Genomic DNA, 72,089 nt, shown 5'->3' with positions numbered 1-72,089 from the left:
GAAATCTATTAATAGACTTTCTAGGTGATTCTTATGTATGCTAAACTTTGAGAACCACTAATTTAGACAGTAAAAAAAGGCAAGTGTAGTCTAAAAATTATTGACGTGTAGATATAAATATTGGTAGTCTAAGATGACTATATTGGGATTTACTTTATGGAATCTACTCATAAAATTCATTCATGCAGCCATTCATCTATTTACCCTTTCATTCCTTCACAGCATTTTAAGGATACCTATTATGTACCAGATGTCATTATAGGAATTGGGAATATAGTGATTAGGAATTTGTTATAAGCTCTGCTTAAATGAAGTGTGCAGTTTATTGGTTGCTAACTTCACTTTTAGTATTTTTCTTCCAGATTTTTAGAGGGATGGAGTAAAAATTAGACTACTTATTCAACTAGAGCTTGGTTCACTGCATGAGTAACTCCTCCGATTGTTTGCATACCAAAGAGCAGTAGGCAGTTTATTCAGCTTCATACAAATATTCAGGGGGAGATAACATACTCAGTTTTCCAAACTCCAAGGTAACATCAGTGATGTTTGCAGAAGAAAATGGGTAATGGGATTTTCTCTTGTTCATAATTGAAAGTTCCAACTGCTCACTTTAGTGGTATTAGTTACTGAATATTTTCCATAGCAATTTTCCTTAACTTTCATCACAGCAATGATAAATATCCTGAAATATTTATAAATTTCTTTTTCATATTTCATTTTTCCTTAAAACGTATCTTAGTTATATTATATAATATTGCTTTAGCTCTTTGATTGGGAAAAACTTCAAACACATACAGAAGTAGCAAATGCTATAATAAATTTCTGTATACCACTGCCCAGATTTAATAAGTCTTTCCATTTTTGACCAATCTGTTTTTCATCCTTCTACCTCCCTTCAATTTCCTCTTCCATATTATTTAAACTTCAGCTTCTATTTCTCTCCAAGTTCCATATGTATCTCTCAGACATAGTAACTCTGTTAAACACACACATACAAACATCACAGTAAAAACTCAAAAAATTATAATGCCATCAAATATACAGTGTTCCAATTTTCACTTCCTTCGAAAATATAATTTTTAGTTAATTTGAATTAATATAAGATCCACTTATTGTTATTGAGTGAAATCTCCTCAGTCTCTTTCAATAAATTAATAATCACTCTATCTTTTACAATTGGTTTGTTAAATAAATTGGCTTGCCTGTCCTATAGTTTCTCACATTCTGGATTTTTCTGATTGCATGCTCCTGGTGTCATTTAGCATGTTTTTCTATTCTGTATTCTCTGTATTCCCTGTAAATTAGTAGCTAAATCTAGAAGCTTAATCAGATTGAGGTTTGATTTTTGTTGAGTTCTTTCATTAGAAGGTTGTTGGATCTTGTTACACAATGATAGCATGATTAATACTTAGATCCATTAACTAATTTGGGTTTTCAAAATGATACTCTAATTCTTTCTTATCTACTTCATCTATTAGGTGGAATATTTCTATTAATAAAAGCTTCTCCTTATCTAATTTACATTTACCAAGTGGAAAAGTTCATTAGGAAAGACAGAAAAAAATGTTTGGCTATTCCCCTTTATCAGTTGTCAATAAGGTTCACTAGTAATTAGATCATTTTCTTTCTTTCTCCCCCACCCCCCTCCCTCTTTTCCTTTCTTCCTTCCTCTCTCTTTCCCTCCCTTCCAGCCTTCCTACCATCCTTTCTTCCTTTCTTTTTGGTAGTATCTCACTATGAACTCACTGATTAAAACACAATTGTAACGTTTCATTCCATTGCAGTTACTGTCTTTAATGATGTTCAGATTGTCCCATCTTTGTCCAGTGGGAGTTTCCTCAGGTTGGTTGTCAAATCCTTTTGACACAGTACTCTTTGATCACTTCATTGTTGTTACTATGACAACAAGTTCTAGGCTTATTTTGCACATTACCTGGTCCAGAACTTAGAATCAGACATTCTCTTATGTGAATTATTTCCTTTCAGTGAAAATCTTATTTGGAGTAAAAAATCTGAGGTTGTTCATTGCTACTGAGTTGGTCAGTATTTCTCGGCCCTTTTAGGAAGCAGATCTTGGGAACAGATTATTTTAAGATAGAATACAACACGAATTTATGTTGATTTTTCCAATTCCTATTTGATACACTGGGTTGTGTTGTTCCTTACCACTTTAGTGTTACATATACTGTGAATTGTACCAAAAAAAATCCTCCCATTTTCAACTGGAGATCTTCAATTAGCTAGACGGTTCCTGCTGGTGATACTGGGATTCATCTACCCTTATGTCTGTCAGCATCTGTACTTTCTTGGGCTTCCCCCAACACAAGTGCTATACCATGCTGCTCTTTTAGATGTTTTCCCCCTACCTACTCAGATTTATAGGTTCATGGAGACACTCTACTACTTAGTTTTGTTTCAGATGTAGTGTGTTTTTGTTTTGCCATCCTAGTTCTGCTGTCTCCTTCAATGAGGGAACATTTGGTGAATTTCATAAGCTATCCTATCATCATCCTCATGACGTATATTTCTTTTTTTTTTTTTTTTAGAGGACTGGGAAGAGTTTTATTTACATTTATCTTTTTATTTTTTTTAAATTAAATCATAGCTGTGTACATTAATGTGATCATGAGGCACTATACACTGGTTTTATAGGCACATTTTCATCACACTGGTTAACATAGCCTTCCTGGCATTTTCTTAGTTATTGTGTTAAAACATTTACATTCTACATATACTAAGTTTCACATATACCCTTGTAAGATGCACCACAGGTGTAATCCCACCAATCACCCTCCCTCCACCCACCTCCCCACTCGCTCCCTTCCCTTTCCCCCTTCCCCCTATTCTTAGGTTATAACTGGGTTATAGCTTTCATGTGAAAGCCAGAAATTAGTTTCTTAGTAGGGCTGAGTACATTGAATACTTTTTCTTCCATTCTTGAGATACTTTACTAAGAAGAATATGTTCCAGCTCCATCCATGTAAACATGAAAGAGGTAAAGTCTCCATCTTTCTTTAAGGCTGCATAATATTCCATGGTGTACATATACCACAATTTATTAATCCATTCGTGGATCGATGGGCACTTGGGCTTTTTCCATGACTTAGCAATTATGAATTGGGCTGCAATAAACATTCTGGTACAAATATCTTGGTTATAATGTGATTGTTGGTCTTCTGGGTAAATGCCTAGTAGAGGAATTATAGGATGGAATGGCATATCTATTTTTAGGTCTCTAAGTGTTCTCCAAACATCTTTCCAAAAGGAATGTATTAATTTGCATTCCCACCAGCAGTGTAGAAGTGTTCCCTTTTCTCCATATCCCTGCTAACATCTCTGATCTTGGCATTTTGTGATACGGGCTAACCTTACTGGAGTTAGATGATATCTCAAAGTAGTTTTGATTTGCATTTCTCTGATGATTAAAGATGATGAGCATTTTTTCATATGTCTGTAGGCCGTGCGCCTGTCTTCTTCAGAGAAGTCTCTTTTCAAGTCCCTTGCCCAGCCTGAGATGGGATCACTTGTTCTTTTCTTGCTTATACGTTTGAGTTCTCTGTGAATTCTGGTTATTAAACCTTTGTCAGAGACATAACCTGTGTCTTCATTATTGTTTTGTTCCAAAAATTTGGCAATTTCCTTCTTAATCTCATCTCTGACCCAGCTATCATTCAGCATAAGGTTATTTAAGTTCCATGTTTTTGTATGAGTATGCAGATTCCTGTTGTTACTGAGTTCAACTTTTATTCCATGGTGGTCTGAGAAGATGCAAGGAATAATTTCTATTCCTTTAAATTTACTGAGGTTAGACTTGTGACCTAAAATGTGATCAATTTTGGAGTATGTTCCGTGGGCTGATGAGAAGTGTGTTTATTCAGTTTTGTTGGGATAAAATGTTTTGTAGATGTCTGCTAAATCCAAATGTTGGACGGTTAGGTTTAAATCTAAAATTTCTTTGCTCAGCTTCTTATTGGAGGATCAATCCAACACTGCCAAAGGAGTGCTGAAATCTCCAACTATTATGGAGCTGGAGGAAATCAAGTTACTCATGTCTGTTAGAGTTTTTCTTATAAATTGAGGTGCATTCTGGTTGGGTGCATAGATATTAATAATTGAAATCTCATCATGTTGAGTATTACCCTTAACAAATATGAAATAACCATTCTTTTTTTTTTTTTTTTGTAGAGACAGAGTCTCACTGTACCGCCCTCGGGTAGAGTGCCATGGCGTCACATGGCTCACAGCAACCTCTAACTCTTGGGCTTATGCGATTCTCTTGCCTCAGCCTCCCGAGCAGCTGGCACTAGAAGTAACCATTCTTATCCTTCCTTACTTTTGTTGGTTTAAAGCCTATTGTATCTGCAAATAAAATTGCAGCACCTGCTTTTTTCTGATTACCATTTGCCTGAAATATGGATGACTATCCTTTCACCTTGAGTCTGTATTTGTCTTTTAAGGTAAAACGTGACTCTTGTATGCAACAAATATCTGGCCTGAGTTTTTGTCTCCAGTCAGCTAACCTGTGCCTCTTTAGAGGACAGTTTAAGCCATTCACATTAATGGAGAATAATGATAAGTCTGGTAAAATTGTGGGTATCGAGTTTTTCGAAAGTCCAGTGGACATTTTTAATCCTTTTGCCACTGTGGAAGTTGGAGTTTGATCGTAAGTATCTGAATGAGTTTACCTTTGTGGTAGAGGATTGGGCTGGTCATTATGGAGGATAGGTCTGAGAATATCCTGAAGAGCTGGTTTGGTTATGGCAAATTTCTTCAACATATGAATGTCATTAAAATATTTAATTTCTCCATCATAAATGAAACTCAGTCTAGCTGGATACAGGATCTGGGGTTGAAAGTTATTTTGCTTTAGGAGATTAAAAGTCAATGACCACCCTCTTCTGGCTTGAAAAGTTTCATCAGAGAGATCTGCAGTCATTCTAATATTCTTCCCTTTGTAGGTAATGGATTTCTTATGTCTGACTGCTTTCAGAATTTTCTCCTTCATATTAACTTTAGTGAAGTTAATTATAATATGCCTGGGGGATCTCTTATTGGGATTGAGTCATGCTGGGGTTCTGAAACTGTCTGCTATTTGAATTTCAGAATCTCTTGTCATGTCTGGGTAATTCTCTTTCATAATTTCATGGAGAAGGGCCTCTGTGCCCAGCGAGGCCACTTCATCAGTTTCAGGGATTCCAATAAGGCAGATTAATTAGTTTTCTTTGAATTATCCCAGAGCTCTCTGAGAGAATGATCCATTTTTTTTTTTTTTTTTTGCAGTTTTTGGCCAGGGCTGGGTTTGAATCTGCCACCTCTGACATATGGGGCCAGCGCCCTACTCCTTTGAGCCGCAGGCGCTGCCCATGATCCATTTTTGCTCTCCATTTCTCTTTCTCTTTGAGAGTTTGGGAGTGTTCAAAGGCTTTGTCTTCAATGTCAGAAATCCTTTCTTCTGCTTGCTCCACTCTGTTACTGAGGGATTCTACTGTATTTTTCAGATCTTTGCTGGCTGCTTCAGTGTGTTTAAATCTTTGGTGATTTTGTTTTTAAATTAGTTAAATTCTTGAGACAACTTTTGAATTTCTCCTCGAATTTCTAATTCCGAGTTTTGAATTGCTGCTTGAATTTCTAATTCCAAATTTTCCTCCATTTTATTAATCTTGTTTGCAATCCAAATTCTGAATTCAATTTCTGACATCTCAGCCAGCTGTTTATGAATGGGCTCTTCAGTTACATGTGCCATATCTTTCCTTGGGGCGCGGGGGGGGGGGAGTTGATCTATTCTGGTTATTCATGTTACCAGAGTTTTTCCACTTTTTCCACCCCATATTGTTTTACACCATTTGCTTTTTCCTCTGGAGTGTTGTTGAGGACCTGTACAGTGCTATGGCCTGAGAAACTGGGGACCTTTTGGTGTGCTGGGGCTAAGTGGTTCTGTCTTGTTTTCAGCTGGTCTCTGTTTGACCCTATGAAACAGTTACTCTGGGTTAAAGTCTCAGCTGTGGAGAAATACCAGCAATTAAGTCACCCCACCCCCCACAGGCAACAATTCGAAAAGGAGAATCAAACCTTCCTACAACCACACACCCAGGGCACCACCTGAATAGTCCTCAGGCAATTGGCTCAGTTCAAAAGGTCCAAATCAATTGTCTCAGTCAGCACCTGTCTCAGGTGGGAGAGTTTAAAAGGTCTCTGGCAACTGGATCACAAGGGTCTGGTGACTACTCTGATATGGCTTGCTCCAGTGCTCCGTGGAGTCAGGAGGATCCACCCAGCAGATAGATTAGTCTGGGAAGGCTGATGCCTCCTTCTCCACCTTGAACCTCTGTCACACCCAGTCACTGATGGTCCTGTAGGGCTTTGACGCAGTTGCCTGTAGTGAATAGATACTGCAGGGGGTTGCACCTGCCTGAATCACAAGGAAATCTATTTCTGCTCAGCTAGGCCACTGTATTCTGCCTCTATATAGCAGGGGAAGGTGAGGCCTGACAACCTCAGGTGCTTGATGGAGGCTGGGGGGTGTTCACTCAGTTCCCACCCCGCCCCTGATTGATGCTACTGACAGAACAGAACAGAAAAACTTTGCAGGAATTTCTTTCTGTCCCTGCTAAATTCCCCTGCAGAAGAGAAGCTGTTTTGATATCCCAGATCCTGCACCTCCGGCCCTGTCTTTGCTCCTGCAGGTTTTTATTTGGTTAGCTGTCAGTTCTAGCCTCCTGTCTTCCTTTGCCTATAGGCTGGTGATCCCCTGATGGCCAGGTGCATCTTAGGCTCAGTAAAGCAGTCGTCTGGGTCAGCCCCACCCTGGGAACTTCCCGGCTCTGCATGTGCCTTTCTAGTCCCCATGCTCCACCCAGGTTGGTACCGCTTCAGGCAAACCCTTTGCTCACAGGGCCTGCATTTCCATCCCAGATATGTTCTGTGGTGGTTGCCACCTGAGTAGATGCCTGGCCTCCTCTGGTTGCCCATGGAGACAGGGGCTGTAACTTCAGAATATCCTGGAGTGAGCCCTATTGTTGGTAAAAGATAGCTGCTGCTCTGCACCTTGGGGCACTGCCGCTCTGGTGTGGTTCCCTCTCAGTCAACCGTCCTCTCCTCACTCCTGTGCCCCAGAGTCAGCACTGACCAGCTGCAGTTTAGGCCCTTTCCACACCCCTCGAGAATCTGACTTCTGGGAGACAGGCCTCCAGACCTCAGAGTAAGAGTGGAGGGGAGTGCTGGGAGCTCAGAGTTGCAGGTAGAGAATATATACAGTTTTATACAGTTTTATGCCTGGCAGGAGAATGCTGTGGCACCCTAGAAGAGGAAGTAGCTCCAGTTTTTAGAGGGTCTCTCCCATGGAGTGTAGTGGGAGGAACGTTGAACTCTGCTGGTTTGTTTGTGGGGCACTCTGAGCCGTTCTCATGGGGGAGGGGATTCCCGTCTGCTTGTTGATGGATTTTATACCTTTTGTTTGTATCCTTGGGGTCGCAGCTTGCCTCAGCGGGTTGACGTGTGTTCTTCAACCTTCTCTCTTGCTGCAGCTCAAATCCAACTGGTTACTGGCTAAATTTGTGTCCTTTAACTCTCCTTCTGGATGGGAGCCTCTGTGGAAAGCTGGCTTCAGTCAGCCATCTTGTCTCCGCCCCGCCATGACGTATATTTCAAGTTTGATGCTGTGTCATGAAAGAAAAATTATTTCTACTACATCTTTTTAATAGAATTTTTATTTGTGACTCCAGATTCCAGGTGTTACTTTAAGGGAAAAGAAGATCTATTTTTCCCCAAGTGATAGTAGGGATGCTTAATCAAAGGGTCACAGCCAGAGGCCTCTCATCTTTGTCAGTGATTGGAGATTTCATACAGCTTTGGAACAGAGCAGGAATGATTTTTCTCAACATTGGGTAGAAAAAAAATTCATTTTTAAAAACTTAATATTCCAAAGAGAAGAGAAAATGCAGGGAGATAACACAAAATACTTTTCCTTTCAGAAAAGCAATTCTCAATGCTTGAAAGGCTGGATAGGAGAAAAAGCTTAGAGAAGGAGGACCAACTAACATCTATCTATGAGAAAGAACCAATTATAATAAGATATTATGTGCACATTTCCTTCAAGTATCCATTTTGAAGACCAGATATAATTTAAAAGTCTAGGCCTGAAAATTGATTATAATATTATAGCAAATAATCCAGACCTTGCTAAAACTTAAGTATTGGAGTGTTTGCCAGAGAACATTGTAGTCTCTAGTATTAACTTAGATATTTTCATTTTTACAATATAAAACTATAAACTGATTGAAAATAACATTAAAAACTTGAAATGTTTATTTACCACCTACCACCTTCTGCTTCATTAGCTTTTTTATTGAAGCATAATTCACATACTGTAAAATTCGCCATAGTAAGTATACAATTCAGTGGCATTTATATTTATATTCATAAAGTTGTGCAACAGTCATGACTATCTTATTTCAGAATACTTTCATCACCCTTTCCTTGCCAAAAAAATATGAAACCACAATAACTTGTTAGTAGTCATTCCCCATTCCTTTTCCTCTTACCCTTATAACCACTAAACTATTTCCTATCTCTACAGATTTTCCTATTCTGAACATAAATTCCCACATTTGTGACCTATACCTGTACCTATAACTTTTTCATCATAGATTGGGATCTCTACATGCATATTTTTTCTGTCTTGCAGAGCACAGTGGTCTGTGTTGGATTGCTTTGGCTTTTGTTCTTTGAATCAATACCACTTAATAGCTAATATATATCTCTCTTCTCTCATTCTGCCTCCCATTTCTTGAATTATAGAGACGTGAACCCTCTTCAATTATTTTAAATGATCAGAAAAATTATGTGTTGGTAGCCTGGTAAAATAAGTTATCAATAAGTTATCAAGATTCAGAGTGCTTTAACATCCTCATCTTTGAGATATTCACAAAAACATTCCTGGAAAGCTTTAATCTTGATCTTATTTATGATATTAATTAATTTATCTTTTTATTAGCAATGATTACATTCCTACTAGGTACTATGTACTAAGTTCTGGGAAAACAAGAATGCTTTTAAGTCACTGGTTGGTGCCCTGAAGAAGTCATGCCACCAATCAGGAAATTACCATAGATAAGGCAAACAGCAGAGCTTAACACTGGGTATTTTGGAAGCTCTTGACAAGGACCCAACTCAGCTTTGGAGGTTTGCAGAAGGTCACCTTGAAAAAAAATGTTATCTAAGCCATTGTTTTAAAAGGGATAAGAGGATAATCATGTAAAAGAAATAAAGAAGAAATAAAGAATAAAGGAAAGCAATAAAGAAATAAGAAATAAAGGAAAATATAAATATTTCAAATACATTATTTGAAAAAATAATTTAACAAATACTTCCTTGGATTCCACATTTATTCATTTCATAGTTATTAATAATTTTATCACCTGTTTTATGAATAAAACACTATAGGGCTTATAAAGATGAGTAGATGAAAATGTATACAAAGTTAGTAATTTTGAAGGAAGGGAGGGTTTCAGATAAAGGAGAAGAGGCAAGAGGGAGAGAGGATGCAGCTCAGCTACAGGTCATAGAGAGAAGAGCTGGAGCCTGTTAGGGGCCTCACAGAGGAAAATTGCAAAGCAGAGAAGGAAGAGAATAAAGTAAAAAAGTTATCAATGAGGATCAAAACTAGAAAGGCTCAGTGCCCAGTGAAGGGGTAAGGAGGGAGTCCTTTCTTCCTCCCCTACTCCTTCAGGGATCAGTGGGCTACCAAGTTACTTGGAAGTTTTCCACTCCCACAAGCCCAAACACTGAGGCAACCACAGAATTGTGAGAACTTACATGATCCCAGAGCTTGGACATTCCATGTAGAATTCCCCTATAAGGAAAGTGACCAAGAGGCTGACACTTATCCTTCTCTGCCCCAATTATTCAAAGAGGGCAGAGAAGAATATATATATATAAAATTGACCAATCACTGAGAGAGATATGGGACTATGTGAAGCAAACTAACATTTGAATTACAGGTATCCCTTAGATAGAAGAAGAAAGAGCTAAAAACATGAAAAAACTATTTGAGGAAATTATTGGGAAAAACTTTCCTGATATCACCAGAAATTCAGACATTCAAACACAAGATGAACATGGAACAGTGGAAAGAAATAGGTCATCTCCAAGATACATAGCAATAAACCTGGTCAAAGTCAAAATGAAGGGGAAAATTCTGCAAGCAGCAAGATGAAAGTATCAAACAACCTATAAAAGAAAATCAAGCTGGCTAACTACAGACTTCTTAGCAAAAAGTTTACAAGCCAGATGGGATTGGGGCCCCATATATAATCAACTCAAACAGAGCAAATGCCAGCCTAGAATTTTGTATTTTGCAAAACTTAGTTTCACAATAGAGAAAGTAAGTCTTTTCCAGAAAAGCAAATACTGAGGGAATTTGCTGTGACCAGACCTGCTCTCTATGAAGTTCTAAGAATAGCACTATGCAAAAATCAGCAAAACAGATTCCCATTGATGTAAATTTACCTATATCCCTCCTCATGTAAAACCTCACTACTCTTATAAAACAATAGAATAAGAGGTAAAGCAAAGCAATAAAGGACTATCTAACAGGATCAACAGACCAATATCCCACATATCAATGTTATCAATTAACATTAACAGACTGAATCCTCCTCTCAAAAGACAAAAGGTGGGTGAATAAATGAAAAAACACAATCCAGGAATCTCCTGTATTCAGGAGATCTCCTGTATTCAGAAACACATCTAAAGTACAAGAATGCAAACAGATTTGATGTAAAAAGGAAGAAAAAACCACATTAAATATAAATCAAAAGAGCATAATCATTCTCATACCAGAAACATTGACTTTAAGCCAACAAAAGTAAAGGAAAACAAAAAAACCCCAAAAAACAAAAACAAAAAGGCGAGTCATTATATAATGGTAAAGGGACCAATTCCACAAGAAGACATAATAACCCTAAATACATATGTACCCAACACAGGAGCCCCCAGACACACAAAGTAAATTTTATTAGAAATAAGCAAAGGGGCGGTGCCTGTGGCTCAGCGGGTAGGGCGCCGGTCCCATATGCCGGAGGTGGCGGGTTCAAACCCAGCCCCGGCCAAAAAAAAATAAAAAAAAAAAAAAAAAAAAAAAAAAAAAGAAATAAGCAAAGAAATAAATATCACTGTCATTGGAGACATCAACAGCCTATTTTTAGAGCTTAAAATATCATCAAATAGAAAATAAATAATGAATGTAAGCCAAATTCTAACTCAAAAGAACCTAACAGAAATTTAAAGAACATTCTACTCCAAAACTACAGAATACACATCCTTCTCAGAAGAACATGGAACATTGTCCAAGACTGATCATATTTTAGGTCACAAAAAAGGTTTTAAAAAATTACAAAAACCCCCCAAATTATAATATATATTTTCTCAGACAACAGTGGAATAAAAATAGCAGTTGATTGCAAGAAAAACATTCAAACCTACTTGTTGAATTAAACAACTTTTTGATGAATGGTTATTGGGTCAAGAATGAAATTAAGGTGGATACCAAAAGATTTCCTGAGCTGAATTACAAAGATGACACTAGCTATCAAAATCTATGCAATTCAGCAAAAGGATTCATAAGGGGAAAATTCATAGCCTTAAATTTCTACATCGAAAGGGACTTGGAAAAAGAACAACAAACCAAACACAAGCAAGCAAAATAAAAGAAAGAACAGAAGGTCAGAGGAAAACTAAATGAATTGGAAATAAACAAACAAAAAAAAAAACCCCACAAAGGATTAACAAAACAAAAAGTTGGTTCTTTGAAAAGGCAAACAAAATGAACAGACCTGTTGCTAGATTAAGCAAGAACAGAAGGGAAAGGATCCATAAAAGCTCAATCAGAAATGAAAAAGTTGACATTACAACTTATACGAGAGAAATATAAAACATCATTCATTAATACTGTGTAAATATCTGCAGGCATAAAGTAGAGAATGTAGAGGTAATAGACAAGTGCCTGGAAGCACACAACCTCCCAAGTCTCAACCAGGAAGAAATAAAATTCCTGAGCAGACCAATAACAATTAGTGAGATTGAATCAATAACAAAATACCTCCCAACAAGAAAAAGCCCTCTACCAGATGGATTCACAGTTGAATTCTATCAGACCTACAAAAGAGACCCGTAGCCATACTGCAGAAATTATTCCATAATATTAAGAAGGAAGGCTTCATCTCCAACACATTCTATGAAGCCAGTATCACCTTGATACCAAAGCCAGAAAAGGACACAACAATGAAAGTAAACTATAAACCAAGATTATAAATACATATGCAAAAATCTTCAATGAAATACTAGCAAACCAAATTCAATAGCATCAAAATAAACAAACAAAACAAAAAAAGGTCAACCAAGACTAAGTGGGCTTTATCCCAGGATGCAATGATTGTCAATATATGTAAAACAATAAATGTGATTCGCCACATAAACAAAAACAAAAATAAAGACCACATTATTATCTCAGTAAATGCTGATAGCATTTAACAAAATCTAAGGGACTAGGGACAGAAGGAACATGTCTCAGAATTATGGAAGTTATATATGACAAACCGACAGGCAACATCTTTTTGAATGGGGAAAAGTTGAAAGCATTTCCTCTAAGAACTGTGGAGAAAGAAAAAGGTGCCCACTGTCAATACTTATATTAAACCTAGTGCTGGAAGTCCTAGCCAGAGCAATCACACAAGAGAAGAATATTAAGGGTATCCATATCAGGAAAGAAGAGATAAAACTATTACTGTTTGCTGATGATATAATCTTGTATCTAGAAAAATCCCAAACAGTCCACCAAGAATTAATGAATAAATTCAGCAAAGTCTCAGGATACAAAATTAATGTACATAAATCAGTAGCATTTCTATATACTAATAATAATCAACGTGAAAGTGAATTCCAAAACTCAATACCATTCATAATAGCTACAGAGAAAATAAAATACCTAGCAATATACTTAACCAAAGAGAGAAAAGATCTCTACAAGGAGACCTATAAAACTCTGAGGAAAGAAATCACAGAAGACAGAAGCAGATGGAAAAGTATGTCATGCTCGTGGATAAATAGAATCAACATTGTTAAAAATGTCCATACTACCTAATGTGATTTACAAATTCAATGTGGTCCCCATCAAATTATGTCATACTTTACAGATCTAGAAAAAATAATTCTACATTCTGTTTAGAACTAGAAAAGAGCTCAGATAGTCAAAGCAATCTTAAACAAAAAGAACAGATCTGAAGGCATCACATTACACAGACTTCAAACTATATACTACTATACTAAGGCCATAGTAACCAAAACAAAATGGTATTGGTACAAAAATAGATAGACCCATGGATCGGAACAGAGAACCAGCCTATAAAGCCATCTACCCACAACCAATGGATCTTTGAAAAATCAGACAATAATGTACACTGGTCCTTGGAAAATTAGATAGGCACATGCAGAAGAATGAAAGAGGATCCCTACTTGTCACTACTCGAAAAATTAACTCAAGATGGATAAAAGATTTAGATGTAAGGCATGAATTCATGAGAATTCTGGAAGAAAATGTAGGAAAAACTCTTCTTGATAATAGCCTATGCAAAGAATTTATGATTTAGACCCCAACGGTAACCATGGCAACAAGAAAAGTTAATAAATGAGATTTGATTAAACTACAAAGCTTCTGTACAGCCAAGGAAACAATAGAAAGAGCAGACAACCTACAGAATGGGAGAATATATTCTCACTCTACACATCTGATAAAGGACTAATAACCAGAATTCACAAAGAACTCAAGCAAATCAACAAGAAAAAACATATAACCCTATGAAAAGTGGGCAAAAAACATGAACAAAGTTTTTCAAAAGAAGATAGATACATGACCAAAAAACATGCGGAAAAATGCTACTCATGAATATCAGGGAAATGCAAATTAAAACTACAATGAAATATGTCTTACTCCTGTTAGAATGGCTTTTATTAAAAAGTCAAAAGCAATAGATGCTGGGGTGGATGCAGAGAGAAAGAAATGCTTATACAGTGCTGGTGGGACTGCAAATTAGTACAACCATTATGGAAAACAATATGGAGATTCCTCAAAGAACTAAAAGTAGACCTACCATTCAATCCAACACTATTCAGTATTTATCCAAAAGGAAAGAAGTCATTTCATCAAAAGACACCTGCACTTGAATGTTTATTGCTGCACAATTCACAATTGCAAAGATATGGAATCAACTCAAGTGCCCATCAGTTCAGGAGTGGATTAATAAATGTGGTATATGCATACCATGGAATACTACTCAGTTATAAAAAGATGAATTAATACCTTTTGAAACAATCTGGATGGAACCAGAGATAATTTCTTTAAGTGAAGTATCTCAAGAATGTAAAAACAAATACCACATGTACTCACTATTAAATTGGAAATAACTCATACCACATACGTGCACAGAGGGAAGTAAAACTCGGTGGAAATCAACCAGGGGGAAGGGGGAGGAGAAAAGGGGAAATAAAAAACCTAACTGGTACTGTGAATACTATTTGGGTGACAAGCACACCTAAACCTAGGACTCAAGCATTATAAAAATGGACCATGTAACCTAAAACATTTGTGCCCCTTTAGTATTTTGAAATTAAAAAAAGGAAATGAGACCCTAAGAGGTGAAAAAAATGGAAACTGGCTCTTACAAACATTTTTTGTAAAAAGAACAAAGAAACAAATGTACTCAAGGAGCCAGAATATGTAAGCTGATGCATTAGTCAGATTAACCCCATGCAATGCAGCTATAATAAATGAATTTTGAAATATCAGGGTTTTAGTGCACTATGGATTTATATCTTGGTCATATCACAACCTGATGTGTATCAAAGACATTTCCTTCACATCTTTCCAGTTAGCAAAGAACTGGGAGTCTAGACTGCTTCCATCTTGTATTCCCACCATTTGAAGGCCGTGAAGATTGCTGTGCGTGGCAGATCATCTCTAGAATTGATTCCCAATGATCCCCGACTCATGGTATTCAAGCCCTTGTGTGATCTCCTTTCTTTGAGAGTGGGCTGGGGCTATTCTCCCCTCCATTCTTTCTTCCCCTTCTCTCCCTTTCCCTTTCTCTCTCCATCTATCCTTGCTCTGGGAAAAGAAAGATACTATGATGTAGGTAGCACTTTGTAGATGCCCACATAAGAAAAAGCTGATGTGTTCAGTATGTCTTCAGGAAAGCTTCAGCAATGCTCTGATCCTCGGATCTTTGGATCCTCTGGTCCAACAGCCACGTGCACGAATGTGGAATTGGATCCTCCCACAATGAATTCCTCTGAAAGAATCCGAGCCAGAGGCACCCCACTAGTTTATGCCCAGATTCCTAATGTATGGAGACTTCAAGATTGTTTAAGCCACTAAGTTCTGCAATATTTTTTTCCACAGTGATGACAGACAGAAAGAGAAGGGGAATTGGAAGATTGAGTAGAATAATTTTTTTTTTTTTTTTTTGTAGAGACAGAGTCTCACTGTACCGCCCTCCGGTAGAGTACCATGGCGTCACACGGCTCACAGCAACCTCTAACTCTTGGGCTTACGCGATTCTCTTGCCTCAGCCTCCCGAGCAGCTGGGACTACAGGTGCCCGCCACAACGCCCGGCTATTTTTTGGTTGCAGTTTGGCCGGGTCTGGGTTTGAACTCGCCACTCTCGGCATATGGGGCTGGCGCCCTACTCACTGAGCCACAGGCGCCGCCAGAATAATTTTTTTAAAATCCAGGCCTGAAAGTGGCTTTCATCACTTCCACTCATATACATTGGCCAGTACAATCATCCTATTCCAGTCTAACTGCAAGGGCGATAAAGAGATGCAGAGCAACACATGGATATTTGATACTACATTTGGCTTTAAAGGTTTAATAGGTATTGACCAGTTTAATTAGAACCTTGAAACAGGATTCACTCATATGCAAAATTATAAAACATTTTACTGAGAATTTACTGATAACTATATGTACTCATTGCATATTGCAACTGAACTACTAATGGTAGTCAAATAATAAGTTGCTGCTGATGCAAACCATCCTAGTATCAATCGTCCAATAAAATAAAACATTTAGCAAAAATTAGCGCACTCATGTCAATGGCAAGAATGACTGAAAAATCATTATTTGTAGGCAGCATTTAAACCATTGACTCTTCCACTTATACAGGGCTCTAAACAAAGAAATTATTTCAACGTCCCTAGTTTACCCTATTCCAAAACACTTCTAAGCTCCCAGACGTTCCTAAAAAAGAAAGATACCTGAAACATTCAAAATCTCTGTGCATAAAACTGGTATGGATTGATACTTTTTAAAGATACCTTTAAATCTCTAGTCTAAATAATATGTAATTAACATGCCAAATGTTAAGCATTTTATGTACTGTTTTAACTTTAAGGAAAAATAGACAAGAATTCCTGACTCCTAACTTTCTTGGCACATTGCAGACTTAGTCTTAGTTACCTCACTACTGGAAGAATTGTAGATTAATTTATTGATATGAAAAACAGTCTGTTGGTTTTTAGAAAGATTAAACTCTGGATAAGAAAGGGGAAAGCCAGAGATGCCTAACACCACCATGATTCACCCTTTCTAAATGTGTTTGAAGAGCAATTCTGCTAAATGATATAGATTTGGCATATACCAGCCATTTCTGTCACTTGGTGGCAGATTAAAAGGTAAAAGGTCTAGGGATGGTTGACTATTTGGAAAATAAAAACTATTCATTATCTACAATGCTCAGAAGGAAGAGGGTTTGTACCTATTTTGTCAAATAGCTTCCAGAAGCACTAAAAACATCAGGAAGCTTCTGAAATCACTAAGCCTTTTTCCACTTTTCTTTTTTACCTCAGAAGAAACAGTGAGTGGGCTATGCTTATGAAAACAACAGTAGTGGGATTCTAAGAAAATTCTTTGATGTTATTAATTTTTCTGCTTTATGAAGGACTTTGAGGATATATCTGCAGAACTAAATAAAAAGAAAAAGTGAGGCAATTATCAGGTAATGCACATAATCCAATATTTTTCCCCATGATTAATTAAATATTGTCAAGTAAAAGCACTTTTTCTAAACTAAGTGATTGCTGAAGTTTTCCACTTATCTCAAGAACATAGATTTAGGCTTAATTAAACATTTATATCATATAACAGATTTAAATCTATATTGCAATAAAATGGCTGTCCTCTAGGAAGGACCATCTGGAAGATTCCTTTAATGAACTTACATTAGGTTCTAGTTTTTTTTTTTCTTTTTCCATGGTATTCTGTTATTTCCAGTTCTTTGGCAAAAGGAATAATATTTAAAAAAAAAAACAGTGCATTTTGCTCAAAACACATTCTCTTCCTCCATTTTGTTGGTGTATCCTTCACAGAAATCAGACATTAACATAGAATTTTGCATGTCTGTGAAGATAGAACCAGGAACCATCCTTATGCCTCCTCCTCATCATCATGTTCCTTATCTTGGTATAGAAGGACTTATGATTGCAATCGATTTACTAATAATTAACTTAAAACTCTTTGTTATTGGTACTATTGTTAAAAGTAATGCTTTTGTAAACTGTTGGTTCTCTTTCTCTCTTTCTCAAGTATTTCTGTTTTCAGTCTTGCCCCTCTGTAACACATCCTCTGCACACTGTGTTCTTTCTCAGTCATCAGTCTGACTCTTCAGTGGTTCCCCATTGCCCTCAAATATGTGTAGAAAATATTTGGAGAAAATGTACCTTATATACATAGTGGAGTTTTTTTTTTTTTTTATCCATAACAAGGAGTAAAATTCTATCATTCATGACAACAAGGATGAATCTGGAGGACACCATGTTAAGTCAGGCACAGAAAGACTTACATGATCTCATTCATTTGCGGAATCTAAAAAAAATCTTCCATAGAAGCAGATAGTAAATAGTGATTATCAAAGACTGCATAGGGGAAGGAGAATGAGGATGCAGAAAGGTTGGCCAATGGATACAAAGATACAATTAGTAGGAATAAATGCTGGTGTTCTACTGTACAGTAGGGTCATGATAGCTACCCATGGGGTATTGTATATTAAAAAATAGCTAGAGAAGAGGATTTAAAATGTTCTCACCACAAAGAATTTATAAATGCATGCAGCGTTGGATACACTAAATACTATGATTTGGTCATTAGAAAGTGTGTTTGTGTGTGTATATATCTATATCTTTATCTATATATCTCAAATTATACTCCATAAGTATATATAATTATAATGTGTCAATAAAATAAAAAATAATGGTAGAATACAAATTTCTTGGCAAAACCAGAAGATAATTGGCTATCTGCCTCTGTACCCCTCTCTAGATGATCTGTCACCAACCCTTTTGCAGCATGCAGGTGTTGACACACTGAGCTCAAATAATTTTTATGTATAATGCTTTGACTTTTTAAAACATGCATAATTTTATTACATGATACTAGATGATTTCTGGATGATTAAAATTTGATAATATTGTTTCTGAAGTGAGGTTAATAATAACTTATTATGAAGCTTCTTCAGAACTCAGAAATAGGCATTTGGGTAATACCATCAGCTAAAAATAATAGAAAATAAAATACAGGTTAAGAAACAGAAATACAAAATACCTATTGTCTAGTAAGAAGACAAATTCTTTCTGTGTTTGTTTTTTCTTATTAATATCAGCAATGACAGTAACTTTGCTAGTATTTAATTACCAGTTTCTTTCTCCACAAAGTACTGGAATAAGGTGGTAGAGTAGGGCTCTTCAGTGGTTGTTCCCCTACATAAAAAATCAGTTTGAACAACTATCTACATGTGAAAAATACCCTTGCAAGAGCTTACTAAAGCAGGTGATAGATTATAATATGTGATTTGTTGTAGCAAAAAAATAAGAGAAGACACATTAAATAGAGTTTTACATTACTTGCATCATCCTTCCCCAACCTCTGGCAGCCCCATTCAGAGAGAGATACCATCTGCTTGAGGAATAGAAAGGGAAGAGAGCATAGGACTTTGCATTGGACTCCAACACCAGGTCTTCCGTAGTAAAAGAGCCCCACATCCCATATTCTGGTACTGAGCCTCTGGACTCACCCTAGTGCCAGGAAGAAGCATACAGCCTCAGATGTCAGGCCTGTGTGGCAAAGTGGACCTCTAGCCTGCACCACCACTGTACTGATGTCTGTGACCCTGGGGTCCATATACCACTCAGTGGCAGGTAGCTGCTTCTGGCTTGTCCCAGCGCTATGCCTACTGCAGTAGGCCTCAGGTTTCTTGCAATACTACACTGGCTACAGGGCTTCTTGTCCACCCCAAAACTACACCTGCCACAGGACTTTCCCAAACAAGCATCTATGAATACTGGAATAAGTACCTACTTTTCCAAATGTGCAGACACTGATCCATGAACACAAGGATCAAGAACACTCAGGAAAATATCACATCACTAAATGAAAAATTAAATTGCCAATGACTAATCCTAGAGAAATAGAGATTAAACTGCCTGAAAATAAATAGAGTATAAACTGCCTGACAAGAAATTCAGAACAACTAGTTAAGGAAGCTCAGCTAACTTCAAGAAAATGCAGAGGAATAATTTAGTGAAATGAGGAAAACAATAAGCAATCAAAATGAGAAATTTAATACAGACTGAAATAATAAAAAAAGCTAGAAGACTTGGAGCTCAAAAAGATAACATATAAAATAAAAAAAATGCAATATACAGCATTATGCAAAGATGGAATCTGTAAACTTGAAGATATATTATTTGAAAATACACAGTCAGAAGAGAAAAGAGAATAAAAGGGAATAAAGAAAGCTTATAGGATTAATGGGACAGCATCAAAAGAGCAAATTTTCGAGTCTTTGGGGCTCAAGAAGGAGAAGAGAAAGGTAAATATATAGAAAGATTGTTCAAACAAATAGTAGCAGAAAAATTTCCAAAGGTGGAGAAATGTGTAAATATGTAGGTACTGGAAGGTCAAAGATCTCTGATTAGATTCAACCCAAATAAGACTATTCCATGACATATATTTCAAGCTATTAAATATCAATGACTAAGAAAGGATCTTGAAAGCAAGAATAGAAAACAAGCAAATAGCAAATAAGGACATTTCAATACAGCTAGTAGCAGACTTCTCAGTAGACACATCACAGGTCAGGAGAAAGTGGGATGATTCACTCAAGGTGCTGAAGGAAAAAAATAAAACTCTTGACCAAGAATTCTATACTCAACAAAGCTATCCTTCAGAAATGAAGGAGATATAAAAATTTTTTCAACACAATGAAAATCTGAGAGAATTCCTCATTATCCATTCAAAAAAATGTTGAAGGGAGTTTTTTTTTTCTTCAGTTGAAAGATGCTAGTGAATAAAATGAAAACATCTGAAAGCATAAAACTGGTAAATGTAAGTACACAGTCAAATTCAGAATATTCTAATACTGTAATGCTGGCATATAAATTATTTATATCTTCATGAAGGTTAAAAGGCAAAACTATTAAAAATTATAATAGCTGCAATAATTTGTTAAGGATATGCAATATAGCAAATGCAAATTATCACATCAAAAATTCAAAATGTAATGTGGGAAGCAGAGTAAAACTGCAAATTTTCAGGGATTTTTTTTGTGATCAAAGTTAAAGTACCTGCAAGTTAAATAGAAAGTCAAAACAGAAATTTTTAAAATATGTTTTTCACTAAAATGAAATGGAAATAAAAATATTATCATTAATGATATGATGCAAATAAAACAGTATTCAGAGGGTAAATTCCTGCATTAAATAACCGGATTAGGAGGTGAAAAAAGATCTAAAATCAGTAACTTAAGTAACAAGAGGAAAAATAAAAAAGAAATCATAAAAGAGCAGGGAGACAGAAATAAAATTTAGTGTTGAAACTAATGAAATTTAACATAGAATAAATTATAGAGAAAACCAATGAAATTCCAAGCTATTGTTGAGAAGATAATAACAATGAATAAATCTCTATCCTTACTGATTAAAAAATAAAAAGAGAGAAGACACAAATTACCTATATCAGGAAAGAAAGAGCAAACATCACTATTAACACTCACTATTAACTCAACATCTTTTTTAAAAAGATGAGAGACATGTAAGAAAGTAAGAACACGTATCTGCTCAAAAATCTTACAGCTTGGTGAAATGGATCAATTATTTGAAAGTTACAAAGTATGAAAACTCACTCAAGAGGAAGTAGATAATCTGAATAGCTTTATCAAAGAAATTAAATAAATAATTAGTAACCTTATGAACAAAAATACTCAATGTCCAGGTAGTTTCATGGCAATTTTTCTGAACATTAAATAACTCTCCCCCTTCCAGTTCTATACAATCTCTTTAAGGAAACAGAAGAGGAAGGAACATTTCCAAACTCATTTTATGATGTCAATATTATCCTAATACAAAACCAAAGACACTACAAAAAATAATCAAATCCATCTTAAACATAAGGGAAAAAAGTTATTACCAATTGAATCCAACAATACATTGACATAATAACATATCAGAACTAAGTGGGTTTTGTCCTGAAAATACAAAGCTAGTATTCAAAAATCAGTGTACTTCATCATATTATACATTAATAGACTAAATTAGAAAGGCCATATGAAAAAATCACATAAAAGTATCAATGGATTTAAAAAAGAAAGAATGAATGTTATTCTTGTAAAATCAGGAACCTATTCCCTAGAAAAAAATGCTCGTTGTGCCTAATCACCAGAGACGTGCAAATCAAAACCACTCTGAGATACCAACTAATATTAGTCCCACAGCTGCAGATGTTGGCATGGGTGTGAAGAGAGGGGAATACTTATGTGCTGTTGGTGAGTCTGCAAATTATTGTAGCCTTTTTGGATGAAGTATGGAGAATACTCAAAAAACTAAAAGTAGACATTTCATTTGATCCTACTATCACATTACTAGGTATTTACTGAGAAGAAAAAAAAAAGATAATTTTACCATAAGCACATTTGCACTTGAATGTTTAGAGCAGCTCGATTCACAATTGCAAAGATGTAGAAACACCCCAAGTGCTCATCATCCACTGTGAGTGGATTAATAAATCATGGTATATGTATAACATGAAATGTGATTTAACCATAAAAAGTGGAGGCTTTGGATCTTTTGTATTTACCTAGATAGATTTAGAGAACATTCTCCTAAATAAAGTATCTCAAGAATGGAAAAGCAAGAATCCCATGTACTCAGTACTGATTTTAAATAGTAGATCAATAGCTACACAAGAGAAAAACACAACTAAATTCAAGAAGGGGGAAGGAAGTCCAAGGGCTTGTAAGTTCCCACTTACCAGGAACATTGTAGGGGTACATGGCACACTTCCTGGGTGAAGGACTCAACTACTACCCAGACTTTGGACTTTACCCTAAAGTTTCAAATATTTTAACCTAATTGTATGCACCCTCACAAAATGTAAAAAATAAAATCAGGAACAAGGTAAGAATGTTTTTTCCTAGTATTACTGTTGAACATTGCACTGGAAGTCTTAGCAAGTGTAATAAGGCAAGAAAAATAATAAAGACATACATATGTGGAAAGAAGAAATAAAACTGCCTTTATTCTCAGACGATAGGACTATCTATATAGAAAATCCAAGTACATGAAAAACAATCTTTAGGACTAATAAATGAGTTCAGCAAATTCACAGGGTACAGGGTTAGTACAGAGAGATTAACTGTATTCCTATATGTGTAATCCTATAAGTATCCATATATGTTCTGGCAATAGACAAATTGTATGTAGGATGTATATTCTGAAAACCATAAAACAATTATAAAATAAATCAAAGAAGATCTAAATAAATAGTGCTCGTGGTTTGAAGGCCCAGTATTTTCATTTCTTCCCAATTTAATATAGACATCCAATACTTCCTTAATCAAAATCACAGGAACTTTTTTGTTATTATTGCTGACAAGCTGATTTAAAAATTTGTATAGAAGGGGGACTTTACCTAACAAATGCAATCAGTGTAACCTGGTTTCTTGCACCCTTAATGAATCCCCAACAATAAACAAGAAAAAATTTTCCATAGGAGAACAAAGAAATAAGAATAGCCAAATTCTGAAAAAGACGAATGAAATTGGATGACTACAATATTATACCTCAATGTTAACTATAAAACAATAGTAATCAAGATATGGTAATATGGGAAAAGGATATATATATAGAGAGAGAATAGAATAGGGAGCCAAGATATAGACTCTAAATTTTCATATGACTAAAAAATGGCACTTGATATATATCAAAAATGGTACTTTGATATATATCTCACATCTTTTAGAGAAATTAATATAAAATTGACCACAGATTTGTTTTAAATGTAAAATGTAAAGCTATAAAACTTATAGAAGAAAATATAGGTGAAAATCTGTGTGACTTTTGGTATGGTGATGATTTTTTAGATACACCAAAAGCATGACACATTTTTAAAAAATTAATAAATCGGGCTTCACCAAAATTTTAAATTTTTGTTCTGCAAAAGACACTGTTAAAAAATGAAAAGCTCATCATAGAGTAGAACATGATATTTCCAAATAACCTATTTAAAAAAGGAATTATACTCAGAATATATAAAGAACAATTAAAATTATAACTCAACAGACAAATGAGCAAGAGACTTAATTAAATAGACTCTCTACCAGAAAAGATATATGCATGGCAAATAAGTATATGAACAACATATAAGTTGTTATTGCATGGCAAATAAGTATATTAACAACATATTAACATCGTAAGTCCTTAGAAAAATACAAATTAAAACTATGATAAAATATAACTACACAACACTTTAGCTTTACAATAGCTAAAACTTAAAAACAAACAAAAAACAACCTGGCAACACTTCGTGCTAGTGCCAATGAGGACCAACAGAAATGAGAAACTCTCATTCATTTTTGGTGGAAATGAAAATTGGTACAGCCATTTCTGGAATTTTGGAAATTTTTGTAATAAACATACACTTATTTTATGACCTAGTAATTTCACTTCCAGGTATTACCCAAGTGAATTATAATGTATGTTCATATAAAAACTTGTATGTAAATGTTTACAGTAGCTTTATTCAGAATTGCCAAAAATCTAGAAGCAACCCAGATGTCTTCAATGAGTGAATGAGTAAACAAACTGTATATCCCTACAATGGAGCATAGCATGGAAATAAAAGAAACAATCCATTGATTAACAACATGGATGAATTATAAATGTAGCTCGCTAAGTGAACGAAGCTAGACACATACATCTGCATGTTATATGATTCAATTTACATAACAGTCTGGAAAAGGCAAAACAACAGGTCAGTGGTGCCAGGAATTGGGAGTGAGGAAGAAGCAGCCTACAAATGGGTCAGGCAAGGGCAATTTTGGGAGCAAGGTACCTCTTCCACATAGTACTGCAATGCTGGATGGATGGCTTTACCCAACCCCCAGGACTCTACGTTAGCTATATTACTGAAAGGGTTGAGGAAGAATAGTTTAATAATTAAAAAAAACAGTAAGGCTAGATTCTCCAAATCTAAAGAAAAGTAGAACTATACATAAACATTATATTCTAGTTGGTCAATTTTTTTTCTTTCAGAGATACGATTTAGAAATCCTAAAACTATTCTATTTATGTACTACAAACAAGTAAATATATAGTAGATCTTGAGAGCCCAGTCACTTTCAATGTTAGAGAAAAAAGTTACAAATAAGCAAGTCAGAAATGCTAGGATGAATGCTATGGTGCTAGATTAGAGTCTGAAATAAAAGTATAAACTTACATTTAACTGCACGCACACAGATATGTACAAAAATAAATGTAGAAGTATGTGCACGCATGGATTAACACATATGTTATTTTCTAGCTCTGTCTACTAAGGTGGGTTAGAAGAACCTTATTCACACAAAGTATATCAAATGTCCAGATGCTGGTTTCTAGATACCATCCTTCAGTAGAAGGAACCAGGAAACCAATATAGGGAGAGATGATTCCAGGGCTGAGATAGAAAAAATATAAGAGTCTACAGTGTCTTATAGTGCTTAAAAAATAAAAAAGAAATATGGGGCATATCAAAAGTATATGAATCAACCTGAAAGAGCTGAGGATGGTTAAGGTTGGGACAATTTAAGCCAGATAATAAATTGTGATAGTATCAGATTATAGCCCAAATAATAAAATAAATATTCATGAGTCCATACTAATGTAAATAATGTCTGAATACATACATACATAAAAAATGAAGAAGAAAAGAAATATATCTTCTTTATAGAGGATTTCCTAGTTTTAAGAATAGAGGGAATGAGAAAAATAGATAATCACCATTAGAATATCACAGTAATAATTAATGCAGGTATGATTCACTGATGAAATATAAATTAGTGGTACAATTTTTAAGGCAATATTTGCACTTCAATGTATCTTCCCCTAGATAGTTCACTAATTATTATAGTAGTTTTAACATATATTCGCAAACTCTTTGCTATTCATGGTTGTAGGATTTTGAACTTAATTCATCTACCCTTGAGTACAGCTACATGTAGTGACTTTGTCTTAGTGAACAGATTGTGAGAATGGAAAATGGTAATTTACAAAGAAACCTGGAAGCCACTCCACGATCTAACCAATGAAGGTTGACATCTTCAGTAATGCCATGTTTGTATCATATATCGTTTGGTGTGATGAAAAAAGTATATCCGTGATATTCTTTCCCCAGATCCATACCTTCTATATAATTGTGATAAAACATTAGACAAAAACATGACCATTAGTCTTTGAAAGTTTTGTAATTGTGAAAGATAAGGAAGATTAAGAAACTCTCTTAGATTGGAGGAAGAGTAAAGAGATAAGTGGGACAAATAGTATATGGTATCAGCATTGGATCTTAAACTTGAATGACTACTAAGAAAGAGTGAAGAAATACAAAGTCTTTCATTTAATTAATAGTATTATATCAATAATAGTTTCTTAGTTTAGATGAATACACTATGGTTATATAAGATGTTAACTTCAGAGGAAGCTGGGTGAAGGGTATACGGAAGCTCTCTTTTCTGTCTTTTCAGCTCTTCTGTTGATCTAAAGAAAAAGGGACAAATGGTGAATGGGACAAGAAATAGTTTTGTGTATTCATGTAAAGCCACCAAGAGAATGATGAATGTAACTAAAGCCATAATATCAGTATATTAAAAAGAGAGGAAAGGAGAGGGGTCACCTGGTGTAAGCGAAGTAAAGTCCCAGCCCCTTAATGCATATCATCAAAAGTCCATGTTAAAGTCGATAAGTCAGTAAATAGCACTCTAAGTATTATTTTGTAAGACTGCGCTAACCACCAGAGAAATCTTAAAACAGACTTGGTGAAAGAAAGTTTCTTTTTTTTTTTTTTTTTTGAAGTTTTTGGCCGGGGCTGGGTTTGAACCCACCACCTCCGGCATATGGGGCCGGCGCCCTACTCCTTTGAGCCACAGGCACTGCCCGAAAGAGTTACTTTCTTTTTTTTTTTTTTTTTTTTTTTTGTGATTTTTGGCCGGGGCTGGGTTTGAACCCGCCACCTCTGGCATATGGGACCAGCGCCCTACTCCTTGAGCCACAGGTGCCACCCGAAAGTTTCTTAATGGATCAGGAAAAGTAATGATGAGAAATGGGGGTCAGAAACCGATTTTTCATTACCGTTTCATCAGCTGTATCTGCTTTTATAGCCTAAGTCATCATACCTTCTGGGGGCAAGACATGATTGCAAGAGGGATTTTACCTACCAAATGCAATCAGTGTAACCTGGTTTATTGTACCCTCAATGAATCCCCAACAATAAAAAAAAAGAAAAAAATATTACAAAATATTGCATTCCATAAAGAGGCTCTGTGATCAACTGGTTTGGAATGCATTTATTATTATTTCTTTATTTTAGAGAGTCAAAGTACACATTGTCATATTAAAAACTCAGAGAAATTATAAACTGAAAACAAAACAAAAATAAAACAAACTTCATGAAAATTAGCATTCCTTAAGCTTATTTGGCCACATAAACAGCTATTAACAATTGTTGTGGAAGCAACTCTCACGAAGTCAAATGCAATTTGGAAAATGCTATGCTCTGATCCCTTGAAGAGAAAAAGAAAATCACGGCTGAGAAACTGATGTAAGGCCCTCTACCTGGTACCACAGATAAACTCTTACCACTCTCTGCAACTCTTCAATTGCTAAATTCATCTCTATGGTTTCTGTCTGTCTCCTGTATCTGTCCCAGACACCACAAGAGTCTGGCACAATTTCGCCTTCTCAGATGCAGCGTCTTCTTCGCCACTCTAATCATTTTTTCAAGTCTGTACCAACCTCATTCTGGTTCCTGAAATATGTAAATGACCCTTGAAGCATAATTCCTGTTCAATTCCCCACAGTCAGACAGTGAGATACAGCTCTGGGATTCCTCTGTTGGATATCACCTCCCCTGTAAGGGACAAAGATCACACTCTGCCTTGAAACCCAGTAATCAAAAAGGTAGGCTTCTGTCCTTTGGGCCCTTCAAAGTCTCTAGTGCTATGGGGGAAAGGGCGGGTCTCTGTCTTACCTGGATTTGGGTCCTCAGGGAATGATTTCTGGGAGTCTGACAAAAATCTATGACTGCAGCTGATGTAATTTACATGGTCTTGAATCAAGGTAGGTGGATTATGTATTCTCTTTGTTTTCACTCTGGATTTATGGGAAGGAAGAGTTATTTTTTCCCCTTGTCCAAATATCTTGAATCATTCAAAGGCAGCATTAGACTTTTAACAGAAAAATGCAAATGTAACTGGAACACTTACAATGACCTAAATGCATGCTGATTACCTTTTCTGTTATTTTCTGCCCTTAAATAAAGAAAATAAAATAAATGTCAGCACTAAGAAAAAATGAAAGTAGGTCAGTCTACAGAACCATTAGATCAAAAGCAGTTAGAACCAAACACACCTTTCCCAAGTGGGAAGCAAGAAATCAACATGTAAATGAAAAGCATTTGAAGAGTCCTAGCAGTTTCTCTATTAGCCTTGGCAATTAGCAGGAGGGCATTAAATTATTCTGGCATTTGCATCTTGTAGCTGAAACAAAGTGGAAAGGCTGATAATGTTACCAAAAAAGATGAGTCACTCCCAAACAGAGCTTCTTCTAATGGGTAGGACTCACATTTCTTAGAAAATGAGGGGAAGACAATGAAAGATGTTCCCTGCTAGGATCATGAGGGAGGAAGATCTGACTTTTTACTGTGTGTGTGTAGTGTATGTGTAGGTGTGAAGGTCTGCTAATTTCTTTCAATTGACTGGGATTGAAGTCTAATACTAACACCACCTGTGACAATATGAAATGTCAGCAAGCATGGTCTAATATGATGAGCTGGCATTGAAGAGAACTGTGTTCACCCTTGTTAATGATTGTTACACTACACTCTGTCAACAAATCATTTTTAATGTCTTATAATGTAGGGTCAAGTTAATACATCTATTCTTATATTACAGAGTTAATAGAGCAATGCTGTTTACACAGGCGCAAAGGAAAGAGAAGCAGCTAAACAAATGTGGAACGTGTCTATTAATGAAAAGCTGCTCCCAAAATGTTTTTAGAATAAAATAAGATTTCTGGATATACCCCTTGAAAGAATAAATGAGAGCACATCAAATGAATTGAGGCAGTGTAGTGTGATGGTGAAGGCTGTCAGAACTGATGAAAGATTTTGGAGCATAAACAGGGAGTGGTTTGGTGGGCGGTGGCTGTGGCTTAAAGGAGTAAGGTGCCGGCCCCATATATGGGAGTTGGTGGGTTCAAATCTGGCCCCAGCCAAAAACTGCAAAAAAAAAAAAAAAAAAAAAAACAGGGAGTGAATTGGTCCACTATATATTAACTTTTTCATGAATATGAACTCATTTTTTTTGGCTCCAATATAGATAGTCCTCATAATATGTTTATTCTCCAATATTCACCAAATTATCATTAATCTACAGAGGATCTGGAATTTTTACCTGAAAAATTCAATGATATCACATGATGAGGACTCAAAAGGCTTTGAACTTTGGCAAAATATGTATTGCAAATTCTCTTATGCCTAATCTATAGGAGAAATAAAGTACTAACTTTATTACTCATTGATATCCTTTGGAATGTACCATTATTCATACAGTTCAAGAAAAATGTAGGAAATATAACAGGGCTTACCACTGTAGACATACATTCTACAGTGTGGAAGCTGCAAATGACTTCTGACTTTCTTTGCTCTGAGAAATGAGACTTTCAAATGGCAAGAGAAACTTGTCTTTTCTTAGCCACATGGTTCAGAATATAAGGGCTGTGGAAAAGGTAACATGAGTTTATGGCAAACAAATCATCTTTATTTTTAAAATAATCATCATGGTGCTCTTTTAAATGTAAAAATGAAAATAAATGCTTTCATGTTATTAATAATCTTTAGACTCTGCAGATTGTATCCTGAATTTACATTAAAAATTCACTGGCAAGTTTATATGGAAAGTCAAGACCCAGAATAGCTAATATGGTATTGAAGAAGAAGTTGTAGAACCAACACTGTTTAACCTCAAGATGTACTACCACGCTGTAGTTGTCAAGATAGTGTGGTATTGGCAAAGGAATAGATAAATAAATTAATGGAATAGAGAACCCAGAAATAGACCACACAAATATAGTTAATTTGTCTTTGACAAAGGAGAAAATGCAATTCGGTGGAGAAATGATAGCCTTTTTAACAAATGAAGCTGAAACAATTAGACATCTACAGCCCAACAACAATAATACGCTATATACACATCTTATATCTTTCACAAACTTACTCAAATTGTATCACAGGTATAAATGTTAAACATAAAACTGTAAAAATTCTGGAATATAACATAGGGGAAAATCTAAGTGACTTTGCCAACGAGATTTTGGATATGATAGTAAAAAAATGTTCTAAAAAACAGAAAAAAAATGATAAGGTCAACTTCATCTGAATTAAAAACTTTTGCTTTGCAAAAGATATGTCTGTTGAGATAAAGAAAAAAATTACACTACAGAAAAATTTTATAAAGCACATAGCTGATAAAGGACTTGTAACCAAAATATACAAAGAACACTTAAAACTCAAAAACAAGAAAATAAAAAGCCTCGGTGCCTGTAGCTCAGTGAGTAGGGCACCAGCCACTACTCACTACCCACCGAGGCTGGCGGGTTCAAGCCCAGCCCGGGCCTGCTAAACAACTATGACAACTGCAACAAAAAAAATAGCTGGGCATTGTGGCAGATGCCTGTAGTCCCAGCTACTTGGGAGGCTGAAGCAAGAGAATCTCTTAAGCCCAAGAGTTTGAGGTTGCTGTGAGCTGTGACACCAGCACAGGACTCTAACAAAAGCAACATAGTGAGGCACTGTCTCAATAAATAAATAAATAAATGTAATTCGATTTAAAATGAGTAAAGATATAAACAGATACCTCACCAAAGAGGACATAGCATGACATATAAGCATAAGAAAAGATGCTCTCAACATGTCATAAAGAAAATGTAAATTAAAATGGTAATGAGATACATATATTAGAATAGCTATAATCTAAAATGCTAACAACATCAAAGGTTGGTGAGGATGGGAAGAAAGAGGAACTCTCAATCATTGCTAGTGCGAATGCAAAATGGTACAGCCACTTTGGAAGACAGTTTGGTAATTACTTACAAAACTGAACATACTCATAACATACAATCCAGCAATCATGCTCTTTGGTATTTACACAAATGAGTTGAGCATTTATGTCCACATAGAAATATGCACACAAATGTTCATAGTTGCTTTTTGCATAATTTCCAAAGCATGGAAGCAACCAAGATGATCTTCAGTAGGTGAATGAATAAACAAACATTTGTACATCCAGACAATGGAATATTATTCAGTGCTAAAAATAAATGCGCTATCAAACCAGGAAAAGACAGGTAGGAAACTTAAATATGTATTGCTAAGTTAAAAAAAGCCAGCCTAAAAGTGGTATGTACTATGTGATTCTAAACTATATGACATTCTAGAAAAGGCAAAAGTCTGGAGACAATAAAAAAATCAGTGGTTTACTACAGGATTTAATTAAAAATAATATATCAGTATTAGTTCACCAGTGGCAACAGATACAGGTATATCACATTAATGCAAAATATCAGTAATGGGAGAAACTGGGGCTGGAATGAGGGTATATGAGAACTTTCTGTACTCTCTGCTGAATTTTTCTGTAAACCTAAAACTGCTCTAAAATATAAAGTCTATTAATACAAATAAATAAATTAAGCTATTCTGAAATGCATCAGTTCTAATGGAGATATCTATCACTTTCCTCAGGGAAAGTTAATGATTGCTTCAACAATCTGGTTTCTCTCCATTCTTTATTCTTCCTCCACCCCTTTCCAGCTGGACTGTTGTTAGCTGCTGTGATACAGGTAAGTGATATCTTGAATTTCTAAGATGGGAAAATATTGACCAATCTGTGATTCTAAATAAAAAGAAAAAATAATTAGCCACAGAATGTATGCAGTTAACAAGGCTGCATACTTCTAACGTCTGTTGAACATATGCTGAAAGGTTGAGAGACAGTGTGTGTGAAGACACCCTGCACTCAGAGCTGCTCTCTTCTGGATTTGGAAGAATGCCTCTGTCTTCTTCTCAGTAGGGAGGGGAGGATTCCTTGGCTTCCATTGCTGTGGTTTTCCAATATGGCAAATGAAATACTCTGCAAATGGCTCTAGAAACTTCACTCCTGGCTTTATAGTGGCCAGCATTCTTATGTTCTGTCCATAGCAAAACCAAAACAAAAGTATCACATCTACATGTTTGCTATTTATTAGTCATGCAGCCATGCTATGAATAAGAAACATGCAATTGAAAGGGTGAGGCAGTGGGCTCTACTGACCATTCCATTTAGATTGTCAACTCTTCCTAGAAGAGATGTTAGGACCATGCGAGCACGCCATAAGATGTAGACATAAAAGCAGAAATGTGTTACAAACCCAGGATTTTCTCCACTTGTGGAGATAGCCCCATTCCCACTCTGGCACATAGGGAGTTTTAATAAATCTTATGGTTTGGCTTGCCAGTGTCAACTTGGTACCAGTAACCATTCTTCAGTTCTGGAAACCAAGACCCAGGGAACACAAACATGAACCTGACATTACTTAAGATGATGTGAACACAAAAAATACTCTATATGAGCTATTTGTAAAAGAAGTCAGAAAAAAATATTCTGAAAGGCTCACTACAGTAATGATGCTCTGAAAGCAGTTTTTAAAATGTCAAATATATGAACATCCATTTTACTCCTGTCAGTATGAAATGAACCTTAAATAATAATGCTTGGCCTAATTTCCTAAGTGCTGCCCAGCAACTAGAGCAGGAATATAAGGCTGGAAACCTACTGTGATATTGTCACCTGTAAAAATTCCTGTTTTTAGTAGAAGTCAATTTTTTGTCTTTCATTATATCCCAATTAAGTCCTCCAAAAGGACAGAGTGATGATGGTTTTCCATCTTGCCAGACTTTCAAGTTCACCAGAAAGCACTCTCTGCCTGAACTTACCATTGTTTTACATAATATGGGACTCCCTTAGCTAATGGAAGTTGGAATGAAGTATGATAATGAATAATCAGAAATGTAGAAAAATTGGGCTTTCTTCCCACTGTTTAAATGATTTTGCTTATTCTATTCAATTTGTAAATATTTCTACCCAAAACCACTAGCAGGGACTTTCCTAAATAGCATTGAAGAAATGTATTGTCTACCTAATTTGGCTGCTTTAAACAGATTATGCTTTTTATGAAAAATTAATTTTCATTCTGATTTTGTCAGAATCTGATTTCCCCCAATAGTTGCAAAACTGCATGAATTTTTTTGCTACCACCTTTGAAGTTTAATGAAGTAGGAACCATGAATCCTTATTGAGTTCCAGAAAAAGATAACAGAATACTATGAGAAAATGGTATTTCTAGACCTCTTGGGGGTGCAGGGGAGGGGGGTGGGGGAAGAAAGAGGAAAGAAAGTAGAAATCTTGCTGGCCTGGTACTCCCAGCCCTGTGCCAGGATTTTGTCTTAGGTAACAAAGATACTTTGTGAACCTGTGAGCATGTATCTGAAGTCACTTAGACTTACACACTTGCCGATTGTCTTCATCTGATTAAACAAGCCTCAAAGACATAATGAATACTTTATGATAAATTAATGCCTGCATAAAATAAAAGCACATTTTAAAAAGATTGCTTTATATCTAATTCTCAAGCAAATACTAAGCTTGTCCCTTCTGCCAGCTATTTTGTTACCAGTGTCTTAGATTTTTAGTTTTTATTTCAAAAATAGTTAAAATTAAGAAGTAGATATTATATAGGTTTTTTAAAGCTACAAAGCAAGCTTCCTATATTTTTCCACTGAATCTGCACAATACTGTTGTTAGGATGATTATCAGTATTATAATAGTAGTATCTCCATGGAGGAGAAAATGGAGATTTATAATCTTATGTGACTACCAAATGTATACATCTGCCTTAAGCAGTGCTATCAGGTCTTAACCCCAGCACAGTAGAACCTCTGCAAGTTGACCACCCAAGGATTCTATCAAACTGGTCAACATGTAGATGTAGTCAACTCAGTAGAAGAAACTTATATTGAGCACATGCAGCACATGTCCAGTCTGTGAAAATTGGGTCAACTTAAGGAGATGGTCAATGTAGGGAGGTGATCAACTATCAAGGTTCTACTGTATTTGATAATCTATTGATGGGCCTTTTAAAAATTATATAAACCCTTACTTTAAAGAAAATGTTCCCAGGCTGTGAGATGGATTCATGAAAGTGCTTTACATGGTCTTTGAAGACCAAAACTAGAACCATGTAAACTTTCTGTCACATGCTAATTCCAATGCCTTTGAGTGGGAGGGTGATAGGATGCACGGAGACACTGTAGTTCTCAAATCCTGAAAACAGAAAAGCCATTCTCTATTTGGCTTTCATTCTCTGAATATGATATGATTGAGGCTTTCCCTTGTACCCCCAGATACGGGTTTTACAGAGAGAGAAAATTCTAAATATCAGAAGAGCATCATTAAAAAATACATGTTTCTTTACTTCTTCTATACCCCAACAATTTCAAATAGTTATTTGTGAGTTCGTGTTGTTTCTCCTCTTTCTTCCTCTATCTTATTAAAGAAGAAGAGTAGGAAGGACATGCAACAGGAACACTCCGGTACCCTCCAAGTGTGCTGACCCATGAGGTTGGTAAGTTCTAGGCATGAACTTTAAATGTATTATCTTTCATTTCTGGTTTTCCTTCCTCCAAATTTTAAGCCTGATTTTACAGAGTTAAAAGCATGACTTCTCCATAGTTTTTTTCCCAGACTATCAAGAATTCATATAAATATTAAACAATAGCAGTAGCCCTTTTGCAGGTACCTTCCTTGTACAAAGTACTTGTGAGACATGTGATAAAACACAAGGTTAGGCCACTTCATCCACTTCAACCTCACCACCACCACCTCCATCTCTGCTGCTTCTCTTTGTTCTGCAGACTGGCAGAAGAAAGACGTAATCTTACCACAAATAGGATTGTGCAGAATATGTCCAACATTTTGAGTCTTTTGGGCCCAGATTTTATTTTGGCTGTTATTAAATGGTAATAGTGATACCCAGTTCCCTATGGGATGTTTTAAGGAAAAAAGACATACAATGTATGTAAGAACCAAATAGTACCTAAAACACACTGTTTGGGAACTGTTAGGTATTAGAGCTACATACGTTATGTAGAAATAATCCTGAAGAAGTTGGAGTGGTGAAGTGATGGGAAGCAGGGTCACTATAGATACTGACCGTTGAGAGCCTGGGCTTAGGGAGGTGTAAGGCATTTCTTCCCAAGCACACTGGCAGCTACTAAAGACTTTGTGATCAAAGCTATTTGGGATCTTGCTCTTAGGTGTCACTGATGGTTTCTAACAAACTAATTCATAGAGACTTAACTCAGTGGCTGCTTCCTGAATCCTTAGCAGATTCTTTGAAGTACAGCATTTCAGAGAAATTGAGGATTGACTGAAGTGCTTGGCAACATGCATTAGCTCCTCAAATGCCTAATACTTGCATATTTCACATCTTTCAAATCCAGATACCTGGGAGACTAGATAGAAAGGATTACAGCAATGATGAGCCTGAAGAAGGGACTTTAACCAAATCCTAAAATCCGGAAATTGCTTTTGAATGCCATCCAGGCAGAATGGAAGATAGAAAAACACAGAGAGTGCTCTCTTCTTGGAATTAGGAAAGGGCATAGCTCAGGGAACTGCGTCACGTGTTTTATGGTGGAATCTGCACAGAAGAAAAAGAGATTAATCCTGAGAGAAGGATCTGGAGAACAGCCATGGAATAGGTGGCTCTGGAGCCTCGGTCTTGAAAGTTGACCAGAAGGCTGAAAAATGGGAGCAGAAAAGAATACTTGGGGCAGAACAGACACATGAATAAAGACACAAGAGTGGGCAATAGATGAAGTGATGATGAAGAGGTGCGGTGTAAATAAACGTGAGCGATATTTGGGAGGTATGGTCAAATGGTGACTCCTAGTAACATTTTCCAATGGGGAAAATGTGAGACTTCTTGACGAAGAACAGGAAGGCCTGCAAGTGGAAAAAGTCCGTGTCACTCTGCCCTGCAGGGGATGCAACTAATTATCTGCACACTCAGGCACTGCTGATTGCAGCAGCTCAGGGAGCTTGGCTGGTGCAGCAGCTGCATCAACGGAGAAGAGAAGTTGTATCGCAGACTGACAGTTTTCCAAAACCTAGGATGTCTTTCCTTCATTATTTGTTTTATCTTCACCATCACTGTGACAGGATATGGTACTCAGGGGTGGATGAAAGAAATGAGTCTGGGTTATTTTTTGGAAAAGAAATCATAAGATTCCAATGCACTTGCTTAGCGATGTGATAACTACGTGTTAACTCTTTCGCTGAAGTCTGCATTAGACCGCCTGGAGTCAGAAGAATCATCATTTTTCGATGCTGCTATCATATCTTGCCTCTAAGAAATTTGACAAGCTTTCCCAATATTTACATTAGTGACTGCTTTGCAGGCGAGTATAACTTATCCATTAGACATAGTAGACACATTGCTGAGAGCCCGTGATCCTTTTAGGAGGTCACAAAAATATTTTAGTTTCTTTTTGTTAAAATAGACTGTACTTTTTAGAGCACTTTTAGGTTTATAGTAAAACCAAGAGAAAGGTACAGAGTTCCCATTGCCCTCTGCCCTCCACCCATTCACAGCCTCCTCCATAAAAACATTGCCCACTAGCGTGGTACATTTGTTAGGACTGATGAGCCGCCATTGACACGTCAGTATCCCCCACGGTCCTTAGTTTACGTTAAGGTTACTCTTGGTGCTATACGTTCCATGGATTTGGGCAAATGAGTAATGATGTGTAACTACCATTGTATGATGCAGATTAGTTTCTTTTAAAAACAGGTGAAAAAAAGAAGTTCTAGGGTTGAAGAAAAATGTTAACTTTTTCTCTTTTTCTTTCTTTCTTTTCTTTTTCTTTTTTTTTTTTTTTCGAGACAGACCCTCAAGCTGTTGCCCTGGGTAGAGTCCCATGGCATCACAGCTCACAGCAACCTCCAACTCCTAGGCTTAAGCAATTCTCTTGCCTCAGCCTCCCAAGTAGCTGGGACTACAGGCACCTGCCACAATGCCCAGCTATTTTTGGGCCGTAGTTGTCATTGTTGTTTGGCAGGCTGGGGCTGGATTCCGAACCTGCCAGCTCTGGTGTATGTGGCTGGTGCCTTAGCCACTTGAGCTGCAGGCACTGAGCCAATTTTAACTTTTTTCAAGTGACGATTTCTTAAAAGATGAACATTTTAGAGCTCTTCAATCTATTAAAATTTGCTCAAAATAGGAAAAAAATCCGGAAGTATTTAAAGTTATATCAAAAGTAAAGTTTAATATTGCTGTTATTGTGGAAGAAGGGGTCTGCAAAGGCAGGAGTGCCCCGGGCCGCAAAAGTCATAGTGGCTCTTTGGCCAACAAAAGTTCTTTGCTTTCCCTCACAAATCTTTTCACCTCACTGATGTGTGATTCCAGTGACTCAGGTTCAAATGCCCCTTTGTCACTTACTCTCTATGTGACTCTGGCCAAGTTGTTATTCTACCTGGGCCTCTCTTTGCTCATTAGTAAATGAACATCACTACTGCATCCCTCCTGCCCTGGGTCCTCCCCTATGCAATCAACCTGGCCATTTACATTCACTGCCTTAGGGAAGGAAAAACATGGCAGAAAATAAAAAATATATATATATAATAAATCTTCGTTTCTTTTCACATTCATTTCAAAATTCTAGGATCCTAGAAGAACAGAAACATTTCATGTACATTAAAAGTAAGTGGAATAAGTGACAAGAATAAAAAGTCCTATCCTCGAACTATGTGAAGAATTTTGATGTCTTACCACCTCTCACCAACTCCTGGGAAACATAATGTGTTCTCTACTATAGTTTTGGCTTTTTATAATGTCATACAACTAGAATCATACAGTTAGTAACTTGCAGAGATTGGCTTTTGTCACTCAGCATAGTGCCTTTGTGATGTCAGTAATCTGCTCCTTTTTTATTGCTGGATGGTATTCTATTTATAGATGGGTAATACCTTGTTACCCAATCATTTGTTAAAGGATGAGTAAGTCATTTCCAAATTTGGTTATAAAGAATAAAGCTATTAAAACATTCATTTGTAAGTTTTGGGGGTAAATACAAATTTTCACATCTGTAAGGTAAACATCTAGGAATGAAATTGCTGGGTTATAAAGTTATAGGTGGGTTGAGCAATGCTAATCCAAAAATCCAAAATATGAAATACTTTAAAGTCTAAAAGTTTTCAAGCTCTGACATCATATAAACAGTTATAGTCCAAACACAGTGGACAACCCAGTTTAGTAAGGATGCTTCCTCATCTCTAAAAGGATCCACTTCCTGATCCCTCAACTACTTTTTTTATTTGTTTGTTTGGAGACAGTTTCACTCTGTTGCCTCAGGCTAGAATGCTGTGGCATCATAGCTCATGGCAACCTCAAACTTCTGGGCTCAAGCAAACCGTTGCCTTAGCTTCCCGAGTAGCTGGGAATTGGCATATGAACGTCCAATTGTTCCAATACCATTTGCTGAAAAGACTATAATTTCTCCATTGTGTTGCTTTTGTGTCTCTATCAAAAATCAAATGATCATATGTGTGTAGGACTATTTTTGGCCCCTTTATTCTGTTTCAATGATCTATGTGTTTACATCTTGAATAACACCGCTGAGATTACTCAAAATGGACTTAGCTGTTCTTCTTCCTTTGCCTTTGTGTATAAATTTTAGAATTAGATTGTCTGTATCCATAAAAGAATTTTGCTGGGATTCTGATTAAAATTATGTTCATTAAGTCTGTAGATCAATAAGGGTAAAATAAAAATCTTTACTACTTTGAGCCTTCCAATCCATAAATGTAGTATGTCCCTATTTATTTGGATCATTGATTTCTTTCACTAGCACTTTATGGTTTTCAGCATATAGATCTTGAAAGTGTTTTTTTGTTTTACACCAATATATTTTGTTTTCTGGAGATATTGCAATGGCTACCTTTAAAATTTTAGCTTCCAAGTATACATCTTTAGAATATAGACATATGAAGAAATTTTTGTGACAGCATCGATTGAATATCTTGTGACTTTGCTAAACTCATCTTTTAGTTCTAGAGAGTTTTTGTGCAGAGTCCGTGAGATTTTTTAGATAGACGATTATATTATCTATAAATAGGGACAGTTTTAATTTTTCTTTCTTAGTGTGCACCTTCTGTTTATTTTTATTGTCTTTTGCCGTGCCTTCCAGTATGATGGTAAATATGGCAGTGAGAGCTTGAGGTAAAGGGTTTTTCACTAGGAAGTGTGATCTTGGGTATAGGTTTTTAGGCGCCTTTTATCGGGTTGTAGAATCTCTTTTTATTCCTAGGTTGCTGAGAGGTTTTATATTGAGTGAATATTGAGTTATGCCAAGTGTTTTTTCTATATCTATTAATGGAATCATGTGGGTTTCTCCTTTCTAATGTTAATTTGGTGGATTACCTTAAGTGATTTTCAAATATTTAACAAGACTTGCATCCCTGGGATAAATCCTACTTGGTTGTAGATAACTATTATTCTTTTCATGTATTCTTGGATTCAATTTGCTAATATTTTGTTGAAAATTATTTGTAACTATGTTTATGAGGGATATTGGTCTACATATTTCTTTTCTCAAAGTATTTTTTTCTGATTTTGATGTCAGGAGAATTCTGGCCTAAGAAAGATTAGTAATAAGTGTTTTTAGCTCTTTATTTTCTGAAAGATATTCTTAGAATTAGCATTAATTCCTCTGTAATGTTTATGGGAATTCACTAGTAAAATAATCTAGGCTGCTAGATTTCTTTTTTAGGAGAACTTTAGCTATAAATCAAATTTTTTTAGTACTTACAGATGCTTCAGTTTATTTATTTTATCTTTGTAGAATTTTTTTACCAGCTGGTTTTGGAGAAATTGATTCATTTCATCTGAGTTGTAGAATTATGTATGTAGAGTTGTTTGTAGTATTCCCTTATTATCTTTAAAAAGCCATCATGTTCTACGGTTATATTTCCTCTATCATTACTATTACTAGTAATTTGTGCCTTTTTTTCTTCTTGTATTTTTTTTACTGCATTGCTTGAAGTTCATTAATTTAAAAAAAAATAAGATTTTAAATAATAAGATTTTTGATTTAACAAGATTTTATTTTCATTGATTTTTCTCTATTATTTCATTGTCGCTTTTAAATTTATTGATTTTTGTTTCTAACTTTACTTTTTCTTTTTTTCTACCTCCTTTGGGTTTAATGTTTTTCTGAGTTGAATTTCTTGAATTGAAAGCTTATGTTGTTGAGTTGAGACCTTTATTTTTTCTAAGATAAGTATTTAACACATTGTTGAGACCTTTATTTTTTCCTAATATAAGCTTCCTAAGCACTGATTAACTGGATTCTACAGATTTTGATATGTTGTATTTCTATTTTCATTCAGTTCAAAATAGTTTCTAATTGCCCTTGGTACTTCTTTGACCCATGGATTGCTTAAAAGCATCTTGTTTAACTGCTAGTTCAGAGACTTTTCTGTTTTATTTCTGTTACTGATGTCCAGTTTAATTCTATTTTTGGTTAGAAAACATACATTTTATGATTTCAATTCTTTTAAATGTATTAGTCCTTATTTTTGTGGTACCAGATATGTTCTATCTTGACGAATGTTTCACATGCACTTAAGAAAAATGTGTGTTTTGCTATTGTTTGTTGGCATGTAATTGTTAATTTATAATTAAAAAACAATTATATTAATGAATTAAATGTCAATTATATCTATCTAGTTGGTTGATAATTTTGTTCAGTTCTACTATACGGTTACTGATTTTCAATTTTACGGTTGATTAGTGTTATCTATTACTAAAAAAAGTACTAAAAGTAGACCCACCATTAGATCCTGCCATTCCTCTACTTGGTATATACCCAGATGATCAAAAATCATTTTACAACAAAGACATTTGCACCAGAATGTTTATTGCAGTCCAATTCATAATAACTAAGACATGGAAAGAGCCCAAGTGCCCATCAACCCATGAATGGATTAACAAATTTGCAACCAAAAAAAGATGGAGACTTAACATCTTTTATGTTTACCTGGATGGAGCTAGAATATATTCTTATTAGTAAAGTATCTCAAGAATGGAAAAAAAAGTACCCAATGTACTCAATTCTGCTATGAAATCAATAACTATAGTTCAGGAAGTAGAAGGGAAGAGTCTCCCTTCTACTTCCTGAACTATAGCTCAGGTGGGAGCAGAGCAAAGTAGAGAGGGGAGGGGAGGAAGGAGGCGGGAAGAGGGAGGGTATTTGGGGGTTCCTCACCTAATGTGCATGATGCAATGGTGCATTTCAAAGCTATTAAGAAAAGAGTACAATTGTCTTACCACAACAAATACATAAGTGAGGTGATGGATATATTAATCAGTTCAATGTAAGCATTTCACATTGTGTATCAAATCAGTACACTGAACTCCATAAATCCATCAATGCACAGTTATGATTTAATAAAAATAAATAAATAAATAAATAATAAAAAGTAGTGTTAGCATTTGCAACTATAATTATGGATATGTCTATTTCTCTTTTTAGTTCTGTCAGTTTTACTCCATATATTTTGAATTTGTATTAGATTTTTAGCCCCACCATAACAAAATAACACAGACTAGGTGGCTTAAACAGTAGAAATGTATTTTCTCAGAGTTTTGGAGGCTAAAAGTTCAACATCAAGATATTGGCAGGGTAGTTTCTTCTAAGGTATCTTTCATTGAAATGATAGATGGCCATTTTTTCCTTCCTTCTTCCCGTGGCCTTCCCTGTGTATCTGTGTGCATCCTAAACTCTTCTCATGTGGATGAACACCAGCTATATCGGAATAAATTCTGGCCCAATTACCTCAGTTAATCTTAATTATTACTTAAACGGCCCTGTATCCAAATATAGTCACCTTCTGAGATACTAGGATGTTTGATTTCCACGTATGAATTTTGGGAAGATGCAATTCAACCGTTCACTCCTCCCTTGGGTTCCCCCAAAGTCATGTAATTTCCGCATGCAAAATACATTCGCCCCATCCCAGTAGCCCCCCAAAGTCTAAAACCACTCCAGTAAATTCAAAATCTCCTTTAAATATCATCTAAATCAGGTATAGGTGAGACTTGACATATGATTTATCACAAGGCAAAATTTCTGTCAAGAGCAAACATGTGAAACAATAAGACAACACATCATCTGCTTCCAAAACACAGTGGTGGTTCAGGCATAGCATAAGATATCACCGTTCTGAAAGGAAGAAATGAGACAGAAGAAAGGAGTCCTAGATCCTTAGCAAGCCTGAACCTTAGCAAGGCAAGGCCCAGTAGATTTAAGGCCTGAGAATAATCCTCTCTGCCTCGATGCCAGGCTCTTCTGGGTGATGCTGCTGCCTTTTTGGTCTGGGGGTATATAAATATGCACATTTTAGGTTGTTACATTTTATTGGTGAATTGATACTTTATCGTTATAAAAATCCATTAATGCTCTGAGTTCTCTAATTCCTGAGTGACACTCACTGAGTGCTCTTATCTGCTGGGTCCTCCTGTTCATTAACTCTGTGGAGGTATATTCAAACCAGGGTAAATCGATTTTTCTGAAAGACTTGAGCTAGGTCAGAACCTTCGGAAGCACTGAGCATTGGAAATATTAAGATGCTTCTAGCATTTAGTTCACATTTATTATGTAATAAAAGTACATAATGAAGTCATATTTGACTTTAGAATACAAAACACATGGAAGCAAAAATTAAAATGAGCTTTTCTCTAGAAGTGAACGAATTCATTGAAGCTAAACTTTCTCAGTTGCTGGTACCCTAACTTTGTCTTTCATCAGATAATTAACCACTGCCAATGGCTGTTCCATAGTATGCAGCCACTTTGGTCCAGTGAATTTAGGAAAGGCTAAATATAATATCTCTCCAATAAGTATTAGTATGTTGAAGACTTTCAGAGGTCCAACATTTGTCAAAACAATTTAAAATTATTTAACTCCATCTGTTATAATTAATGTAACCACAGACCTATTTTTCATATAATGCCTAGTAATGACCCATAAAATAAATTTTCCTCTTATCACATTTTGGAAAACATCTCAGAAGAACTGCATCATTTTCTAAGCAGTTATTATGTGTTTGGGACTATTCTACAAGATTCACACATTTTATATTATTTACCATATGTTGGATTTGAGGCATGAGTAAGTATTATGAGGTAAATATTATTATCTCCATTTTATACACGAGGACATTGACACAGGGAGGTCACATCAGAGCTTTTTGTAATGGAGCTGTGATTCAGAGTTAATTTAATTCTCTCCATAATTTATTCAGCACACAGCAGTAGCCCTTTCAGTTTTTCCATCCTAGGAACTGATGTCACATTCTCTTCTCATCAACTTTGATTCAGACTCCAGAGCTGTACCTCTTATCTGCATGTTCTATTCTAGTGGACGTCTGCTCTCTGATTCATGGTGTTCTTATCCTTTAATTCCCATGTGGCTCTGACTTTCAATTCATTCCCTGGCTTTCAAATGAAACTGATGCTAGGAAAGAGTATGGGTTGTGCATTTCACCTCTGACCTGTCTCAGCCTTGTCTCAGCCTTATTATAAAACAGTACCGCCTGCCCTGCAGAGCTAAAGAGGGTTGCTGAGGTGCTAAGTTACAAAGGGATGGAAAGAAGACTGAGCAAATAAAGCAGGCAGGAGAAGAGAATGGGATGTCAGGAGAAAGCTGTTGATGGGTTGGGGGCAGTCTGTCCACAGTTCTCCTTGGCACCCATGTTAAAGGAGAAAGGAACTTGATGGGATCATAAAGGCGTATTGTCATCTTGCAATGCTGGACATCTCAGAATATTCAAAGGACTCAAGCAAATATTTTCTAAAAGAGTGGGATATAACAGGGTTTGTTGACAATCTTGCAATATGACTCTTATCATAAAAAATATTCCATTAAATTATAATTTTATAAACTGCTATGCCTATAATATAGGTTTATTTGTATATGTCCATTAACAAAAATGTTATTTGGGACCATTTCCTTAGAAAATCCTTTAAACAGTAAACGCAATTTGTCTAATCAGGAAATAATTAAAACCATTGAACAATGTTCAGCTCTGTTGAAGTTAAATGATCCATTAATTCATTCATTATAAAAATGTATTAGTTGTCTTCTAAGTTATAGCTTCTAAAAGCTTAGTCAGCCATTAAAAGGTTTTCACTGCTTGAATCCTTAATTTGGAAGGTGTTAAGGTTGTATCAAAATTCATGCAGATTCCTCAGTTCACACCCAAATCAGGTATGCTGGTGATTCTTCAGATAGCTGGCGAAGTGGAGGGTAAGTTAAAAAATGAATGAACAAAGACCAGCAATAAACTTGGCTCTCCCTGCCAGAAAGCAAGCCAATCAACACACCACGTTAAGGGGGGCTGAGAAGGCAAGAACACACCACATTAAGGGGGGCTGAGAAGGTGAGAGCTGGACCTGCCTCAGAGTTAGAGCTCCGAGGACTGAGGCTTCTGAGGGCCTTGGTGCTTTGTCTTGTTTTTCCCCTGGAGGACCTACAGTGTCTAGAATGCAGTCTTGATCCCTCCTCCCACTGCTAATAAACTCGGCTGAGTGAACACTCACCTGCTAGCTCTCTGACACACTCCCTTAGCTTGTGTCTGGGCTGGGAATACACAGCCTAGAAGTCTAGTGTTGCCTCAGGGTGTAGTCTAAAGGCAAATGTCAATGCTAGAAGAGTAAATGAAATACCTACAAACCTGGACCAGAGGAGAGATAATCACTTTTAACAGCTTTTTATTTTGAAAGGAAATACAAAATAAAGTGCCAGCGTTCCTATAGCCGGGAGAGGTAGGTGGGTAAATGTACAAACATAGTTTGGGAGGTTACAGGTACAGGCAAATGCGAAGCTAGGGTGAAGAGTACAGCGCTGGGCTTTCATGGCACTGAAACATCATTTCAAACCGTATCAGTCATTTCAGAATCCTATAGCCAGACAAAGGCATTTTTATCAGCTTCATTGAATAATAATTAACATACCATAAAAGGCATATATTTTGAAGGTACATTTTTATGAGTTTTGATATGTTTATGCTTGTGGACACATCACTATGATCAAGATAGTGACTCCCAAAGTTCCCTTGTGTCCCTTTGAAACCTTTTCTCGCAACCACTTTTGGTTCCTCCCTCCTTCTGGGACAGTCACTTTATCTGCTTTCTTCCACTATAAATTAGTTTGCATTTTCTATCAATGGAATATTACAAATGCACTCTTAAATTTTGGGGGGGTCTGGTTTCTGCTACTCAACATAGCATTTTGAGACTCATCTCTGTCATAGTATGTAGTTCATTCTTCTTTACTGCTGAGGATCATTCCATCATGCGGATATACCACAGTTTGTTTTCTACTACCCTCCTGATGAACTTGTGGGTTTGTAGTGTTTAAATATATTTGTTTTTTATTTCACAGTATTAAGAAGGTACAAATGTTTTTGTTACATGGATACTTGTACAGTGCTTAAGTTAGAGGTTTTGGTGAGTCCATCCCTAAACTAATGTCCATTGTACACAACAGATAAGTCTTTATCCCACATCTTCCCTTCCACTCTTTCCCAATCTTAGTTTCTAATGACTTTTTCATCTCTTTTTGCCCATATGTACCCATTGTTTAACTCCCACTTTTTAGTGATAACATGTAGTGTTTGGTTTTCCATTCCTAAAGTACTTCACTTATAATAATAATCTCCAGTTCCATCCACGTTGCTGCAAATAGTATTATTTCATTCCATTTTATGGCTGAGTCATACTCCGTAGTAAACATATACAACATTTTCTTTATCCACTTGTGAATAAAGTATAGAATCACTTATGTTGGTTCCACATTTTTGCAATTGTGAATTATGTGGCAAAAAACATTCAAGTACAGGTGTTTTTATGTTTTTTTTTTTTGATAAAATGACTTCTTTTTCTTTGTGTAGATACCCACCAGGTGGATTGATGAGTCAGACAGTAGGTCTACACTTATTTCTGTGAGGAATCTCTATACCGTTTTCCATAGAAGTTGTACTAATTGGTAATACCACCAATAGTGTCTGAGTGTTCCTTTCCCTTTGCATCCATGCCAGCATCTAATCTTACTGCTATGTAACAAATTATCCCAACAATTAGAAGCTTAAAACACCCAATATTTACTATCTCACAGTTTCTGTAGATCAGGAATCTGAGTGGAGTTTAGCTTGGTACCCCTGAGTCAGTGTCTCTCAATGGCTACAGCTAAGGTGTGAGGCAGAGCTACAGTAATCTCAAGACTCACCTGCATCCAAGATCACTCATGTGTCAGGAGGATCTGCATCCAAGATCTCTCATGTGTCAGGCCATGTTGGCACACCTCAGGTTTGCTAGCAAGAGAGGTGAAGCTAGGATTTTCTAGCAGGTAAATTTTGAAACTCTATTTTTGGTTCCTACCACTGTCACATGTACCTCTTACAAGGTCTGACAATTAAGGTGAGGAACGTATTCTAGAAAAAGCACTATATACATCACTGCTGAATATCACTACAGTCACCTTTGAAATACTCCCCTTGGGAAGCTATGCACCAACGCCAGCCCCTACTCCATACTTTAAAGTAATTTTGGAACTCTTTTTCTAGAATGGCCATCAGAGCTATCATTGTATTATGCTTGATGTTCTCAATGCTATGAAAATATCTTCCTTTAAATATCTCCTTTATCTTCAGGTAAAGAAAAATGTCATTGGGGGCCAGATCAGGTGAGTATAGAGGGGGTTTCAATATAGTTATTTGTTTACTGACTAATCTCCCTCACAGATAGTCCTATGTGAGCTGGTGCATTGTCATAATGCAAGAGCCATGAGTTGTTGGTAAAGATTCATGTTGTTCTGGTCAAGATTTTTACACAGCCTTTTCAGCACTTCCAAATAGTAAATGTGGTTAACTGTCCAGTTGCTACAAATTCATAATAAACAATCCATCTGATATCAAAGATGTTGTCAACATTGTTTTGTCTTGATTTGTTTTGGACTGATGGAACTTTTTTGGTGGTGAAGAATTGGCTAATTTCCATTGCACATTTTGATGCTTTGTTTCAGGCTAATATTGTGCACCCATATTTCATCACCAGTGATAACGTGGCCCAAAACATCGTTTTGCCTCTTCTAAAGGTCATGGCAGACTTCAACTCTCCTTTGCTTTTGTTCATTAGTGAGCTCCCTTGGGACCACTTTTACACATGCCTTTCTCATGTCAAGATTTTCATTTAAGATTTTCCTAACTGTTTCTTTATTGGTGTTTATTTGGTCTGCTATTCTTCTCACAATCAGCTGATGATTTTGAGCCAAAATTTGATGGATTGGATTTTTGCAGTATTTTCCATCAGTTCTGCTCTTAACCCACTGTCCTGACTTCTCTTCATCAGTGACACTTTCTCTTCCCTCAGAAAAATGTTTAATATATCTGTACATTGTCATTTTCTTCATAAAGAAATTATGAATTATCCTCATAAACTTGAACTGACATTTCTCTGATTTCACATCCACTCTTGCCAAGTTTAACAAGAAATTTCATGTTTGTTCATTGCTGTAGTTCAAACTCTGACATTTTGGTGACGGCACACGAAGTCACACAACTATGATAATGAATGCCATTCAGCAAGACACCGTCACACATCATCACAAACACTGTGAGAGACTGACATACCAACATTATGAAACCTCACTCAGCTGTCTGTACAGTGCTGCCCATGTACACACACAGTGGCAAGTTTTTGAAATTAATTGTCAGACTTTGCATGTCTTTGTAGCTATAGCATTGGGAAAACATAGTCTCCATGATTGACACAGAAGTAGAGAGAGGGCCAGATGGTCATGCCTGATGCCAACCAAGCCTAGAGATGCTTCACACCATATCTGTCTATATCCCTTGCCAGACCCCAGGCCCCTCACACAATATCTACCTCTATCTTATGGCCAGGCCCCTCATATCATGTTCCCCTATGTCCCATAGGGGAACAGTCTCCTCACATCACTTCCACCCATATCACATTTTCAGAATTTGATCTGACAGTTCCAACATAACTGTGAGGGGAAATAAGAAGGTAAGTATTAACAGTCACTAAGTGACACATGCCTTGAGTCCAGTATAAGCTTCTAAACTCTACAAGGGCCTCATTCAACTGCTTTCTCACCTGCTGAATCTGCAGTTCATATTCAGTTTCAGGCACATACTAGTTACTCAATAAATATTGGTATTGTGTTTTCATATACATTTTATCACCGCTATGAGGCAACTTTTGTTATGCCCATTTGCACATGAATAATCTGAAGCTTATAGAAGTTACACAACTGCCCCAAACCCACATGGTTGGTTAGTCACTGAGCGAAACCTTGATTTTGTACCTCCACATTCAATAAGCTTTATGTGATACCATTGGTTTTTCTTAAGATGAAGGTACAACCAGGGTGCGTAGCTGGTGACAAGGCCCCTAGTAAACTGAAGATCCTTTGCTCATGTACTGGGAGCCCTCCCTTCAGCTTCTGGGGTGGAGGACAGAATGAATGGGAATCTGCTGCAGTCTTCCATGGTCTCCTGCTATCCCAGGTTGCTGAGGGGATGCTCAGCTCAAGTCAGAGCTTTGTGCCTCCGTGCCTCACACCACCACCAGAGTCATGGCCTCCTACTTGCCACGTCCTTCAGGGGGAACCCCCAACCCCTGTGCAAGCAGCTTCCCCTGAAGCTGAAGCACTGGCCTCCCTCCAAAGTCACCATCTCTATTCTCCTGTTTCTGGACCAGCACCCTTTCTCTGAAGGTCTGAGCATCCAGGCCTCCTTTGTTATCCAGCACAAGGTGCCCAGCCTGGAACCCCACCCCCTTTCAGTTCTCTCTTTCAGAAAAAAATCCCATTTTCTTCCCCAAAGTCAGACATCCTCCCCCATCCCACTTAAAGTGCTTGGACATGCACACACACGCACACCCCTTATCCTTCCCTGGAGCTAAGCCTTGTGTTTCACTTTAATGCTCTCACTATGGTAGCATAGTGACACACCGCATAAAGATGCCTCAGTCCACAGCAGACCACATGTGCACTGACGGTGGTCATAAGAACAGCATTTTTGCTCTACTTTTTCTGTGTTTAGATGCACAGATGCTTACTACTGTGTCACAACTGCTTGGAGTACTCAGTACAGTCACATGCTGTTCAGACGTGTCCCCTAGGGATGTACCATCTAGGTCTGCAGAAGTGCACTCTGGGATGTTCATACAGCCACGAAATTGCCCAACAACACATTTCTCACAATGTGTCCCTTCATCAGGGCCTCTGTCTTTATGCTGGATCACGCTGGTCTCAAGATGGAAAGATTTCTGGAGCTACGGCACTCCACTGTGAAGCTCAATATCAAACTCTCCATATTCAAACTCTCCTTTTCTCTTCCTCTTTTTCCTCTTCTCTTTCCTTTTCTCCATCTCTCAACACTTCCACTCCCCTACCCCCCATGACCTTTTCCTTTTAGCCCATTAAGTTATATTTTATTGCCACAACTCCATAACTGATGGCTACTGTTATTTAGTATTTCGAAAGCTTTCCATTTTACATCACTTCACAGTCATCATTCTCGAAGTGTTCAAAAACTGGGTCTGTGAATTTTCCATGTAACAGTGTAACAGCGTGCTGAAGGATGGTGGCTTGATCCGGGTCACCCACAGGGTCAGGCACATCTCTGAGATGGCAAATTTCTGACAACCTGCTTTTGCTTACTGGAGACTGACTGACTCACAGAAATTGTCTTCCTTTCTTCGATTGCAATTTGTAATCATTCAACAAGAGGTTATCATTTTAACAGCGGCAATAGCCCATGGAACTGAGATAATCACAAACCCATGGAAACCAAAGGCCAGGTAGGAAAGTGGCCAGACTTCGTCACCAGGGGCCACCCCCCTCAGAATCCTCTGCAGAAAGGGTTAACACAAAAGCCTTTCCAGTCAAGGGCAAGTTAGGATTGTAGCCGGAGAAATAAATACCTGTCCCTCACCTCATAACTGAGCACTACTTTATCAAAAGCTGAATGTGTGGTTCGTGTTGCATTACCCGGGTCAGGAAGAGTGTAAATTTGGAGGCCATATTACAATTTCCCCCCTGTCTTGAACTGTTAACAGCATACCTCTGACTTGAGTTGCAGCCTTGAAAATCTGTGAGCTCTTTTCTACTTCATTGGAGCATTAAAAGTATGCTGGCCCAAGAGCTGGAGCTAGTACAATTATGAGAGTAGCTGTACTTTTGTACATCATTCTGATAATTCTTCAGAGACCCCTCACCTCAGGTTTGTATGAGAGGAGGAATTTTGCACACAAGCCCTTCCTGACTGTAAATCAATCTGTGTTCTCAGATTCTTCCTGTCCCAGTTTAAACTTGATGAATTGCTCCGTAATTGAAATCACCTAGGGTTTTCTCTTTGTTCACTATAAATTGTATAATTTGGACATTTTCAAATTTACTGATAGATTCACTATCAAACAAAGGGGCCCATTTTCTGTAAAGCAAGGGCTACGGTATAGGAGCAGGGATTCCAAATGATTGTGAGAGAACTAACCATTTTATTTCTTAATGCTGAATAGTGCACCTTCTATCTTTTCCTAAAACCTCCCTATTATGAGCTGAACTGTGTTTCTCCAAACTATTTATGTCAAAGCCCCAACTCCCTATACTGTAGAATATGACTCCATTTGGAGATAGGTCCTGAGGGTGATTAAATTAAAATGAGGCCAGTAGGGTGAGCCCTAATCTAACATCCCTTATGAGAAGAGGAAGAGACGTCAGCCGTGTGAGCACAGAGAAGCCATAGGCAAGGCCTTGGGAGACAGACCACATCTGCCAACACCTACGTCTTAGACTTTGAGCCTCCAGAACTTTGAGAAAATAATAAATTTCTTATCTTTTTTTTTTTCTTTTTTTAGACAGTCTCATTTTGTGGCCTGTAGAGTGCCCTGGTATCATAGCTCACTGGAACCTGAAACTCTTGGGCTCAAGAGATTCTCCTGCTTCAGCCTCCCAAATAGCTGAACTACAGGTGTCCACCACCATGCCCAGCTAGTTTTTCTATTTTAAGTAGAGGTGAGAGTCTTGCTGTTGCTTAGGCTGGTCTCGAGCATCTCAGCTCAAGCAATCCATCAGCATTGGACTCCCAGAGTGCTGGGATTACAGGCATGAGCCACCACACCCAACCAATTTCTATTGTTTAAACCAACCAATCTATGGTATTTTGTTATGACAGCCTTAACAAACTAATATATAACCAAAGACCAAGGTCTGATTCATGCCTAACTAAGTTAAAAATATAAAATTTTGTTAAAAGTATGATTTGCACATCTAGAAATGGTTTAAAATGACTTTTTCAGTAATCTTTTATTTATGATGGACTAATAGTGCTACCTTTACTTTTTAGTCATTCATTAAGCAAATACTTAGAATTTATTGTGAATCTTGCACTGTGCTAGGCAGCAAGACTGATGCATATGTGGGATACAATATATGACATATTTAGATGCCTTATAAGAAAACACGAAAGCTCTTAAGTAGTACATATACATTTTCTGTATAAAACGAAGTGAAGTAGAGTTCAAAGTGATGAGAAAGAACTTCTGGCAGGGTGGATTTGAGATGTGGCACTCCTGGCAGCAAAAGTGTAGTTGGAAAGGAAGAGAGATATGAGGCTGAAGGAGACCGAATGGCAAGAAGAACGCGTTTTGTCAGGAATGTTAGATTCAGAGTATCAGTTACCAAAGATAACATGGTGAAGGTAACTCATTCGGAATCAATTAGGGAGGATCTTGGATTCTAGGTTCAGAAGTGCAATTTACACTGCATAATTACATTCACACTCTTAGCAAATTGGGAGCCAGTGAGATTTATGAGGATGAAACAGAGCGGTAGCTAAGAGCTCTGCCTTCAGAGTAGAGAGAACTGTTCTATTCTCAACCCTACCATAATCCTAGCTTTGTGTCTACGGTTAATGTTACTTAACCACTTTTGGTCTCAATTTCTTGTTTTGTAAAAAGAGAGAGAGGGAGAGAGACAATACTGCCTACCTTGTCAGATTGTTATAAAAAACAAATAAAAAGCTAAGCTAAGATAAATATTTGTAAGGTATACCTTATAAATATTTGGCTTTTACTTGGTCCCTGGCTCAAAGTTAGTACTCAATAAATTTAACTTTTATTATGATGAGAAAGATGACTTAAAATTTCCTTTCAGGAAGACTAATCTTGTAGTCACATTATTAAAAAATACAAGGGTGTTTCTTTTTAGTCATTTCATCTTTTAACTTTTATTTTTTAACATCAAATATTTTTTCTTTTGAAATTAAAAACAAAAGATAGGAAACCTCATGACTTGGTTTATCAAATAAATAGACTAGAAACATGCAAAAGTCGCTAATGATTGTGTCTATACAATGCTAAACATTCAAATGGAAACAAACAGAAGGGGGCTTAGGAATCCAGGTTGGATGTTAGGTTAATCTCTCCATCAAACAAGGAAATATTTGAAATGTAGGGAATCTGAGCCACATTTTTAAATTTTTTTGTTTGTTTTCTTTTATTTTAATTTAGACATTCAGTTCCATGGATACAAAGAAAGCCAAGGTGTTGAATGAGGAGAATTTGGAATAGGAAGAAAGTGGATTAACCTTTCTATAATCTCATAAAAGCTATTCCCATTGTTCTCATATTCAAATAAAATTCCAGGTGGGGTGCATGTCACTCATCAAAAGATCATTTTATCACTTCCTAAGCTTGGCTCCACTCCTTTCACTCTTTTTTTTTTTTTTTCCTGGCCTATGCATTTGGCAGACCCTGGTGATGGCGCCATCCTTCTTTCTCATCACAAGTCCAATGGCAAGCTGGAGCTGGAGAGATGGCTGTGCCCAAGCTTTTAGTGTTTTTCTCTCCTGGGAGAAATTGTGGGATAAGCACATCCTCTCATAACTGAAGCTGTTATTTATTAACGCAGAGATGCATTGATGGATTCAGCAGCAGAACGTTGAGCTCTACCACAGGAAGCTGAAGACCTGCTCAGATGTGGGCAGCCGGTATACAGCTGCAAGGCAACCCTTGACCTGAGAGTTCTGCCAGGGTAATTAGTGTTGTAAATGATTCAAGCTCATGGTGGCATATGCTCAAATCTAATACCGCACTCTCAGTCACCATCCTCATGTTAGGAAGATCACGATGGCTGTCAGAGTGTGCTAAATACATTCTTAAAGGGTTAACAAAGCAATAACAAAGGTGCCAGCTACTGCCCACTCTCTGACCCTCCCTCCCGCCCCACAACCTAGATGAGTTCCCAAAGCTATTTAAAATAGAGATGGATTCAGGTGAGTCTTCTATCCCACAGCCTGATCTTCGGCTGTATAAGATTACTTTTCAAAAATATAAGATGCATAAGTGCCTTTTCATCGTATGAAGAAAGCATGCCCACTGGCAAATGAATCATATTATAAAAATTGATTGTATCCCAAAAGGGAAAAATGTTATTGAAGATCCAATGGCCTGGGATGATACACCATTGATCATTGTAAGAAATACTTCCAGAAACTGTTTTTAATCTTTCCGCCAGAGCATTAGCAATTATTCTTTAGCCCATGGTGAGTAATGACTTGAGTTTCCCAGCTTCTCAATCGATAAAACATTTACCCTACCGCTACAAATGTGCTCTTCGCTTAGACAAGCAGAATTTTTCTTCCAATTACTCTTTTTTTTTAGTGTGACCTCATAAAATATTTTTTAAACACATTTCAAGGCTTTTTTTAAAAAAGAAAAGGAACAATACTCTTTCAGGTGCTTATTTTCCCCCCTTTCTTTCTTCCTGCCTTGCAAAGATTTCACAGTTATGTGGATGGCTAAGATTGCTTGTTTGTCATCTCTTTCAAACTTAAGACATGGTTTGAGTCCAGCCAACTGCAGCATTTTGGGCCTGACCAATAAGAAGAAATTCCCCTTCCTGTATCACCTAAAGGAATGAAGTTGGTTGCCTGAATTCCCTTGAAAATCAACAACACAAGAACACTCCGAAGAGGCTGAGCTAGCTTCTCTACTTTCTCTGCCCATAAAACTATAATACTGGTTATATAGCTGGTTATCAGGGTAACAAATAGTTATGCAGAAAATTAGAGATAAAGATGAATGTCCAGAGGGTCCTTTGATGACTGAAGAGTTAATGTTCCACCAAGTTCTCCTTCCAAGCCTTTCAGGCAAAAGTGCTCACCTATATTTCTTACCACTGTGGCTTTCTATCTAGAACAGGGTCTATTTTGACATTTTAATTAAACTAAGTTTTAACACAAAGGAATTTGCAACTATTAAAAGAAGACTGATTCTTGTGGGGTTTTCACATGAAGGGTAGGGTTGTAATGACAGCATTTTTTGCAGTGGGTTTAGAAAATTGCATCTAGCACTGACACAGTGCATTAGCTACATATCTGTGTGTGCCCTGCTCTGAGTAAACAAGGAGGAAAAGGCTGTGATTTTGTTTGTTGTGACAAGTTTAAGATGCTGCTGGTAGGTGGATGAGATATCAGAGCCTTGTTGGTTTGATAAGCCCAGTTGTGGAAGAAGACCCAAGATGTTCTTTCACTCTAAAATGGAAAAAGAATTATTGAGAGTTACACCCAGTAATCGTGGAATGTGAGGCAGGAGAGAAAACTGCAAACTTTTAAGCTGCTATTCCTGTCATCAGATTTTGCTCGGAATGAAGAAGTTCCATTTCATAAACTGGATATGGTTTGCTGGAGTAAACAATTATAAAAATGTGCATTACCTAAATTACCTCCATCAGGTCTGTAGCAAAATCACTGCATCAAGCTCAGTCTGACAACTCTTGGGTTAAAGAGTCAGAAGCGATTGTATTTAAAAAATGACTAGTGTAAATATATATTTCACAAGTTTCCTTACATATATTTGATCAAACCTGGTAGTAAAGTCACCAGGTTTTGATTATGTGATGGTGACTTTTCTCTCTTTTTTTATTTCACTCATCTATTTGTTCAGCAAACGTTATTTGAGTACCTACAAAGTGTTAGAGATTGTACTCAACTCTGCACACCTGGAACTCATTGTCTAGGAAGAAAGACATAGGTAAAGACTTTATTTTTTCTTTTTGTTACTGGAGTCCCAAAATAAAAGTGACCTTGTGCTTTCTTTGATCCATGAGTATTCCAGTCTGAGAGAAATGTGTTCAAAGATGTCTTTCTGCACTGTATAGTTTTTTTCTTCCTCCTCATTAGTCCAACATCTCCCTCTCTCTCCCAGGGATGTTTATTCCCTCTTCACTGTTTATACCTGAAAGAAATTGTTTAAGAAAAGGCCAGAGAAAGAAAGAAACTGCATTAACAATTTAATCAAGATTTTTTTTTCTTTAAACAGAGAAAATGCTTCTCAATTCTAACACTTTGACACAAAAGACAGTGGTAGATCAAATGGAGTAGTGTCCTTGGAGCATTATATACTCCATAGGCACCATGCAGACATAAGGGATTATCATATTGTTGCAAATATTTTGAAGAAAATGAATGCCCAGGTTGGTGATGTTCTTCCCTTAAAGGCTTTCTTGCTATTGTGTCCATGCACAGTCTTCTTCATTTGTTACACTAAGTCAGCACCACATGCTGTGACTTTCCTTGCATCTTCCTAGGAATGCCATATTTTAAAACTATTATTATACCATGTCATGTAGCTGCAGACCCCTGGCTGCCTCCCTTTCTCTACCTGGAAGGTTAATCAAACGTAAGCATTTCCCCCATTCTGTAGCCGGCATCCTGGGGCATCCAATTTGGGATTAGGGACTGACCCTGCTGCTCATTCTGACAGCACACACTCCAGACTCCATTCTCCTTTTTAATAAGCAGAGCTGGTAGGAGAAAAAGCAAGAGTCATTAACTAAAAGTTAGCTGAAGATTGAAACACAGCACATATTGCTTCTAAGAAGCTCTTCTGAAAGGAAACCTTTTGTCCCCAGCAACTATGTAACAGTATCTCCAAGGAGTTGGTAATAATTTGTCTTGACCTTTAACAAAATGGAATCTTGCATAATGGTTGGATCACATCTATTTTCTTGATCACCTACCTGTTATTATATTTCCTGCATTGTTGAAGAGAATGAGCTTAGGAGAGTCACAACAGCTTATGCAATAAGCTTTTTTTCATGGAGTACTATGACATGCTCAAAATGTGAAGGATTAAACATAACAGCCTAGCTGGTGCTTATCAGGGATTCATGTCTGAAATCTTTCTCGTTGAGCTGTAGGTGCAACTGAGGAGTATTCTTGTGAGGGCTCCTTTGTCTTCTCTTTATTCCAGCCCCCGTTTTCTTGTCACAGGAAAACATTTCCCCTGCCTTTTGCAGTCATGGGCTGGATGTTATAATGGTGTCAATGTCACTGTGTATGAGCCCAAGGTTGAGCGACAGGAATTTGTTTCTAAGCTTCTTGCTGCTCGAGTGATCTCACTCCATGGCTATTAAGGTATATTTTCCTCCTTTCCTTTTCTTTTTCTTTTTCTTCTTTTTATTTTTTTTTTCTTTTTACAGAGCCACTGATTTTATCACAATAAATGCACACCAGCAAGTTCCATGTACAGTGTAAGTTAAAGAAAATATTTCTAAATAGTCTTAAAAAATTCAATTTAATCATGATCAATAGCTAGATATGTAGACAAATTATGATTTCAGGAGCCAGTGGCTGAAATAGGGAGGGCAGGGCTGCCATGTGTGGGTGCAAAGTTCGTGCCCTGAGCAACTTCAGGGCATACTCTGGGGTTGAGCAGTGTACAACCTGCACAAATGTACAAGGTGACCTTGTAGAGTAAGACTAGTACGGTGGGAGAAGCACAAAAAGATGAATCCTCTGATTATCTTCTCTGCAGATTTCCTGGTCTTTCTGTCACATGGCTTCATCTGACATCTTTTCGGCATAGTGTAAAGACTAACATGTTACCCCATTGCATCAGAGAAAGGAATGGAATATTGAGGTTGAAGAATAGAATATTGTGGTCATGTGGTAGGCATAATCCCCAAATGTGTTTGCACCCCGAACCTGGGCACTGGTGCATATGTCATCTTACATCCAAAATGTGATTCAGTTAAGGACCTTGAGATAGGGAGATTTACCTGGATTAACTGGATGAACCAATTTAATCACACAAATCCTTAAAAGTAGAAAACTTTACCCAGCTGTGGTCAGAGAAAGATGTGATGACAGAAGAAGAGTTGGAGAGATGCTGCACTGCTGGCCTTGAATATGGAGAAAAGGACCCTGAGCCACAGGATAGAGGCAGTCTCCAGGGGCTGGAAGGGCAAGGAAGTTGAGGCAGCGTGGCTGATGCTTTTGTTTCATCCCAGTGAGACCTGTGTCAGACTTCTAACCTACAAAGCAGTAAGATAATACATATGTGTTATTTTAAGTTACTTTGTTGTGACAATGTATAATATAGCAACAGGAAGCTAATACAGATAGCTATCCCTCTCTCTCTTATTTTACCCTCCCCATACCTCTCACAGCCCGTGTTTCAATGCTTCTGCCAACGATTAACTTACTTTATATGTATGGAACAGAACAGGGGTTTAGAGCCAGACTATAAGGACCAGATAGGAAATCATGCTGTTATAGCAGGAAAACAGCCCTAGACAATACGTGAAAGAATGAATGTGGCTATGGTCTAATAAAACTTTATTTACAAACACAGGAAGTTCAACCAGGAATGGTAGTTTGTGGACCAGTGATTGCTACTCAAGATGTAGTCCCCAAATCAGCAGCATCCCATGGAGCTTGTTAGACATGCAGAACCCCAGGCCCCATGCTAGACATACTAGATTTGCATTTTAACAGGCTTTTCATTCATATGCACATTTATGCTTGAGAGACACTGCTGTAGAAGCATCAGCAACCTAGGAATTAAGTAAAATTATCAGAACAGATATTATTGACATCTTTGATTCCACCTGTAGAATACCACTTGGATGATGATGGCCAAGGCAAGACCACAAAGGAAAGAAATGATAGGGACATTGTTAAAGCACCTACTATGTGTGGGGCACTTTGAGATGTTATTCCGCTTAATCCTCATAATGATTCTTCTTGTCACTGTCCCTATTTTTTATAAAATCAGAAACTGAAGCTCACTTGGTTCTCTGATGAGTGAGAGAGCAGAGATCCATAGCTTAGTTGCTTCTAAGACTAGAGCTTCATTCACCATACTATCCTGAAATGCCTGCTTTCCAAACTCCATTTAATACCTGCAACAAAAGCACTTCCTGGATCTAAAAGTTCCTAAATCATGTGAAGTCTGGCCAGAAATGATATCACTGGAACTTGGAAGCATATGCTGTACTTTATCTTCTATTTATAAAATCTTTCAAGATTAGAATACATTTTTTTGGACACTCTCATCATTAGCTGAAAGATTCCTCAATGACATCCTGCTGGACAGCCTGGGGCACTTCATTAGCATCAGCACATTAGGAACTCTTTTGGCCTATGATCTGGGAGTTAAAGATAATAGTTGTTATTTTTATTTTTTTTTTAAACATTCCTATTGCTGAACTTCTGGGAACAGTTATCAAGTGGATATGCAATTAATTAATGTTAGCCACCTCTGTCTCAGTCTTGTACTTCTCCAGCCAACCTCTTTACATCCTTCAAAGGACTGTCTAATGGAAGAGATGAGCGTCAGGGCTCTGAAGAACAGTTTGGGGGGAGATAGGGGGATTTCCAAACTATGTGCTTCCCATGAAAACACCAGAAAAAATGTGATATGATTTTCAGATCCAAATTCCTAAGGAGGCTACTGGTCATTTCAGGTTTCATATATAATAAGCAGAAGATAGAATCAACTGTACCCAGGATATATAAACTAAGATATGCTCAAGCAGAAAAATGAAAGGCAGGTTTGAGTTTGATGAGGAAAACAAAGACTGGAGTATCACATGAAAGACTTTGTCAGCCTTCCTTGCCCCGGAGAAGGACACCTTTCCTTCCAGGTGATATTACAAGCAGAAAAATCCTGACTGGCCTGGGGTAAAGTAGTTTCCATTTCCAGCCATTGAGACTCTGTTAATAATATCAATTTAAGTAATTTCTGAGCCAACAGGCAGGGTCTGTCTGCTCACTTTGAGCAACATCCTCAGTGGTCACCTAACGTTCAGGGACTGGCAGACTTCCAGGGCCAGGCCACCCCCAGCTCCTTGACCTTGATTATCTCTCTTTAGATTTAGGGGCCCTTTTTCACCTTGCCCAAGCAAGCTTTATTTATTTGGCAGATTGCTCCCTTTGTTAAAGGGCAAGCTCACTGAGGACCAAGGTTTTGGGACATGAATTCTGGTCTCTAGATGGCAGTCTAGCCCTGCTAAATTTGACTGTTCCCCTGTCTGGGTGAATTGCTGAAGCCACAGCTAAAATTAAAACCTGACCCAGGAAAATCTGTGGAGGGGGCATAACAAGATTCAAATATTAATTGTTTGGTTGATGGCAAGTTCACTGTTAAGTTAAAGCACCAGGTTGAAGAGAACATGTATCTATGAACATGCTAAAAAGGCTGCTTGGCAGTCCTTCTAATTTGGCAGTGTAAAATGCAAGAGTGATGAATGTGGATAGCTCTACCATGGAATGAGCAGTTTGTCTAAAATATTGCTTCACACCAGAAAGTCAAGAATCTGGCCATCGCCTAATTACTAAAGCCTCTTTACACATGGTTTATTTACACACAAATCATTTAGTCAATAAAATCTGGATGGGACAGCTAGTTTGATAGAACAGTCATGATTTCTTGAGCATTTTCAGCAAAATGGAATGGTCATTGGCATTAGTAATGAACAAACCTTTTGATTGACTTTTCTTTCTTTCCTTCCTTTTTTTTTTTTTTTGACAGAGTCTCACTGTCATCACAGCTCACAGCAAACTCAAAGTCCTGGCTTAAGCACGTTTCTTACCTCAGCCTCCCAACGAGCTGGGACTAGAGGTGCCTGCCTCAATGCTCAGCTATTTTTTGTTGTAGCCATCATTGTTATTTTTAGCAGGCCCCGGGCCAGGTTCAAACCCACCAGCCCCGGTGTATGGGTCCAGTGCTCTAACCATTGAGCTACGGGTGCCCAGCCTGACTTATATTTCTAATAGCTCTATTGGCCTTGTGTGGATAGAGTATATGGGATCAACACTGAGTTTAAGCTGGGGCTTAACTTTGTAGAATTTTGATTTGGAAGAAACCTTAGAGTTTTTGTCCATCCTTCTTACTGTAACAGATAACAAAGCCAAGCTCCAGACGACACCCAAGGCCCAAAGACTTGGCAGCCGAGCTAACTTCCAAGTGACTGCAAGTGATATTTGGTCTTGGCACAGAATCCCATCTTGTGTGCATAGTTGACTTCCAGTCATATGATTGGAAACAACCCCATACTGAGTGCAAACGGTAATCATCTAACCAAAAGCTGTTTTCATTTATTCTGTTCATACAAAATATGATTTTGAAATTTTAAAAAATACAGCTCCTAGACTGTCTTAGGATATCTTATGAGCATTAGGTTTGGCTAGGTGTGTTAGTAGGAATTTTGATAGGAACCATGCGGTGCTGTGGAATCAGGAGACCAGAATCCATTGAATAACTTTACTGTGGGTGCTGGATCAACTCAGTTTGCCTCGATATTCTCGCTTGTGAAATGGTAATAATAAAGCAGTCCCCACCTACTTTATAAGGTTGTTGTGATGATTAAATTTTAGTAAAGGAGTAAATGCATTTTGCAGAGAGCTATACAAACAGAATATAGAATGATGTCTAATATAAGGTACTTGAATTAATTTGGTACTCCCAATGTAAAGCATGGCAAAAGGAAACATATAAACTATTTGTCAATTTTTTTTAAATTGTCTAAATGAAAGAAGGTCATGTAATGTACTCCATTTATATGAAATATGCAATAATCGGTAAATCCGTAGAGACAGAAAACAGATTGAAGGTTTCTAGGGGTTGAGGCGGGCAGGGAGATAGGAAGTGACTGTTTAATGGGTAGGGGGTTTCCTTTTGGGAAGATAAAAACGTTTGGGAGCTAAATAAATGTAGCATTTGCTCATCACTGTGAATGCACTAAATGTTACTGAATGGTTCACTTTAAAATGATTATTTTATGTTATGTGAATAAAAAACAATAGACTTGGGTGTCATGAGGTGGGGGAGGGGTGGATCATGGAGTGTTTGTCCAGGTGATTTTGTAAATGAGATCTCAGATTGGTAAAAATGTTTGCAAAGTTTACTTTTAGTTGCTGTTAGTGTTTGGTTACCTCCATGAACCTAAGCTTAGCAGTTTCTGTCCATACCATGCCACTGGGTAGTGTCCAAGCATAGCACATCCAGTGAACTTTACAGATGCTCAGACAAATGCAGTTGGCCTCTGGGGTCCTCTGATTCCGCTAACTAGTTGTTATGAGAGCTGTAGAGACCTGAGATTTGGGGGAGGAAAGCATGTCTTCATCATTCTTCTTCAGTCCAGTCTTGACAATTTACCCCTGCTAGAAATTAGGCTTTTGCATGAAGTGGTTTCAGATGCTGACATTTTTTCCTCATAGTGGGCAAATCTTAGCTTTTGTGTGTTTAACTTTCTTCAGTGGGTCTCTTCTCTGAGCTTCAAAGAGAATTACTATTTCATGGTATCAATTTTCTCACCACGGGACATTGCCTTCTGATCTTTGCAAGGGCCCGGCTTCTATTCCAAACCTATGGGCTATTTTCAAAGGCTGTCAATTAATCTTAAGATGATTTTTTGCTCTCATTTACAGTACAAATATTAAGAAGCGAATATTAGACAACTTACCAATATGTCTCTATTTGCACATGAATAATGTGACATTGCATACACAATTTTAGTTAGGTACAAAAATTTGCAAGAATGACATACCTGATATTTCCCATAAATCATTTGTTAGATTGGGGAAAATCTTGCTAAATAAAAACAAAACAAAAAAAAAATCAAAATCTGGCTTCTGTTGGACATCATAGAATCACAGAATTTCAGTGCTTTAACAGACTTTTCTAGGTATGCTTCCAATCAAATATGTGACATTTGAGCAAATCTTCCCAAGACCCTATCAGATTTCTGTTCACTCTACACATGATGGGGAGTAGTTGAAGTTTAGAAAGTTCTTCCCTACATTGAGCCAAATTTTATCACACTCAAACTTCTATTACTTAGTTTTGGGTGTTATCACTTGAAAACTTTAGGATAAGTCAAATTTGTGCCTCACAAGACAGATTGTAAATCATAAGAAGGAGCTAAATGTTTTTCCTCTTATTTAGAATAAACATACACAGTTCTTTCTACTGACCATTATGTGGAAAGCTTGAAATCCCATTGCTCTCCTTATCCTGTGCAGATTTATGTTTACTTGTCCCTGTGAGAATTCGGTACCCAGAATTGAATGCAATATCCCAGGTACATCTAAAACATACAAAGGAGAGGTTAGGATCATAACCATCTTTCTACACTCTATGTTTTTATGAATACAATCAAGTGATCATTCAATGTTTAAGATAATTATGTCTCAATCTTTGTATTAGTTACAGAGAAATTTTAATTATAGAAAGTAATTGATAAGGTTAGAGTTTTGGACATTTAGAGATATTTTAATAGTAACAATTACAACTTAAAAGAATATTTAGAGAAGAAAAGAATTTCCATTAATTAAGCCCTTACAATGCACCTGTCAATGTGGGTGTCATTTTGTACATTTTTTTTGTTGTTTAATATAATATTTACTTGTAAGTTGGGATTGGTGGTGTGTACCTATAATCCCAGCAACTCAGAAAGCCGAGGCAAGAGGATCACTGGAGCCCAGGAATTCAAGTCCAGCCTAGGAAAGGAAGGATAGAAAGAAGGAAAGAAGGGACAGGGGGAGGGAAGGAGAGAAAGAGGGAGGAAGGGAGAGAGGGAGAGGGAGGGAGCGAAGGGGGAAGGGAGGAAAAAGATCTATCTGTACCTTAAACTTGAGTTCAAAGAATACCTCCCCTGTGAAGCCTTTCTTGGCTTTCTTTTCCTTTCTGTGTTCTTATGATTCTTCAGATAGGCCTCTTTTATGAAACTGGCCACCATGCATATAGTGGTGTTTGCATGTCCATTTTCCCCACTAGGTTACAAGATCCGTTACAGAATCTCATGAGTGAATGAATTAATGAATTTTAGTCATTCATTAGTATATTCCAAATGGCTACAAATTAAGAGGGGAGATGACATTATCACTTGGAATTGCCTTAGCTAAGCCTGAGAAAATCACAACTTTAAAATGTGTGGTTTTGCTCAGGAAGTAATTTACTGCTCTCATTAAAGCCGTATAAGTTGTTATTTGATAATACAAAGATAAGTTGTCTACAAAAATTATATCTTAAATTCTTTTTTTTTTTGCAATTTTTGGCCTGGGCCAGGTTTGAACCCACCATCATGGTATATGGGGACTGTGCCCTACTCCTTTGAGCCATAGGCACCACCCTATCTTAAATTCTTTTTTAAAAATAGCTAACAGTTGTTTATGTCCTTGTTCAGTTTAAAATTAGATTTGGAATCTACCCAGAAGACCAAAAATCACAACATAACAAAGACATCTGTACCAGAATGTTTACTGCAGCCCAATTCATAATTGCTAAGTCATGGAAGAAGCCCAAGTGCCTATCGACCCGCGAATGGACTAGCAAATTGTGGTACAGGAATATCATGGAATACTATGCAGCCTTAAAGAAAGATGGAGACTTTACCTCTTTCATGTTTACATGGATGGAGCTGGAACATATTCTTCTTACCAAAGTATCTCAGGAAAGGAAGAAAAAGTATCCAACGTACTCAGCCCTACTACGAAGCCCTAAATTATAGCTTTCACATGAAGACTATAACCCAACTATAGCACAAGACTATGAGGAAAGGGCCAAGGAAGGGGAAAGGAGGGGGGAGGTTAGCATGGAGGGAGGGTAATGGGTGGGGCCACACCTACCGTGTGTCTTAGAATGGGTACAGGCGAAACTTGCTAAAGGCAGAATACAAATGTCTATATACAATAACTAAGAAAATGCCATGAAGGCTACATTGAATAGTTTGATGAGAATATTTCAGATTGTATATGAAACCAGCACATTGTACCCCTTGATTGCACTAATACACACAGCTATGATTTAACAATAAAAGAAAGAATACATATATATGCTTCAAATCTAAGATACATTTATTTTTCCTTTTGAACATTATCTAATCATGGAAAAGAAAAAGACATTTAAGGTTTAGCCATGTCAGCATAGGCTCTCTTACAATGAAAAGAACAGTTGTTCGAATGTGTTCAAATTAGCACATTTAAATTTGTAAAATGATTGTATCCATTATGGATTCATCATTATACTATTTACTAGTGGAAGATAGGGGATTGCAATCACAAGTCTTGAAAAATGTGCAAAACAAGCAGATAAGCATTAACACACAGATTCCATTAAGTGAAAACATTCATAACCAATAGGAAGATGGCTTTTTTAGTCATAAGCTGACTTTGCCATTTGGGACACATTGTAGCTTCTACCTAAGGTTGTTCTTAATTGTGTATAGACCTCTATCAGTAACACCTGGGTACCTGTAATCACACAATTTAATCACCATGAGGATGAAAATATCATCAGGCAGGAAGGGGAGTTCAGGGAAATAACTTGCAGAAAATGATAACTCTTGATGCTCTTTAAGATGGACTATTACAGTGCCGTGGGAGGTCAGTAGCTTAAAAGGGTCAAAAGACTGGGCCAGTCTGAATTTCTTGTCTCCAGGATTCTGTCCTGTTTTGACATCTGTTCCTGGAAACTTCAGGCAGACTCAAGTGTTTATAGAGTTGAGTCTATCAGATGACTTCCCACATGGGTACCTATATGCCAACAGCCAGTTGGCCCCCATCTCATGGAATATGTCTGCCACAGTTTTGTGTTCTTTCTTAGAATTGTTTTTCTCCTAGGGAAAAGATTCGGAGGTAATATTATTTGCACAAACTTCATAGACAGTTTTGAATCAGGGTCATCACCATATCACTAATTCAGTCTGTTTAAATTTTATGCCCTACCCACTCCCAAAAATGATCTGAAATTTCTAATGCTTGCAAAAACCTTACTTTACGTAAAGAAAAAGTAAAAATTCTGAAAACCAAAATATCTTCCATCCAGTTTTTATTGCCTCTTACTCAGAAGGCAGAACTGTAAAACATCTAAATTTAAATCACTTTTTAGAAACATGAGGATTTTTAAATATGGGTGGAAGTTTTATTCGCTGCAATGTCCAGCCATCAGAAAGCCCAACGAATTCAAACTGGTTCAAATGAAGTTCAAACTTTAAAATGCATATAAATAATTAAAGGTCAACCCAACAGCTGTTTCCCTCCACCTCATTCTTACCTTCCCCCAATTCCTTCCTCTTTTGTTTCACCACCTTTCAGAGCCAAATCCTGATTAAGAAAATAAATACTTGCAGGCTTGATCTTATCTACTGAAGAAATAACAGCTGATCTTGAAACCTTGAAATTATAGTGACTTTCTAGGCTAAGTCATAGTCTGTTAATGAGACCTCTTGGCTTCTGAAAAGAGCCAAATGTAGGTATAGTTTGAACCTGTGGGAAGACTGGGGCATTTAATCATATGAAAATATTGAACAATACGAAATTATAGGCAAATCTATTTTCTTTCTGCTGGCCCGAGTGACTACATTCCTACTGCTGCCTCATGTTGAATGAGGCCCATGTGGCTATAGTAGACCCGTGCATTTGTTTAACATCAACACAAAACACACAGAAGGGCTGGCATCTCTTACAGTTTCAAACAGATAAAGTCAGTGAATCCTTCAGAAATGGCAAGCTCCTAAGGGCTTTCTTTCAGGGAGAAATTCTGAAGGAGTCTCCTGCTTCAGGAGCAGCTGGGAAGAAACTTTGAAGTAGGAACACCACCCATTTCCATCCACTCACCCATGTCATTTATTTTGGTCCTGCAGCAGTAAATCCTTTCTGAGAGGTTCTGGATGCTGACTCAGCACAGTCTGATGGCTACACAGAGAGCCATCATGTTTTTCATTCTGTGTTTCGTGGGGAGTGAACACAGCTTCTTTTGGTCTGGTGATAGTTGTCCTGACACTGACCTTTGGATTGGCACTGTCCTTCAAAAGATAGGGGCCAGGTAGGGGGCTTTACCTTGTGTTTACTAGTGTGTGGCAGTGCTTGCTTTGACTGGAAACCCACTCTGTTGGGGTCATAGGGTTCCCACTGAGTAGACCTGACCCTACAGGCAGCAGAGAGGCCAGCTAGAGAGGCCTCTCTGGAACAGTCTTGGGAAACTACAGTTCTTTACTCATCTTCCCAGGCTTGTTGTGAAATTCCTAAAATGTCAGGAAGAGTATCTCTATGTGCAACAGGATGAGTTATATGTAAGAAGTGGGTATGACAGCTAAGCCTGTTACTCTCCCCTGTCTCCTCACCAGAGCAGTTGTGCAGTCATCAGACTATGCTGGGTTGACTTCATGCTTTCTGCCATGCTTTCACACTGAAAACAGAAATCAGAATCCCCTGGGCAGCTCATGTGAATTGCTTGTCTGGCTAAGCCTGCCTCCCTGCCTCCAAGGAAAGCTATCTACTGGGTCATATGGGGATACCTGGAGTGCTGCTTAAGCCCCCTCTTTGTGCCCCAGATTGCCTTACATTCAAACCTAATTAGAAAATAAGAAACCAAGGAAAATGGTATTTATAATAATGGTAATTGCTAATAGGTGGATAGGCTGTCTTTTACCTCTGGCTTACAGTATAGATAGGAAGTAAAATGGGGTAACACTAAATAAAACAGCAGGGTGGAGGGAAATCCTGAAGAAGCAATTGTTTTGCAATGAATTTCAGGAACAGGAAAAGATGAATGGAAATATAAAATGGAATCATCATAATTCTATTCACTAGGTTATTATGCAAAAGTCCAAGGTCTGAAAAGCCCCAGGGATCTGCCTTTCAGGTTCTTTTTCTGTTCAGGCAAACCAACGTTATGTGGATGGTATGGTGATACTGTACCCACACATCAGGCATAGAAAGCAGGGATGGAGAGAGAAGAAAATAGCCTGAACTAAGGCACCTACTCTGATGGTTATATTAATGCTATACCCTCAAATTAGGTGTAGCCAGCTAAGAGAGGAAAATAGCCTAAATGAAGCCACATCAGTATGGAGACCTTTTTCATTGCTATTTCCGTATTTATGTATTATGTTTCTAAAAATGCAGTGGGAAGTGCTATCAAGTTTTCACGGTGCTTCAGAGATTGCTACAGCCAAGCCTCTACCTGAAGCTAAATAAGAAAACATTCTAATTTTCTTTTATTTTTTCAGCCCAAATCAGCCATTATTCCAGAGGCCATTGAGAAGGAGGGCAGATGAATTTGCATTTTGCCTGGCATCAGTTGCCAAGAACACCATCTTTCTGTTGACATAAGAGCCAGCTTTATGTGACAGCACAGACATCAAAGCTTCCTCATGGAAAAACAGCCCCAAATTTGGAAGAGGCATTTTATAATTCCCAAACATTTCATTATAGCATTAAGGCGCATTAATTGCTTTCGTAGTCATGTGGATATAGTATTGTATTCATTGACTTAAGTTGACAACTTCCTTTTTGCTAAAGCTAGTTAGGAAAAAGCACTTTAAATGGGTGTCTAATGATCTCATAAACACCGTTTTTCTTCTGATTGCTAAGTAGCTTCCTTTCCTTTCTTCTCTTTTTAAGTCTCAGCTTCCAGTTCCTCTTCATTACGGTTATGAACAGCTGAACTTAGGCTCTGAAGTATCATTTCCCTGGTCTTCTCAGAAACACAACGACTTTATCAGCAATTCTGGACTGAAGGACGAATTGTTGCTGAACTAGAGGGAACCAGAGATGGCTTGGATTCCAACTAAAACTGAAGCTTTTCCTTTTCAACCAGTGGCACAAAACTTTCTCAATAAACCCATGGGTGCTGTCATGTTCCAAAAGAAATCGTGAAAACAAAATTACTTGAAAACTTCAGGTTTTACTATAATGAGTATCTATGGTAAGCCAGAAGAAACTAAAAAGCTCTATCTGCCTGAAGGAAGGCAAGCATTTGAAAACCAATAAATATGGTATTTTAAATCCCTGAATGCTAAATAGAATTAACTACACTCATGATCCTGTTAATTGGGTAGAAATTTGCTGTTAAAGATTCTTTTGACTGAAACCTAAACAAGGAGTCTGTGGCCTTGTGATAAATAGCATGGCCCCCACATGCTGCTGTAACTAAGTGATCACCAAAAACCAAGAGAAATAAGTGCCCAAACTACCAGGCCCTGGACGTGCCCTTACAATTCTCTGTTCTGAATTGATTCTGGTAGAGAAGGTGCCTTCAATTAGACATCTGCTTGCTGAATTAAATTAGCGGGACAGTAAGTTGAAAAATTCAGCCAGCCACCTTATGACCTGGACTTTTCATTCTTCTGTACAGTTACAACTAAAAACTAAAAATTCAATTAGTGAAATGAGTATGGCATCTATTTCATGAAAGATGCTTCCCATGTACTCATGTAAGAGATTGTTTTTCTAAAACTACCTACTTTCTGCCAGCTTTCTATGATATTTACACAAGATCTACTGAGGATTAAAATGTTTTTTAAGAATTTAGCATTTCCTGTTGGAGTTTTAGACAATCCCTTCCAATGGCTGTGGATAGAAACCCTGTTCCTCCCATCAGGAATGACGTCCAGTGTTTGGAACCTAAAGAGCAAACAAGCATTTCTTACTCCAAGAAACACAGTCCCAGACAGACTATAAACTTTGCTGTGTTTTACCATCTCATAACAATTTACTGGAAATTAATTTGGTAGTCACCCAACCATTAGCTGTTCTAGAAAATGTTAAGTATATTTGTAATCTAACCAGCACTTCCCAGGACTTAACACACACACTCTCACACATGCACACACATACTCCTACTCAGACAGAGGTAAAATACTAATGGATGCTAATAAAAGGGGGGAGGATAAGTTTAAATTTAAGATTATGTGCTTCATTTTTTCCTTGTGAATGTTGATTTTACCTTTTAGGTTACTGGTTTCCATAAATTCCCGTGTCTTAGCAGCACAGAGGATATTTTTAAATACAGCTCTTATGCTAGAGTGTACATTAAATATTTGTTCAGCTGATTAAAACAGTTCTACATTTATTTAATGTTTGAACAGTAAACAATTTATTGAAAACTGAAATGTCTTTTTATACATACACGTACGCTTACACAGACTCACCTCTCAGAAGAGAGGCTTCTGTTATCAGGTTTCTCAAGTTCTCCTTCTGAGTATAAACAGCCCTCGGATCAACAACATTTTCAGATACAGTTATCTTCCAGGGAGGGCTGGGTTTCTTGCAGGAGCTGGTCCAGGTCTAGATGGGCAGCCTATTGTGTGGACAGGAGCAGTGGTAACAAGGAGTGGTGAGTGGCTGAAAATGAGAATAAGAATTTCATGCTGACAGAAACATCTATCTTAGGGGGAAAAATACACGGTTTCAGATATTAAAGACAGCTGAGATAGGCCTCAGCGGTAGTGTTCTCTGCCCTTTACCCTGGTTCGTTAAAACAGAAGGTATTTTGGCCTCAGATAAATGGAAAAGGTTGAGATTACTTAGAAGAATGACAAACAAAGGGGAGATAAGTCTGGCAGCTGCGCTATAGCTTTGTCATCTATGGAGCTTGTGTGAACCAGAGGGAAATAGCCGTGCTGTTTATGTTAGCCTCTGCAATCACCCATCACAAGGAAGTTGTATATATTAGCCTGTTCGTCCTCATCATATCTCTGCTTAAGAAGACGTGTGTATACTCTTAGGACACTCTGTTATCAAGCATGGTACTGTGAAGTGTACTGGTATAAAGCTTCTGCCCTTTATGAACTGCCAACTTTGAGAATTAGAATGTAGTGTGTTAAAATTACATAATGTCACCAACTCTGCTGAGCATAATTTAATCTCTTCTGGCTACTTATCAAGTACTTTAAGAGCATGAAATAATTTAGATTCTGCATTCCAAAGAATATCATTGTAACATTGGTTTGTAAAGTCACAATTAAATGAGACTCTCTCTTTAGAGGTAAGCAAACAAGTATATCAAGGTCCTCATTAATTTATATTGTGACAGCACATTGAAACTATGACATTAGGCTAGAAGTCCATTAATGGAGACGTGGTTAAAGTATGAGGCAAAAGCAAAGCAGAATATTATGTAGTGCTTTAAAGGAATGCAGTGAATAAATGTGGATTAACATAAGGACATGTGTAAGACACATTTTTAATAAAAAAAGGCAAGTATGCTTACATGCTTTAGAGATGTGGAGGATTCTGAAAAGATAAATAAGAAACTGTTGACAATGGTTACTGTGGAAAGTGAACATGTTGCACTGTAGAACTTTGACATTTTACTTCATGCTATCTGAGCTATTTGATTTGTCATATACAGCTTACGTAATGTATAAAATAAAGCTTTTAAGATTATAAAAATTATTAAATTTATATTTTTACAAAGTAAAAAAACTAGTTCAGAAATAATGTTAATCATAAGAACTTCATAAATGGAAGTAAGCACCTCTCTTATAAATAAGTTAAGTTTCAAAGAGGCCTCTTGTCCATAAGTCCAAAGTAACATTGTACAGATGACCAGTCTGCCTGTGGCATAGGTTATCAAGGCAGATGTCCTGTAGTGATTCTAAATACAGATTTTTGTTGCTTTTGAGTTCTCTTAAAATTCTTATACAAAAATGTTTACAATTTGGTTTCTTTCTTTTCACTAGAAATGGATATAAATTAGGTTTTTAATGAGCAGGCTCAACTCCATGAGGATAATAACTTGAAACAATTTCATTTTTCCAAGCACTGCTTAACCGAATTCTGCCCAAATGACATTGAACACTCTTTAATGATGTTTCAGAAGATCACTGGTTTTCCAGGCCCTTTCTTCTAAGTGTACCTTATAATTCTCTTCTCAGATTTCATCTTATTTCTTCCTTTCATTTAGTGCTACCTCTGGCATTGAACATATACCCTAATTTGAATGTGAACCTGATTCCTATGAAGATATTTAGGAAGGATAGTAGGGGAAAAAGAGTAACTACCTTGTGACTTATATCTATGGCCATTGTCCTTTTTCTGCAGGTGGTAGTTCCTTCTGGCCAACACTGGCTGGCTACTGAAGACCTCATTGTGCCATCATGCAAATGCCTGGGGAATGTGTGTCAGTTACACAAGGCCCCTGGGGCCACCATACATCTCCATGTCTTCACCTTCCACTTACCCACAAGCTGCATTCTGGACAATGCACCCCACAGCTGCTTGCTTCTGCTATCCATTGCCCAGCAGGCACACTTCCTGCCTAGCACATGGACCCCAGTCTAGATGCCTCTCTCAGTGTCCACTAAATCCACAGGAAATTCCCACTGCTTTGTACCAAGCCCAACAATGAAAAGGCAGGTTGCTCCCTTATGTCCCCTGCTCTTTGTCCTCCCATCTCTCTTATTTTTTTATTTTATTTTATTTTTTGTATAGACAGAGTCTCACTTTATGGCCCTCAGTAGAGTGCCATGGCATCACACAGCTCACAGCAACCTCCAACTCCTGGGCTTAGGCGATTCTCCTTCCTCAGCCTCCTGAGTAGCTGGGACTACAGGCGGCCACAACGCCTAGCTATGTCCTCCCATCCCTCAATTCATATTTCCTTAGCTCAGAGAGATAAAGGCAGAGCAGCAAGAGCATTACCCTCAAAGAAGAATGATGGGTTGGGTCTTATTGCTGCAGGCACTCCATTCATCCTAAGTGGTTCTCTTTGAGGACTCTTCACTCGTCTTTAAAGAAGTGAAAAGAAACTTCTTAAAACAAAGACATTGTATTTGCAAAAGAAACTTCTTAAAACAAAGACATTGTATTTGCAAAGCTATTGTAACCACTGATTCTTATAACATTCTCTCACTGCACCTACCCTGGTCTTCTTAAATGTGCAGGTAGGAGAAAAGGATCTGGGGTGAAGGGCTGGATTGGAGCACTCAGTATTTTTTGGATGACTCTTAGAAAGCCCTGGTGGGTCAGTGGCCTTAATTATTGGTGGTTTTTAAGACAGTGGTCCCCAACATTTTTGGTACCAGGGACCAGTTTTATGGAAGGTAATTTTTACATGGACCAGGGTGGGGAAAGGGGATGGTTTCGAGATGATTCAAGAGTATTACATGTATTGTGCACTTTATTTCTATTATTATTACATTGTAATATAGAATAAAATAATTATACAACTCACCATAACACAGAATCAGTGGTAGCCCTGAGCTTGT

The 72,089-nt window shown here is 37.2% G+C and overlaps 1 long non-coding RNA gene across 5 annotated transcripts; it reads right to left on the bottom strand.

Moving 5' to 3' along the window:
- Positions 1-52,105: 52,105 nt before the first annotated feature.
- Positions 52,106-71,605, bottom strand: LOC128575031 (uncharacterized). 5 transcript variants are annotated; one of them, XR_008376900.1, is made up of 7 exons: positions 71,524-71,605; positions 69,030-69,222; positions 62,529-62,595; positions 62,071-62,183; positions 61,644-61,687; positions 54,894-57,125; positions 52,106-54,342 (listed from the first exon to the last, which is right to left on the bottom strand). It is a non-coding gene; the product is annotated as an uncharacterized LOC128575031 (long non-coding RNA). The 5 variants fall into 5 exon arrangements; XR_008376901.1 differs by lacking the exon at positions 61,644-61,687 and having other exon boundaries at positions 54,894-55,045; positions 55,472-57,125; XR_008376898.1 differs by lacking the exon at positions 61,644-61,687.
- Positions 71,606-72,089: the final 484 nt, after the last annotated feature.

This window comes from Nycticebus coucang, chromosome 2, assembly GCF_027406575.1.
Source record: "Nycticebus coucang isolate mNycCou1 chromosome 2, mNycCou1.pri, whole genome shotgun sequence".
Lineage (NCBI taxonomy): Eukaryota > Metazoa > Chordata > Mammalia > Primates > Lorisidae > Nycticebus > Nycticebus coucang.
The sequence above is the reverse complement of the archived record's forward strand: the minus strand, read 5'-3'. Positions and strand labels throughout refer to the sequence as shown.